This window comes from Gekko japonicus, unplaced genomic scaffold, assembly GCF_001447785.1.
Source record: "Gekko japonicus isolate JY-2015 unplaced genomic scaffold, Gekko_japonicus_V1.1 scaffold393, whole genome shotgun sequence".
NCBI classification, from domain to species: Eukaryota; Metazoa; Chordata; class Lepidosauria; order Squamata; family Gekkonidae; genus Gekko; species Gekko japonicus.
Genome location: NW_015177017.1, coordinates 831,566 through 902,365, shown reverse-complemented (window position 1 = coordinate 902,365; position 70,800 = coordinate 831,566). Strand labels below are relative to the sequence as shown.

Sequence of the window (70,800 nt, the reverse complement as noted above, 5' to 3'; positions counted from 1 at the left end):
ATCCTCAGCAACACTTTGGGGGAGGGGCCGTGGCTCAGAGGCGGAGCTTCTGGTTTGCATGCAGAAGGTCCTAGGTTCAGTCCCCAATGTCTCCAGTGAAAAGGTCAAGCAATGCAGGAGACTTCCACCTGAGAGTCTGGAGAGCCTCTGCCAGGCAGATAGTTTGTGGTGGGTAGCCCTGCTCATCTGCAGCAGCAGAACAAAATTTGAGCCCAGTAGCACTGCAGTGGCTCAAGTGGTTAAGACGCTGAACTGCAGGCTGTGGGAGGCCGGTAGTTCAGCAGTTCAAGACCTGAGTGTGCCGCATGACGGAGTGAGCTCCCGTCTCTAGTTCCTGCTCCTGCCAACCTAGCAGTTCGAAAGCAAGAAATTGCAAGTAGATAAATAGGTACCGCTTCGGTGGGAAGGTAACAGCGTTCCGTGCACCTTGGTGTTTAATCATGCCGGCCACATGACCACGGAAACGTCTTCGGACAGCGCTGGCTCTTCGGCTTTGAAACGTAGATGAGCACCGCAACCCTAGAGTTGGACTCGACTGGCTTTCGAGCAAGGCAACCTTTACCTTTACCTTTAGCACTTTAAAGGCCCACAACATTTTCCAGGGTTTGAGCTTTCATGAGTGAAAACTGACTTCATCAAATACCAGATTTGACAAGGTTAGCTTTGACTCATGAAAGGATATACCCTGGAAAATTGTGTTGGATTTAAGGTGCTACCGGACTCAGATTTTGTTCTGCCAGTCAGAATAGCACATTCTGACCTGGACAGACTAAGAGCCTGACTCAGTATGTAGAAGCTTCAAATCTTTATTCTCAGTCCCTGGCAATGAAAAATTTCCAATTCATTCCTCTGGAGAGGGTAATTCCGAGTACAAACTTCTTATTCAGTCTGAAGGTTTTTCTGTGTTCTCATTTTCTTTGCTTGTAAGGTCCCATTTCTTCGAAACAACCGTGATCACTTGAGATCCAGTTTGGTGTAGTGGTTAGGAGCGCAGACTCTAATCTGGAAGAACCAGGTTTGATTCCCCACTCCTCCACATGAAGCTGGAAGTGTGACCTTGGGTCAGTTACAAGTTCTTTCAGAGGTGTTCTCTCACAAGCAGTCCTCACTCAGGTGTCTGTTGTGGGGAGGGGAAGGGAAAGGAGATTGTAAGCCACTCTGAGACGCCTTCAGGTAGTGAAGGGTGGGGTATAAATCCAATCTTTTCTTCTTTGAGGGGCCCTGTTCCATATGTGTTTGCTCGATTTTATTTATTTGTTCGATTTGTATACCGCCCTCCCCGTGAACGGGCTCAGGGCAGTTCACAACAGTTCAATACAATGCCATTAAAACAATAATTAAAATAACAATTAAAACAGTGAAACCATAATATGCCGTGCAATGATATTACATTGGTTTTTTTCCGGCACAAAATGCCAGACACAAACCAATGTAATTTCAAAACAACCACTAGAGGGAGCAAAACACGTGTGGAACACAAAAAAAACCCCTGAAGAAACAGGAACTTACACGCCAGGGAAATGAGAATGTGGAAGAGCCCAAGGACACGGCTAAAACATGCAATCACTACCACCAAGAGGTAACAGAAGTAGGGAAGGAGAAGTGGCGGACATAGTGATTAGAGTGGCAGACTAGGACCTGGGACAGTTGTGTTTGAATCTCCGCTCTGTATGGAAGCTCACCAGTAGGATCTCTCAGAATCTCTCAGCCTTGTTGCTGTGCAGATAAGTTAAAGGAGGGGAGGATGAAATGAGAAGTCACTTTGGGTCCCAATGGGGAGAAAAGCAGGATATAAATTAATTTTTTAAAGAAAAAACCCTGGTAGGTGCTGCATAGGGAAATGGCGAGCCCTCTTGGCTCCAGATAACAGAGTAATCCCTGCGCCCTACCTCTCCCGTTTACTAAATCAGGACTATAGAAGAACATTTACACTAATGCACTGGGATGTACTCCCATCTGCAGTCCTGGAAGGAAAATTTAATAAAACTCCTTATAAAGAAAGGATGTGTCCCTGTTGTGCAGATGGTATTGAGTCTACAGAACACGTAATATTTGATTGTAAGGCATATAACAACATCCGCGAATCTCTTCCTTTCTCTAAGACACTTCCTCTTTCTCGTAGGCAAAGAATCTGCCTTTTAAGAAGTTTTTTATCGGTCAGGCGAGCAGAAGTTACTCATCGGGTGGCTGAGTTTGAATGGCTTGCCCTAAGAATTAGAAAAACGATAGTGGCTCAAAAAGAGGAGAATTAAGATTTAGTTTTATTAAGTTTAATGATTATGGTTTTTATGGAGTTTTCCCCTTTTTTTAAAAAAATCTGCTTTTAAAATTCTACTTCTATTTTAATGTCATATGTATCATTTATGTTGCAAGATACGCCATCGGTATACTATGTGCTGGTCAATGACTGTGAATAAAACTTATACATGGCTGGCCCGAGGTTGTCCTGCGCTCTAGGCGAGCGTAGATGCCAACCTCCCGGCAGGGCCTGGAGACCTCTCCGCCAGAACCAGGCTGGGAGGAGGGTCACCCAGCCGCCGTTCGCCTCCCCCCGCCACCGCCGCTACTGCTCGCCTCCCCTCCAGCCGCCGCTGCTCGCCTCCCGCCGCCCCCCCCCGCCCCCGCTGCAGCCTCTCTGCCAGGCGAAGAAGCCACAGGGGGCAGCGGCCGGCGGCATGAGAGAGGGTGTGGCGGCGAGGAGCGAGCAGGATCGCGGGGGGGTGGCTACTCCGCCACTATCAGGGCTACTTTTTAAAGGGAGCTCCGGGGGGGGGTACGGGCACGTGAGAGAGAGGCTTTCCTTTCCTGATTCCCCAGCTGCTGAGAGAGGAGAAGATGGAGGCAGGGCAAACGGATGGCAGGCGGCGAGGTGTGCTGCTGCCTCCCCCCCTCCCGGCCACCACTCGCCTCCCCCCCCGGCCGCCGCTGCTGCTCGCCTACCGCCGCCTCCCCCCCACCCCCGCTGCAGTCTCTCTGCCAGGCAAAGAAGCCACGGGGGGGGCGGCCGGTGGCGTGGGAGAGGGTGTGGCGGCGAGGAGCAAGCAGGATCACGGGGGTGCGCAGCTCTGAAGTGCAGAGCCACTGCCGCCAGTGCGCCACGCTTCCCACGCGCTGCCGGCGGGTTCCCTGGCAAAAGCTTCCCCGGCCGCCTCCGCTGGGCGCTCCTGAGTTGCTAAGGGCGCCAGAGGGGCAGGCGCCCGGTTAGGGCGGCAGCGGGGGGTTGCGGGGGGGGTGCAGTTTGGCGCCCACGTCCTAGGCCAGACACTAGCTGGCCTAGTGATAGAGCCGGCCCTGAACTTATATATACTGGAAGGTGCTGCAAAGATCGGGTGGCAGTGCAGATGTGATATATATGCATATTTATGTAGACTTTTCTTTTTCACTGTGTTGTTTAAGCAGGGAGGGTCAGTATCTATCTGGAAAATAGCTTAGGGGTTAAACTATACATTGGGGGTAGATTCAGGTGGGGAGCTGTGTTGGTCTGAAGCAACAGAACAAAGTTTGAGTCTAGTGGCACCTTTGAGACCAACAAAGTGTGATTCCGGGTATAAACTTCCATGTGCATGCGCACTTCCTTGGATACATATTATATCTGAAGAACTGCGCATGCACATGAAAGCATATACCCAGAATTAAACTTTGTTGGTCTTAAAGGTGCCACCGGACTCAAACTTTGCTCTATATATTGAGGGATGCAAGTATGGATCCCCAACATCCCTTAGATGAGATTAACAGGCCAAGGTTTATTATTTTTTGATGTTAGATCAGGGTGGGCAGCCGTGTTGGTCTGAAGCAATGGAGCAAAGTTAGAGGCCAGTGACACCTTCAAGACCAATGAAGTTTTATTCAAGGTGTAAGCTATTTTATGTGCGTGCACTTCGTCAGACAATGAAATGGAAACATGAAATGAGGAAAGTGGACAATGAAAATTAGATGAAACTCCATCTCATTGTCCGATGAAGTGTGCGTGCACACAAAGGCTCACACCTTGAATAACACTTGTTTGGTCTTAAAGGTGCCACTGGACTCTGTTCTGTTTTTTTAATGTATTCATTTATACCCCACTTTTCCTCCTAGCGGGAACCTAAAGCGGCCCACGACATTCTCCTCTCCTGCATTTCATCCTCAGCAACAAGCCTGTGAATTAGATGGGCTGAGAGAATGTGACTGGCCTTAGGTCACCAAGCAGGTTTCTGTGGCAGACTGGGGAATTTTCAAACCTGGGTCTCCCAGAACCTAGCCCAACCCTCTAACCACTACACCACATTAGGTCTTTGGATGGGGAAAAGGAAAATTCCTGGAAAATTTTTGCACAAAATAGTTTTGCGATGGAGGTCAAGGCAGAGTCACCCCACCCTGACATTTGGACACCTGCTATCCATTTACCCGTTCATTTGTCATAGATCTTTCTTCCTCAAAGCAGTGCGTAAGCCTCACAACAGCCCTGTGAGGCCAATTAGGTAGACGGGGTTGCCCGAGGCTCTTGTAGAAGCTGTACTTATACATGGCTGGAGGAGATGGACTCTGATTGTTCTGTCTGCTTTGAACTGGGGCAGGGGTTGCTGCCATCACAGGAGCGTTCACGGACCAGATTTTGAAGGACATGGCGACATTCAATGAGAGGCCGATCGTTTTTGCCCTGAGTAACCCCACGAGCAAATCAGAGTGTACGGCAGAGCAGTGCTACCGCTTGACATGAGGGGGGGGGGGGGGGAGTTCCATGTTGCTGATGTCCAAAGTGTGCCTCCTTTTGGTTGTGCTGAGACCTGGAGATTGTTTCTCACTCAGGTGAATGTCTCTCAGTTTCTCATCACTCGGTCATAATTTGCCAGCTCAGTGATATCTTCTTTGCCATCAATATTCCTGGCACTGAGTTAGGCAGGTCACGAGAGGGAGGGCAGGAAGGGTTGCATCAGTGCTTAGTTCTCGTGGCCCTTTCTCACACACCCAGGGAAATGCCGGTCGCCACTTTGGGGTCAGGAAGCAATTGTTCTCCAGGCCAGTTTGGCCAGGGATTACCTGGAGGTTTTTTGTCATCTTCTGGGTATAGAACAGGGGTCACTGGGGGGGTGCGAGGGAGAGGTATTTGTGAATTTTCTGCATTGAGCAGGGGGTTGGACTCGATGACCCTGGAGATCCCTTCCAATTCTATGATTCTAGAAAGACAGGTCCCAGCCCCAAGGAGCTTACAATGTAAATTTGAGCAGTGGGAAAGGCTACACAAAGAGGCACGGGATTGTGGAAGTGAACAAAGGGATCAGAATGAGCGTGGCCAAATTAGCTGAGTAGCCAGTTTGTAAGGCAGAGCTGCTATTTATTTTATACGTTTTTCACCCACCGGGAAGCTCAGGGCGGTGTCTCCTCCTCCATTTTATCCTCACCCTGCGAGGTAGGTGAAGCTGGAAGAGTGTGGCCGGCCCAAGGTCACCCAGCAAGCTTCCATAGCGGAGTGCAGACTCGAACCTGGATCTCCCGAATCCTAAGCACCTGCACCATGCTGGCTCTCCAGTGGGGAAAAGATGCTCTACGTGTACAGACAGACAGAGTTTGAAATAGGGGGCTGGCTACCACCTTCCATAAGTCCTCTCCCCCAGATCCATTTAGAATCCAATCTGTTTTGACCCAGCATCCTCTTTGACACCACTGCCTTTTCTCAAGCATACCAAGGTGGCTGTGTAGAGCAGAGGGCAGCAGGCGATTTTAACAATAGTAGACTCCTTGGGACTTTGATGCTGCCTTGAGCAGGTGTACAACATCCAAGCATATCAGAAACCATGAGGACATTTTGGAGTGAGGGTTCGGTGGGAGGGAGGCATCTTGGCCAAGAGGAGGGTCTGGACTAGAGAACCCCAACATAGCACCTAAGGCCGCCACGACACCTACTGATGTGTTTCCTGATGCCCACTTGCATCTGAAGCCGCCACGATAACATCCAAAGGGTTTCCAATGGTAGAGAGACAAACAGGGAGCTTTTGGTCAACAGTGGGAGGGCTTCTAATGTCCTGGCCCCACTGGTGGACCTCCTGATGGCACCTGGTATTTCTGGCCACTATGTGATACAGAGTATTGGACTGGATGGGCCTTTGGCCTGATCCAACATTGGCATCTCTTATGTTCTTATGGTCACTCTCTACCACCTAGCAATAACAGCACTCATCTCCACCTTGGGCAGGTGCGTTATTGCCATGCACCTTCATCTGGACCATAGACACAGATCTTCTCATGTCTTCTGAACTTAGGAACGTCTCCCTGTTGGCCACATGGGAAGCATACGCTTCCCTTCCTTTGGAAACGAAAACCAAACAACATCTCTTCCCCCAGTCAAAGACTTCATCCCAGCTCTCTTTCACTGTCTCAGTGCAATAGATGCTTGGGAACGGCTCATTGGGCAATAGCAGCTTCCATCTCCAGAGGACACTTGGCTTGGAACCCTCCCAGCATGCTGTGATTGGCCCAATCACTGTGGTGGCCATTCTCTCATCACGCCTACTGACCTTTCACAAAATCTCAAAAGGCTCAAGAAAGGTGGTCTGGATCCTTTCGCATTCTCAGTCACATCATCGGGAGCATAATACAGGCTGGTTTGAATGAGAATGGTTTGAAACTGAATATGGGTTGTCCAGAAGGTAGCCTCCGATGGGTCTCATGTAGACTGCCCTATTCTTTATCAGAGCCAGTTTGGTGTAGTGGTTAAGTGTGCGGACTCTAATCTGGGAGAACCGGGTTTGATTCCCCACTCCTCCACTTGCACCTGCTGATGTGACCTTGGGTCAGTCACAAGCTCTGGCACAGCTGTTCCTGAAAGAGCAGTTTCTGTCAAGAGCTCTCTCAGCCCCACCCACCTCACAGGGTGTCTGTTGTGGGGAGGGGAAGGGAAAGGAGTTTGTAAGCCGCTCTGAGACACCTTTGGGTAGTGAAGGGCAGGGGATAAATCCAACTCTTCTTCTTCAGATGACCAGATTGGAAGGGGGGTCTGCACATCACTAATTGTGCTATATAGAAAAATTTCATATGTATATAACTCACAGAAATATAATCAGAATTACATCCTTCCTTCCTTCCTTCCTTCCTTTCCATTCGAGTGCACATTGCTGCTGTGCAGTTGACGATTGGTCTGATCTTCTACAAACCAAATCCCTCTTGCTTTGCTGACAGGGGCGTGGTATATTTGCAAGCGGGAGCCCGTTCCTGAAAGTGACCCTGCCGAGTGGAAAGACCTTCTTCCCCGGGCAAGGAAACAACGCCTATGTGTTCCCTGGTGTTGCTCTAGGTGTCATTGCCTGTGGGATCCGGCACATCTCTGACGACCTCTTTCTCCTCACTGCACAGGTTCGGGATTTGATGGTCAAATGAGAGTTTTAATATATGGTGAACAGACATTGCAGACCACCGTGATCACTTGATGCCCCTAGGAATCCTTTCTGGAATACCCACTTTGTGCTTTCTCCCTCTCTCCCTTCTGTCAATCAAGTGTCTAGCTTAAATGTTTAGGGTCATTTCACGCATTACCCAAAAGGCAAACCCAGGTTTATCACTGAGTGTACACTCCTTAGAAAAATATAGCCAATCAGAGCTGCCCAGGGCATTCACACTTTATATGTTTATGTATATATCATTGAAACCTGGTTTAGTGTAGTGGTTTAAGAGCAGCGGATTCTAATCTGGAGAACTGGGCTTGATTCCCCACTTCCCCACTTGAAGCTAGCCAGCTGATCTTAGGCAAGTTACAGCACCCTCAGCCTAAAAATAAGCATAGCTCGCCACCTAGTGGTTCCAAAAAAGAGCTACAGCTTTGGCAGCCAAGCAGTGCCCCTTGGGGATCTCCTGGCAATTCCACACACAATGCCATATGATAATTTCGATTTTTTTAATGTCTGTATTTAAAGTTTATTAGAAGGGTACCTAAAATCTGAAGGACCATCTCCTTCCCTGTGCACCCATTACAGTCCTCAGGCCACCATCTTTTGGGTATCCCAGTACTTAGGGTGGTCCACCTGGCATTGACCAGGGCCCGGGCCTGTTCCACAATGGTTCTGGCTCTGTGGGATGGGCTCCCCGAAGAGCTGAGGGGGTCCCCCCCCCCTTGGAGATCTTTAGGAGGTGCTGCAAGGCCTGCCTGCTTGCCAGGGCTTCTGAGGCGGTTTGAACAACGGGCATCTTTTAATGGGGGAAAGGGGAGAGACGTGGGGTTGGCAATTTCATTTTTGGTTTTACCTGAAAACGTTTTATCATGAACCGCCTTGAACCATGAGGAAAGGCGGGATATATATATATATGTTTTGATAAATAAACACATGTACACCTGTGAAGTAGCCCTGGGTTAAGAACTCGAGTCGTTATATGTGAAGGCAGAGTCAAGATGTGGCCGGGAATATCTCTGTGAAAACATTAGCCAGAAATGGAGGTGTAGTGGTTCAAGTGGCGGTCGAGTTAAAGAGCTTGAATGTGAAAGGTCTCTCTTGAGAGCCAGTTTGGTGTAGTGGTTAAGTGCGCGGACTCTAATCTGGGAGAACGGGGTTTGATTCCCCACTCCTCCACTTGCACCTGCTGATGTGACCTTGGGTCAGTCACAAGCTCTGGCACAGCTGTCCTTGAAAAAGAGCAGTTTGTGTCAGAGTTCTCTCAGCCCCACCCACCTCACAGGGTGTCTGTTGTGGGGAGGGGAAGGGAAAGGAGTTTGTAAGCCGCTCTGAGACTCCAAGTGAAGGGCGGGGTATAAATCCAATCTCTTCTTCTTCTTCTTCTTGAGTTATCCTATGGAAGCCCATGCTGGGTAGGGCCCGATACATGGGATTCCCAATGAGAACCTTGATCCTATTGAGGAATCTCTCTTCCTCCCCCACCTCTAGTCAATTGCGGAAGACGTCACTGAAGAGAATCTCGCCGAAGGAAGATTGTATCCCCCGCTGAGCACCATCCGAGACGTCTCCTTCAAAATCGCTGTTAAAGTAAGAGATCTTGGCCTTTTAGTCTTGGTGGCCATTGTTGACATACGTGTTAAACTCCCAGTATTGAATATCTACTGGTTAATGACACCAAGTACCAAGATGCGTGACCTCCATTAGAGGGCACAGTCTGTTCCTCAGGGGGCATGGTGTGGGCGCAGCTGAGAGAATGTTTGGTGTAGTGGTTAGAAGCGCGGACTCTAATCGGTGAGAACCAGGTTTGATTCCCCACTCCTTCACATACAGCTGCTGGTGTGACCTTGGGTCAGTTACAAGCTCTTTCAGAGCTGTTCTCTCAAGGACAGTTCTATTAGAGCTCTCTCAGCCCCACCTACCTCACAGGGTGTCTGTTGTGGGGAGGGGAAGGGAAGGGGATTGTAAGCTGCTCTGAGACTCCTTTGGGTAGTGAAGGACAGGGTATATATCCAATCTCTTCTTCTGCTTCATCTGGGATGAGCAGGAAGACACTCGTATCTGGCGTTCTCCCTCTCAGCGCACAGTTGTACCACCGTAAAATATAAATTGGGCCCATTTTAAAAAATTTATTTGTGAACTTTTCAAGCTACCCACAGGAATCCGGGCACTGAACTATGCTTGTAACTCAGGCCAGGGTCCCGAAGTGGGGCAGCTGTCCGGGCACTCTTCGCCCAGGGCCCCTAAAAATCTGGAACTGGCTCCGCTTGTAACAAACAGACATGAAATACAATTCAAAGAATGATGCTGCAGAAAGAAAAAAACTGGTAAATGGTACATACACATTTCGCTTCCCAAAAGTATGGCACTGAAGTCCCACCCTACCCCTACCCCCAGCTGCCAGAGATTCGGTGGACGGCAAAATGGGATCTGAGCCTTGGCCCAGCTGTGTCTGAAGCTGCATTTGGATGAGCTTTCTCAAACCTGATTCTGGTTGGGTCTAAATGATCTTACTTCTGGGTGTAGGTGATGTCCCTAGGAACATGATCAGACCAATACTCTTGTGAGCTCAGCCACCAACTCACTAGGAACAGGGGGAGGGACCATGGCTCAGTGGCAGAACATCTGCTTGGCATGCAGAAGGCCCCGGGTTCAATCCCCGGCACCTCCAGTTAAAGGAACCAGGCAGTAGGTGATGTGAGAGACCTCCGCCTGAAACCCTGCAGCCAGTCTGAGCAGACAGTACTGACCTTTATGGACCACTGGTCTAATTCAGTCAAGGGCAGCGTTGTGTGTTGCAAGCCCCTCTTTTCTTTTTAGCAAAGTGTACTAGCTGCTGTGCTGGAGCTGCGGTGGCTCAAGTGGTTAAGACGCTGAACTGCAGGCTGTGGAAGGTCAGTAGTTCAGCAGTTCGAGACCTGGGTCGCCGCATGACGGAGTGAGCTCCCGTCTCTAGTCCCAGCTCCTGCCAACCTAGCAGTTCGAAAGCAAGAAATTGCAAGTAGATAAATAGGGACCGCTTCGGTGGGAAGGGAACAGCGTTCCGTGCGCCTTGGTCTTTAGTCATGCCGGCCACATGACCACGGAAACGTCTTCGGACAGTGCTGGCTCTTCGGCTTGGAAACGGAGATGAGCACCGCAACCCTAGACTCGACTAGCTTTTGAGCAAGGGAACCTTTACCTTTTTACTAGCTGCTGTAGTAGCTGCTATAGCCTGAGTAGGCCCTGCAACACTACAGGAGCCGGTTCCCAAATAACAGGATCCCTGGTGTGCTGCTTTAGTCCTCCTCATCAGTGCCACCAGGTATGGGAGAGGGTGGCTGCAGAGGTAAGGAGGGCTGGAGGTGTGGGGCCAACATTCAGCTCCTAATTAGCCCAGGCATCCTGAGCTGAGCAGGCTCATGCTCCAAACTCCCCAGCTCCAAACTCCTGTTGAATTACAAGTCCAAACCCGATGCTCTAGCCACCGTCTTCTCTCCTCCTCCTTGTTTCAGATCGTTGACTATGCCTACAAACACAACTTGGCCTCCTGGTACCCAGAACCTGAAGACAAAGAAGCCTTCGTTAGAGCTCTCATTTACAGCCCCGACTACGACTCCTTTGCCGTCGATCATTACAGGTGGCCCCAGGAAGCCATGCAGACGCAAAACGTCTAACGCTCTTCCCCCCCTCCCCTTCGTCTTCAAGACACTCTGACCCTTCCGACGCTCACATTTTTACCAAAGCGGATATAAACGAATCTTCGCAATCGCAGACATAAAACGGAAGGGTGAGCGAGAACGCGTCTTTCCTTCGTTCAGCTGCCTTTTTACCGATCTGAGCCGGAAAACAGCACAATGTCGGTGGGGCCATTCGCGTTCTAAGGGAATGGGAGCACAGGCCTGTGGGGAGGGGATCTCGTTTTCAGTTTAAACACTCCCAGCAAGCGTTCTGCATGAAGGAAGCTATCCAAAGGAGCTTTCCCATACCCTTCTATTGCTGGAGAGACAACCCGCCAGGGAAACATTGACAACACTGAGGTCCCCAGGAAGACTGGGAGCTGGGAAACCTCACAACCCGTTGGCCGTGTAACAACACAGGGGACTATCTGCCATGGGTTACCATCGTCTAAGACGAAAGAAAGCAAAGCGAAATGCAGGTAGTGCAGTGAGAAAGTAAATATGTATTATGTATTATTACATTTAGTATCCACATATAATACATTTTTACTTTCCTAACGCAATATCAGCGTTTGGCCGATCATCTGGTGCAGCCCTCTTGTTCTCCTGTGACCATACTCTAAGGGCTTTTCTGAGTTCTCATTTTCCTCACTTGTTACGTTCCTTTTTCGGCCGGGGGGGGGGGCTGTTCTGCCCGTGCCTTGCTCCCTCTAGTGGTCAGTTTGATGTTACGTCTGGTAATGTCCTGCATAAACCCTGAAGTTTATATCCACAGGGAGATATGCTGGACATAACCGAGTGTAATATCAAATCGACCACTAGAAGGAGCAAAACTCGTGCAGAACAGGAAATATGCCCTGAGAAGACAGGAAATAAGAGAAATAAGAATGTGGAAAAGCCCTAAGCCAGGAACTGAGGCTCCTTGCTGGGGATTTTGCAATTGTTCCTACCTGTCATGGCAGCTTTGATTCTTATTACATGACATATGCTCTGTGCAACCTCCAGGCCCTGTGTTTGCCAAGACTTGGGAGGGGGTTGCTATTGCACCCCACCTTCCATAGCAAGGTTTCAAATTGGTCTGTCATCTAGAGTAGAACTCCAGCTATCCAGACCTCAGTTATTGAAAACATTATAAATTATTGGTATTCATGGTTCTCTGTTTATTAGTTCCAGTTTACCATAAACGTAGGGGAGCCAGCAATTTATCAGAGCCTGCAAAGTGTCCCAAAATCATTTTATGGAGCTCCAGGAACTCCTGCCATGCATTTGTCTGTGGGTAGCAGTCTGGATGTATGGAAATAGCACTCCTGCTTTTCTGAAGTGCTCTTCATTTAGATGTTTTTAGACATCCTTTCGGGCATCTAAATAAATAAGGGGAAGGGGCCACGGTTCAGTAGTAGAGCATCTGCTTGGCACGCAGAAGGTCCCAAGTTCAATCCTCAATATCGCCAGTTGGGGGGATTAGGTAGTAGGTGATGTGAAAGACCTCTGCCTGAGACCCCGGAGACCCACTGCCAGTCTGAATAGACAATACTGTCCTTGATGGACCAAGGTCTGATTCAGGATAAGGCAGCCTCGTGAGTTCAAAAACAGTTTGTTGTTCACTTAATTCCATTTTTAAAAAATACATGTGGTGTTTATCAGGGCTTTTTTGTAGAAAAAGCCCAACAGGAACTCATTAGCATAATAGGCAACACCCAATAGCAGAAACTCATTAGCGTATTGGACCACACCCCTGACAGCACCACTCATTAGCATGTTAGGCCGCACCCACGTGTTACCAGAAGTGTGGTCATCCAGCCACACCCACCTTTTGCTTCTTATTCTGTTTACCTTGTTTGTTGTCAAAACTCAGAGCTTTTTTTTGTAGCAGGAACTCCTTTGCATGTTAGGCCACACACCCCTGATGTAGCCAATCCTAATGAGTTTCTGCTGTTGGGTGTGGCCTATTATGCTAATGAGTTCCTGCTGGGCGTGGCCACCTCAGGAGCCAGCCGGAACTCCGTTCCTGTGCGTTCCTGCCCAAAAATAGCCCTGACAGTGACACTGTAAATCTAAGAGACTGTAGATTTTTTTCCCTGTTGTCGCTTAGGTTACTAGATAAAAGGCAATTCTCAAGGTATTTATTGACTCCATTTATACATAGGGTTGCCAACCTCCAATTGGGGCCTGGAGATCTCTCAAAATTACAAGCGATCTCCAAACAACAAGATCAGTTCCTCTGGATGAAATGTCATCTTTGGAGGATGGACTCTATGGCATTTTACCCTGCTGCAGTCTCTCCCTACCTTGAAACCTGGCCCTCCCCAGTCTCCACTGCCAAATCTCCAGGAATTTCCTAACCTGGAGTGGGCAACTCTACCTTTGTCCCCAGTGGGACCCCAAAGTGACTTACATGATTCTCCTCTCCTCGATTTAACCTCACAACAACTCTGTGAGGTAGGTTAGGCTGAGAGTGTATGACTGGTCCAAAGTCATCCAGCAAGCTTCCATGGCCAAGCGGGGATTTTAATCTGGGTCTTCCATATTCTCCTCTTACACACTAACCACTATATTGCACTGGCTCCCGAAGTATCACAATTTCTCTGGTGCCTGGATCAAATAAGAGAAAACGTGCGCACATATGCAGAACAGAAACTGTAAGGGCCTTTCCCTAGGCCAAACCCTGGCTGAGTCAGTCAAGCCGTGTTTAATTCTGCTAATTCATTCATCCACATATGCATTCAAGGCCTATTGCAAAACCAGAGTTCACAACGAAGTATGAGATTCTATTAAAACAAATTCTACCAATGCCTCGGTTTACAGCTATGTAGCCCTATATATGTGAACTGCTGACTGAATATTTTGGCATAATTCCTTGATAAGTGGAAGCAAAGGAAAATACCAAAGCAGTCGTTTATCTGATTCTGCCAGCAAGCAAGTTTTCGGCTGCCTGTTAATAAGATTAATAATTAGTTCCAACAAATAGCTGGGCCAGACATTTCAATCTCCTATCCTTAGCGATAAAGACATGCCAGTAATGTTTGTAAGGAGTGGAGCAGATGTCTAGGATATTAACGACTACCCGCACAGCGCTGTTCTTTGAGACTGGATTTGCAGTTCAGAAAATGATGCTCACAGCTCCCTTCTTTACACACGCGGTTCTACCGTTGACACATGTCCTCTGAGCCACAACAGTTCCGCTGCCGCAGAAATAATAAAGGCACTCAGGGCCTTTTGGGGGGGGGGTCGGTCAGTCAGTCAGTCCACCTTTATTGGCATATACTATTTTTTTTTAAGAGGTCTTGGAGGGAAATGAAGTTTTCAGTCTGTATATTGAAAAGTCATGAACTTTTAGACAGTTTAAAAAGAATTTTGTCAAAGAGGTGCCGGAACTCCGTTCTGGCATGTCCCCCCAGAAAAAAAGCCCTGCCGGCCCTGAGGTAAGACCTGCAGACTTACAGAAAGGAAGAGCATTCGCTTGCCACTTCGTTCACTTGAAACTAGCCTTTTAACCAACAAAACGGGGGAAAGTGACGGCAAATAATAAATTGTGTCTCGCCAGAATAAATGTCAGGGTTCCAGAGATACTGAGCAGTCGTTAGCGATTGTATATCTCAGTACCTCAGAAAGACAGTCATTTTCTACAAATGCCTGCCTGTGAGCAACAAAACCTTTTGCCTTTTGACTTCAGGCAGGGTTTTTTCTCCCTTCCTAGTGTGCTGGAAGCCCCAATGGAAATTAGAGTGGAAATTATAAGAACACTCATACATCGTTTCTGATGGTTTAACACCACAAAGCTGCAATAATTCCCAGCAGTTTATGACAATCATACATGACAGAGTTTGTATTGGGACTCTTTGCTTTCTAGGACCATTATTTGATTACTCAGAATGCATAGCGCAGACTTGCTAAAACGATTTTGTTTCCCTGACTCATATTGATTCAGCCAGAGGTCATTTCGGGGGGGATCGCGAGGGAACGCAGTTCCCCCGGGTGAGGTACGGGGGCGGGGCACATGACGAAGCCCTGCCCCCTGCTTCCGGCCACCCGGCTCCCAGCCCTCATTCAGCCAGGAGGAGGCAGGAGAAGAGGGAGGGTAAGTTGCTTCCTCCCTGCCTCTCCCCACCCCAGCCTGCCTGGGGCCAGGGAGGGCCTTCGCGGGGCTTCCTCGCACTCCCGCCGGCCTTGCAGGTCCACCGCCGGGTCCCTCATGGGGCTCGGCAGTGGAGCTGCAAGGCCGGCGGTGGCAGCCGGGACCATTGGGAGCGGGGTGTGTGGGCTTATGACACATTTCCAGTGATGTCAGGGGGTGTGGCCTTATGACACACTTCCGGTGATGTCAGGGGGTGTGGCATATGCTAATGAGTTATGCTAATGAGTTCCCCTAGCTCTTTTTCTACGAAATGACCCCTGGATTCAGCTGTGACTTTGCAGTGGCTTTTAGGTACCTCACGTACATTTGTTGTTAGCTGTGAACATGAAAGCTATTTGCCTGGTGAAAGCGGGCCCTCAGTTACCGGACGTGTAACAGCACATGGCCTTTTCACAAATTCACCAAATGTAGGTCTTTCAAGATGATTACCCCAGGTAGCTATGTCATGTGGGGATATCGTAACCTCAGGGACGAGGCTTGTTGCGTGATCTCTCTTTCCTGATGAGCAACCCATTGAAAGGGAAAGTGGCAGTTAGAGTAGAAAGACCCACACTTTGGCTTGTCTACATGAACCCTTTTCTGTTATGGTATCGGCACTCCAACCTTGCTTAACTCCAGAGAGCACAACCGTGAGCTTCCAGATACACGCAGTTGCCATTTTGTGCAAACAGGCTAACACATATATTGTCCAGCTTCCCTGCGCATGAGCCAATGCCCTCAAGTAATCTGGGCTTCTGGTCATACAAGCCAAAGCTGGAGACTATGCACCTGGTTCACACAACATGGTGACTGTGCATGTTGAGAGGATGACACAGAGAGCAGTCTGCTATGCGCAGGGTGGTAAAGACCGAAAAGGGCTCTGGTTTTAATATTCACACAGCACAGGGGCACAATCAAACAAGGCTTTTCTCACACAGCTATGTGTGTGAAGGAAATCTAAACTGTGTGTGTATTTTGGTTCCCTGTGCAGGTGAGTTTATTCTCCTTCAGTGCTCAAGCAAAACTTGGTGGCAGTCACCCATCACTTCAGAGTTTAGTGTGTGTGTGTGTGTGTGTGTGTGTGTGTGTGTTTAAGTTTACCTCAGTGGAAATTGAAAGACTTATAAGCCAGAAATCTGAATCAGTCGCCCCACACTGTTGGCATCTTTTTAAATTGCTTTGTTCTTGTGCCTTTTAACAGTAGCCATTCAGCAATTAAATAACTGAAGCTTTCCACGGTGTGGTTTTTTTTTTTTTAATCTCCATGCCAGGAAAAGTTTTCCATGTTCAGAGCTAGGAAAGAAACTGGCAGTTCTAAAATCCACAATGTTAAAAAAAAATAATGAGGGAAAGCGCCACCTTGTGGGACTACAACATATCTCTAGCAGGGTTCACAATGCAACTGGGTGCGTGCTTAAACTGAGCAGCGCATTCTTCTCCAAGAAGGGCCAAACGAAACGTGATAGCGTCCTCATGGCCGCCGTAGGGATGCTGCCACCATTTTAAAGTCATTTAAAAATGCTGCAAGGGCCTGAGGATCAGGCCCGCAGCCTGATGAACTGAGGGTCTGTTGGTCCCGTCTCCACCCACAACACACACCATATCAAGTGCTGAAACGGATGCATCCCCCCCTCCTGCGGTAATTTCTGTAGCTGAAAATATATGGGGGGGGGGGAGAAGACAGCTGCCCTTGTGGCATTTTTAAATGACTTCAAAAATGGCCATCATGTCTAGTTTGATCCTGAGGGGACAGATTGTTGAGTTCAATGCTGCACATTGAGAGACTGGAGAGTACGTGTGTGTGTTTTTACTCTTTAGCTGTCTTTCTCCCTGTACACACACACTCACACACACACTCAGTTGACCAAAGCACTTGGGTAGCAGCAGAGCAACATGGTAGCAGAATACGGTTGCCAGATGGGCCCTTCCAGTTGCATCAGAAAGTGGCACCGTGACACTCTAGGAACACTCCAATTTCTATGGTTAAAACCATAGAGATTTAGGGAACTCCCACAATATTTTGACATCGTTTCACATCCATCTTTGCTCCCACTGGAGTAACGCAAGGCGCCAGAGGCCAGGGGCAGGAAATCGCTATGGCACGCAACCTGATACAACTTCAGCCCTCACCCTCACTTTCCTGTGCATCTTCTTTACCCTGAGCATACATCCAGCATTCCCTGACAGCCACAAGAACATATAGAACGCTTTGGTTATCTACTCTCTCCACGGTTTATAAAGATCATTCCTGACCTGGTCAATGCCCAATAATTTGGCCCTGCCCAAGAATTTTTTGAAATTGATAGTTGGTAACCATATCTTAAAATGACATCCTTCTGTGTAGATGTGTGGAAGTTCACTTTTAATACCTAGGCCGGAATACAATCATCGGTACCTTTCAGTTGTCGACAGAGGGAAATAGCTGCCTGGTATCTAGTTTTGCTACGTCCTTTCCCAGTTTCCTTCTTAGGGTATATTCCAAGAAGCTGGTACAAGGCAGCCTTACAGCAGTGTCAAGGGAACCTGAAGGGTCTTTAAGAGCTGAAGCCAGAAAGTTTCCCACACAGCACCCTTTCTAGCTACAACCCAGAGCCTTGTGATCCAGGAAGACATAACCGGCCATAGCGATCAATTAGTTCTGTATTTTCACTTAGCGACCTGATGAATGGTGTTTGTCACATTGTATGTAATGTGGCATTAAAGCACTTAGGAGACCATATCAGTGTTTTACTCCAACTATAATGAATGTGTTGACTGTTTCCTTATAGACTGGGGGTAAGCATACAAATGTCTGTGACAACGAATTCCCTTGTTTTCGTACCATAATAGCACTGTGTACTTTGTATGTCTTTCTAGGCTTGCGCGCGTGTGTAAAGAAGTCTATTAAAGCTCTGATGACAAAAATTCAGTTATTTATTTAGATATTTATAGCCTGCTTCCCTCTCTGATGGGGACCCAAAGGGACTTACAACAGCATTCAACCCCCTTCATTTTAACCTTGTGATCCAAGAAGACATATCTGGACATAGTGACCACAACAGCCCTGTGCGGTAGGTCAGATTGAGAGTGACTAGATGGCGCATGGTCACCCAGTCAAGTTTCCACGAAAGAGCGGGGAATTGAACCTGGGTCTCACAGATCCTAGTCCAACACCATAATCCCTACACCACACTGTCCTTCATGTCCACTTTAAATCATCCTGTTCATGTTGGCCATCACAGAGCTGGAAGGGACCTCCAGGGACATCTAGTCCAACCCCATGCACAATGCAGGAAATTCACAAATACCACCCCCAGTGACCCCTGTTCCACGCCAAGAAAATGCCAAAAAACCTCCAGGATCTCCAGCCAAATTAGCCTGGAGAAAAATTGCTCCCTGACTCCAACATGGCAATCAGCATTTCCCTGGGTGTGTAAGAAAGGGCCACAAGAACTAAGCACTGAGGCAACCCTCCCTGCTCTCCCTCTCATGATCTGCCTAAGTTCACACAATCAGCATTGCTGTCATATGGCCGTTTAGCCTCTATTTGAAAACCTCCAAAGAAGGAGAGTCCACCACCTCCCAAGGAAGCCTGTGCCACTAACCGCTCTGTCAGGAAGTTCTTCCTAATGTTTAGCCAAAAACTCTTTTGATTTAATTTCAACTCATTGGTTCTGGTCTGACCTTCTGGGGCAACAGAAAACAGCTTCATATCACCTCTCAGTCATACGATTATCATATCACCTCTCCAGGCTAAACATACTCACAGCTCCTTCAACCTTTCCTCATACGACTTGGTCTCCAGACCCCTCACCATCTTCATTACTCTCCCTCTGGACACATTCCAGCTTATCTATATCCTTCTTAAATGGTGGCGCCCAAAACTGAACACAATCTAACCAGAGCAGAGTAAAGCAATAGCACCACTTCACGCGATCTGGACACTATACTTCTGTTGATACAGCCCAAAATCGCATCTTCCCACTGGCTTTCACACCCTTCTCTCCTGCCCAACAGCAAACTCCACAAGTGCGCATAAACTCAGCCTGAACACTACCTTGAACTATTATAGTGCCTGTTTTCCAAATGTCACCTGTATTCCAGTCTATGAGGAAATGGCGGCCACCATAACTAGATGGCAACTCTTGGCTCTGCTTCAGGCAATGGCTACAGTAAGCTCTAGGGAAAAGCGACATCCATCCACCACTTGAGTTGTTGTGTCTTCAAAATGGCAGCAGAAAAGCTGGGCCATGTTGCCAATAGCAACAAGCACTTCTAGTAGGCCTCAGGCCGGATCACAGTGATTGCTCATTCCTGTTGGAAATGGCCACTGCACCTTACTCGCAGGAGACTGTGAGAATCATCTCTAGTTCCCACTTTTCCCTTCATTGAATTTAGGGTAATGCAGGCTCACTGCAGGGAAGGAATTCCCATCCTTTCCCCCACCTATTCACTCTATGGTAGGGGTCCCGAACCTTTTTAAGCCTGCAGGCATCTTTGGAATTTTCACACAGGGCGGTAGACCCAAACCACAAAATGGCTACTGCGGGAGGTGGAGCCAGCTGCAAAATGGCTGCCCCAACAGACAGAGATAACGAGGAATTTCAGACAGCCGATATGTTCCGTTTCAGGAACTGTTCACTAACCATTTCTGTCTGTCATTTCAGACAGAACCGTCTTAGTAATAGTTCCCTGATGGAATATATTTACCCTTTCATATTGAAACGCTTCTGTCTCGTTTGGGAAGCGTGCCTGAGCCGTTTTTACCTCAAACCGGTCTTTAATTCCGTCTACCGCTCCTGAAGCACTACGGGGTGCTGTGCAAAATGCCCCGTAGCGCTTCCTCCAGTGACAAGGTTTTCATGCCCTTCTTAGGTGATCTCCGTCTTTTCTCTTTTTTTAACATTTGTTCGAGAGCGCTATGGCGCTGTAACACAACCCCAAAGCAGCACAATAGCGACCCCATTGGGTCCCCATTGTGCCCATGCCCTGATAGATGCCCTCCGATTGTACCTGGAGGGTGCATGGCTCAAGACAGGCACGTCAGTTCTCCTCCCCCTCCTCCTCCTCTTAGACAGATGAAGGAAGTGCGTAAGCACCTCACTCAAAGCTGCTGTGCTGCTGATCATCATCTGCACCACCTCCGGGATCAGTTGCAACTAAGTATTGATGGAGACCATGACTAATACATCAGTAGCCTCATGCACAATCCACTCACCAGCTTCAACCCACAGAGATAAGGGGTTTGCCTCCCTGCCATTTATACCTGATCCAGCTTTGTGTCAGTCACTTCCCAGCCAATCGCCTCTTGGCATGGATGGATGCACATCAGGCTGGGTTAGCAACATCTGTCTCACCAATCACTGATGCCCTGATCTCCCTCCTAAACCTGCTGTCCAATGAGCAGCTTCTCTCCAAGTGGCAACCTGGCAACCCATCACCTTCCCGTCACTCACACCGGGCATGGAAGGGTTAGCAACGTCTGTCTCACCAATCACTGATGCCCTGATTTCCCACTTGAACTCTGTATCCAATGAGATACTTGTTTCCAGGTGGCAGATGTAGTGATCTCGTGTATCTCGGTGGCCCAGGCATCCCAATGGGGTCGCTATTGCGCTGCTTTGGGGTCGCGTTACAGTGCCATAGCGCTCTTAAAAGAATGTTTTTTTTAAAAAAAGATGGAGATGCCTGCGCGGGCGAAAAAGGGCGGGGAAACAAAGTTTGAAATGACAAACCGCTTCAAAGACGGCTCCTTACCGGTAGGTGAAAGGCTGTGTGAAACAGCCGTCCCTGTACCGGTTTATTCCAAGACGGGACAATGGGTGCGTTCAGATGGGCCGTTTAGTCCGCTTTCGGCCTGCCTCAGAAACTGATTTTATCTGCACGATCACACAGTCAAAATCTGCCTCCCGTCACTAGCAGTCGCTTTCCCGCTCAAAACTGCTTTAACCTGGAGTATTTTGATACCAGGTCCCCAAGTGGTGTTTTCCTGATTCTCTGGTTCCAGCTGCACTTTTCTGACGTCTGATCGCTCCTCTGGTGTCGAACTACTTCCGCTTTAAACCCCCTCCCCACTCGAAAGCTGCCCAAAGCTTCCGCTTTTCGCCCGCCGTTTTTTTTTTTAAGCGTTGGCAGTGTGCGCACAGGCGGAGATCCGCCACCGCGTTATTAAAAACAATGTTTAAACGGTGCCTAGTTTTAGCGTTTAGACAAGTTCGGGATCTCACAGAGGCCATTTTGGGGGAAGTTTAAAGGGAAGTGTTCCTTTAAAGTTTAAAGGGAAGTGTTACAGCAGTCGGGTTGAAGTGGAAATCGCTGTTCTGCACATGCGCGAAAATTGTAGTTTTACGGATGGCTGCCTGTGCGCATGCCCAAACTGAGAGAGAGAAACAACAGCGACGCACGCTCCCGCGTGTGGACGGCACGGAGCAATGTGGCTGTGCAGCAATCCGGAGCAAGGAGATGAGTGTGATCACAATTCTCCAGGTTAAAAAAGACCGCATCAGGGCCAGAGCAATTTAAACCGCTCCCAGCATGCCGTCTGACTGCACCCAATGAAGGTTTTAAAAGGGTAATGTGAAATTCCCCAACCACACGTCAGTAAGTTCGACACAGTAGCCCTTGTCTTCCTGGAGTGTTCTTTGTACGCTTCGTATTTCACCGTGTTTGCAAGCTCATTCTGACATTTATTCCAATGACCTAGTTACCTTTTTACTTGCTGACCGGGATCCAAAAAGAAATCTAGCAGTTGCCTTTTTTTTTTTTACTCCTTTTGTCTATTGGGTGCTAAGTGATTAACAGCTATTCACTGTTTAAGAGCAATGCAAGTTTTATTCAGCCATCAGACTACCAATGCAAAAGGTTTACAGAGAATAGAAAGTGCATTAATAAAAGCTAGTCCTTAACCAAGAAAAAAGAAAATATATTATCCATTCAAAATATTTTACAATTGAATAATGTAATAACTTATTCTGGCTACCTACTGATTAAAAAGTAAAGTAAATGAGAATATGACCAGTTTCTGAACGCCACTTTCCCCCCAAGCCGTGACGGTCAGTAGAGATCGCTGAGTCCTGCAGTCTTCCTGGCCTTCTGCATAAGTGCTCTCAGTTGAAACTGCTTGCAAGACAAGAGACGAACATGCTTTAGAAAGATATCTAGATCAATAACTCCACGTCTCAGTGCTTCACCCAGGTAAAAGATGGTGTCTTCAATGGCATTTTCCTCAGCATACAAGTTCAAGATCTGCTTATAGAGAGGTGCCATCGGAACAATAACTTCATCGATGTCATTGTTTTCGGACTGGCTTTCCATTTTTTCCAGGGCAGAACTCAACTCTTCATCTTTCTTCTTCAGAAGTTCAATGTTCTTGTCAACTTCAGTCACTTCCTGGTCAAGGCGAGTTACCATCTCTTCAAGCTTTTGGTGACCCTTTTTCAGGTCTTCTTCTGTGCGCTTCAAGGCATTGAGTTCTGCCTGAGCACGGTCCATTTCCTCTTTCATTCGCCATCTCAACTTATCACTGACAGCCGAAATCAGTGAAGCTCGAATAGTATCTTCACCAATTGTGCCATCTCTGCTGGGACCCATAGTAGTCACAGGAGGCTGAGAAGGGTAGTGCTGTGTGCTAGTTGTCGCTGGAAATGGTCCACTAGGGGGAGGGTAGGGATAGCCTGGATAAACACTTGAGTTGGGAGGTGGTCCTTGGGGGGGTAAGGAGACATTCCACTTGGCATACCTGGCATGTCGGAAGTGTTTGGTGGTCCTGTTGCTGGTAAGGTGGATAAGATGCTGAAATAGTAGGCCGAGAAAAGACAGGAGGTTCTGCTCCAAACACCACAATCATAACTTGAATCAGTCCTATCAAATCAGACTGTGGATGCTTCCACTCATGTAGATATGGAAGATATATCTTTCCGTTTGCATCAACATGTTTCCCAGTTTTAATTATCATTGAACTAGTGGGTTCTTGTATTGTGAGAAAGGGAGAAAAGTACCTCTTTCTCTACCTGCTCTTTCCCATGCATAATCTTATAAACCTCAATCATGTCACCCCTCAGTCGTCGTTTCTCCAAGCTAAAGAGCCCTAAGCGCCTTAACCTTTCCTCATAGGGAAAGTGTTCCAACCCCTTTATCATTCAAGTTGCCCTTTTCTGCACTTTTTCCAAAGCTATAATATCCTTTTTAAGGTGTGGTTTTAAGGGTGATCTTTGGGGCAGTCACTCTCTCACTCTCTCACCCTGAGAGCCAGTTTGGTGTAGTGGTTAAGTGCGCGGACTCTAATCTGGGAGAACCGGGTTTGATTCCCCACTCCTCCACTTGCACCGGCTGATGTGACCTTGGGTCAGTCACAAGCTCTGGCACAGCTGTCCTTGAAAAAGAGCAGTTTCTGTCAAGAGCTCTCTCAGCCCCACCCACCTCACAGGGTGTCTGTTGTGGGGAGGGGAAGGGAAAGGAGTTTGTAAGCCGCTCTGAGACTCCCAGTGAAGGGCGGGGTATAAATCCAATCTCTTCTTCTCTTCTCTTCTTCTTCTTCTAACCTACCTCACAGGGTCATTGTGGTGCTGAAAGTAGGGCGTGTGGTGCCCCGAGTGCCTCAGATTTTGAAAAATGGAATGAACCTGTGGATCTATCCTCTGCTGCGGTATTCTGGCTCTTAGGGTATGAGACTCCTTCACAAAGGGACTGCTAATATTATTCTGCAGCCGGTTGGCACAAGCCCCGGGCTCCTTGCCTAATTAGCCCATTTCTCTCCGCTGACTTTTTTGTCCAGAGTCTGGAATCCCTCTGTTCCCCGTCCCCTGCCTCCATTAGGAGGCACGCCATTTCTCTTTTTTACACCACTGATTCCAAGCCCAGTCAACACTTCTCACTGGCCGGCTGCCCATCCAGCTGGTTTCCAGGCCTTGCGTTCAAGGAGCAGAGAGAACTCTGGCTTGCTTTTTCTTTTCTTTTTCTTTTTTTGCACAATCCCAGAATGTGGTGATCCATTTTCAGTGCAGCCCCCATACGGCGCTTCCTTTACTTCACAACTCCCAACCAGTGTTCCCTCTAAGCTGTGGAGTCCTGTGAGCCAAAATTCTGCTTTGTGAGCTACTGACATTAAAGTTGTGAGTGAGCGATTTGGCTGCTGCGTAAATTAGTTTGCTCTGGAGCCATCCTTTCTGAGCCAAGACAATAGTGTTCATCTCGAGTTGTCAACTGTGGTTTGGGAAGTTCCTGGAGATTGGGGGTGGGGTTTTGGGGAGGACAGAGTTTGGAGACCCTAGAAGTGATACAACACCCTAGAGTCCACAGTTGGCAGCTTTCCTCTGGGGGAACTGATCTCTGTAGCCTGGAGACCAGATGTAATCACAGGACAGCTTCAGGCCACACCTGGAGGTTGGCACCCCTGTTGGCACCCCTTATTACACCAACCCCTACAACTCACCCCAAAACCCCAAATCCCTTTTAAAACATACATAGGCCCCGGTCACACGGGCCAGATAACGTGACGGGAGGCGTGGCTATTTGTGCCACCGCAATTTAATCTGCCACTACCTGATTCGACGCTGCGGCGGCGGACCAGGGTTGTTTCTGGCGGTGTGTGTTTCCGGCGCGCTTCAACGCAGCAAGAAGAGCGTGCTGGAGCGATCAGACGGAGGAGGTCCGTCTGCGGCCCGTCGCAAGCTTTTGATAGTGGATTTTCACAGGTACCTTTTAACTCCGGATCTTCGGCCGGACAGGACGGGTTGGCTACGGGTGCGCGATGCTTGCCAGATGTGCCCGTTTGACTGTGCCTGTAAAACCCACCCGGCATCCGTGAGTATCCCACGGCAACTTCTGCGTGTGATCGGGGCCATAATTTAACTCCGTATCTAGCACTGAAGCAAGAAAGTTGTTCCCAGTGAACTTCCATAGTCTTTTTAATTCAACATAATTCTGCATAAAAACTTAACCAAACATAGAAGGACAAAAATCGTAAGCTGGAAAGTGGCCCGAAATGGCCACCGGGTGTTGCGAGGACCAAATCATCAGCCGTGGCCAGTTTTTACAAGACGAAAGCGGGCAAGGGAAGAAGCAGGAAAGGTGACGTTTCTTCAAACCATTAACCGGGAGCCAGGGACGTATTTATTGTCTGTCCATTCGTTGCCATCCCCACAGCCACTCAGGCGCCGCTTGCACTGGTAGCAACGCCGATACTTCGCGCACTGATCAAGTAGAAAGAGCTTGTCTCCGGCCCTGCAGTTTGAAGGGAGGGGGAAGAGGTTAACAACCAGAGCAATAAAAATCCTCGAGGATATTTGTCCCCCAGCCCAGAAGTACTATTTGTTGGGGCTTCCCCCAGGGGAGGGCTTTGCATCCCCCCCCCCCCCCCCCCCAGGGCTTCTATCAGGCCCACAAGGAACTGGCTGTCTCCTGCTTCTTCCTCCGGTTCTACTGCTGCTGCTGCGTCACAGCTTGCTTTCCCAGACTCTCTCAATCGCTCAGGAGAGATAGATAGGCAAGCTTCTGCTCCCTGCACTGGGCTGAGGCTCCTCCCCCGCCCAGTCTGCTACAGCACAGACATTTTGATGCAATAGTTCAGAGCAAGAAGCGTCAGTTATCAGAGACTGTTAAACAAACAAAATATTGCAAGAGTGCTGATGCTTCAGGGATGTTTTTATTTTAAGTAAAAGAAATCTTTGTGTTTGTGTCCTTTATAAAGTTTATATCTCCGCTACCTGGCATTGCATTTCATGGCACACACGGCCCGGCCCGGCCCGGCCCGGCCCAACAAAGTCCAATTTATGTCAAATCCGGCCCTCCATAACAAATGAGTTCGACACCCCTGCACTAGAGCTTATGAGACTGGGAAGGTGCTGTGGCTCAGTGGAAAAGCCTCTGCTTGCAGAAAATCCCAGGCTCAATCCCCGGCATCTCCAGTTTAAAAGGATCAGGTAGGCAGTAATGTAAAACATCTTTGCCTGAGACCCTGGAGAGTCACTGTCACCTTGATGGACCAATGGTCTGATTCAGTATAAGCTGCTTTCTGTGCATGTTAAGAACATAAGAAAAGCAATGGGGACTGGATAAACAGATGGAGCAGAGGTCCATCAGTGGCTATTAGCCACAAGGTATGGATGGAGCACTCTGTTTGGAGCAGTTTTGCTCTCTGTTCTTGGTGCAACAGTGGGGGCAACAGTGGGAGGGCTTCTAGCCCCACTGGATGGGTCATTGGCTTGTTCCAACATGGCTTCTCTTATGTTCTGTTCTCTTATGGATCGGGCCAATGGCCCACCCAGTCTAACACTCTGTGTCACACAGTGGCTAAAACCCAGGTGCCATCAGGAGGTCCAGCAGTGGGGCCAGAACTCCAGAAGCCCTCCCACTGTTGCCCCCCCCCCAAGCACCAAGAACACAAAGCATCACTGTCCTGGACATGTTTATGTGTGAAAATTGCACCTGCCATTCCTTATGGATAGAAATCATACTTTACACAGAGAAGGTCCTGGTTCAGTCTTCAGGTAACAGCTCTCAGGTAGCAGAGATGCAAGAGACCTTTCAGCAGGGCTTTTTTTGTAGAAAAAGTCCAGCAGGAACTCATTAGCATAATAGGCCACACCCAACAGCAAGAACTCATTAGCATATTAGGCCACACATCCTGCCTGCACCGCTCATTAGCGTATTAGGCCGCATTCCCATGTTACCAGAAGTGTGGTCATCCAGCCACACCCACCTTTTGCTGCTTATTCTGTTTACCCTGTTTGTTGTCAAAACCCAGGGCCTTTTTTTGTAGCAGGAACTCCTTTGCATGTTAGGCCACACACCCCTAATGTAGCCAGTCCTAATGAGTTCCTGCTGTTGGGTGTGGCCTATTATGCTAATGGGTTCCTGCTGGGTGTGGCCAACCTGGGAGCCAGCCGGAACTCCGTTCCTGTGCATTCCTGCCCAAAAATACCCCTGCCTTTCAGTCTAAGACACTGGAATGCTTCCCCCAACTGAACGGGATTTTAATTTGAAGAAGAGAAGGGGGTCGTTTCTGCCAGCTCTCTCGCCTTCCACAGACTTTGCCCCTTATGCTGTTCCTGAGGGTCCACAGAGCCCCCCCCCCAGCCCGGGAAAAACATTTGGTGGGGCTCGATGGGCTGCAGTGGGAGGGGGGAAGTGGACGAGTCCCACTCTTTGAGGTCCACCCATGGCTGGATACATGCCACTGGGTCAAACGGATCGTGGTCTGACTGATCAGGGAAAGATAACAAGCAGTCCCAATGCAGTTTGATTGGTTCTTCTAGGAACATGACTAGAGAGGCAACCAATACCAGGCACTGGAGGCTTCTGCCCACAGAGATGCAACGCCAGGCTGGCTCCCCTATCTAGATCCACACCTCGTCATTGCCCTACCACCCCAGTGGCTGGTGCCAATGAAGAACTCAAAATGTGAGCCATGTACCCATCTTCTTAAGTCCCTCCCCAAACCCCAGGACTGGCACCCTGAGACAAACACCAGAGGTCAAGAAACGAGGCGGGCCATCTTTGCCGTTCTTTACCGCTGAAAGAGTTTCTCTTCGTAATCCCGTTGCCTTTTCAGGCCGGCGCTCTTCTTCCAGTCGTCCTTCACCGCTAAATTCATCTGGAAGATTCTCTCAAGCCGGGCTCCTTTCTCGGCGATCCACCTCGAAAAAGATTTGGTAGAGGGGGAGAGAACTTCAGAGTCTGGCCTGCGTCACTTTGCACAAGTAGATCCTTCCCTGGCACGCTATTAAGAAAACAAACAGCACACAAGAAATAAAGAGAACGAGGGGGGGGCACTGTCAAAGGCATCCAGAGCCGGACCTTATTTAAATGTCACACTTTTTCATCCCCCCCTTCCAGGGCTATTTTTGGGCACGAACGCACAGGAACGGAGTTCCGGCTGGCTCCCGAGTTGGCCACACCCAGCAGGAACTCATTAGCATAACAGGCCACACCCAACAGCAGAAACTTATTAGGATTGGCTACATTAGGGGTGTGTGGCCTAACATGCAAAGGAGTTCCTGCTACAAAAAAAGGCCCTGGGTTTTGACAACAGACAAGGTAAACAGAATAAGAAACAAAAGGTGGGTGTGGCTGGATGACCACATTTCTGGTAACATGGGGGTGTGGCCTCATATGCTAATGAGTTTCAGCTGTTAGGTGTGGCCTATTATGCTAATGAGTTCCTGCTGGGCTTTTTCTGCAAAAAAATGCCCTGCGGCCCCTTCACTGTTGGTGCATAATGTGAAGCCCTGACCTGGGTAGCCCAGGCTGGCCCGATCCCACCAGATCTCAGAAGCGAAGTGTCAGGTAGCCCTGCCATGGATCTGGAATGTGGAGGGGTATCCTCCTCTTCGTTCTCAGCTCTACCCTGCTCAGCTACTGTATGCTATCTTCTGCTTGACCCTTGTAGATTTCCAGCTGCAGCGTCTGGAAAAGTTAACGGCTTTTCTGCTATGCTCGCTTGCTTTGCCGTGCGCGCGAATTATATCCATTGGATCATGCGTAAGGGGGAATGCTTTGATTTCACTATAAGTTAGAGGCCCTAGTACTGACGGCCATCCCTGACACAAACTGTACACGTGTTCTTTAGTACTGGATCCACTAATAAACAGTTATCTTCTTATGAAGCCCTGTGTGGTGTGACCTGACTAGGGATCCTGACACTAAGCAGGGTTGGCCCTGGCTAGTATTTGGAAGGGCAACCGCCAAGCTTGCAGATTTGAAGACCCCCTCCACACACCAAATATCTCTAGGCCTAGGAACCTAAGTCTCCAAGAACTGGGATTTCAGTATGTTAATCTTCAGTTTGAGTGTAGAAGGATACCTCTTTTTAACTATTGCCTGACCTACAGTTACAAATGAATAGTTCTGAGGCCTATCTCTGTGAGGCCTGATTCTTTTGGCCACATTATGGTTGCACGTGTTAACACCAAGCTGCCACATAGTTGTGGCTGTGATTGTCTGCCATCAACACATGCTGCTGTGCCCTCATAACTTCTGTGGGCCTGTAACACTAGCAGATTGTGGTTTCTTTTGTACTTCTGTGTACTTCAGGAGCTGTGTATGTTTTATTCTGTTTGTAAGCCGCCCTGGGCCGGCCTTGGCTGGGAGGGCGGGATATAAATCTAAATAAATAAATAAGGAATACCAGGGTCTTGACGCAGAGGCAGGCAGTGGCAAGCCACCTCTGAAACGTCTCTTGCCTTAAAAACAAGTCTAGCTCACCACCTAGTGGTGCATAATGCTAAAGAGCTAGAGTTTCTGGCTGCCAGACAATCTAAGGATCTCCTGGCTGTTCTACACACACTGCCACATGATAATAGCAATAACATAATGTGAGAAACAGAAAATCAATGATTGGATCTTTTCCCACTAACTAGGTCCAAACCAGATGAACAGCAGTCACACTAGGGAGGCCAGCTTCCAGGTAGGACCTGGGGATCCCCCAGAATTACAGCTCATCTCCAAACTACAGAGATCAGTTCCCCTGGGAAAAACGGATGCTTTGGAAGGTGGACTCTATAGCTTTGTACCCCCACTGAGGCCCTTATCCTCCCCAGGCTCCCTCCCCAAAACTCCAGGAGCTTCCCAACCTGGATCGGGTAACCCTACTTCCACATCTCCTGCCAGTGGCCAGGGGTGATCTGGCAACCCTAAGCCACATTTATTTGTGTGTGTGCCATGCTCATTAAAGAGGCGTTCTATCTTTATACCAGTGGGGGTTGCAAAGGTAAGGGGAAACATGAACTCTCATTCATTCTTCACATTTGTATCCCTACTAGGGATGGGCACAGACCCAAATCTGAGCCAAAGTCCAGGCCAGACTTTGCCCGGTTCGGGCTCACGAACCTTGGTTCTCGAATGGCATCTTTCCCCGAACACTCACCAAGCTTCTGCTTGGTTCGGTTCGGGGTTCAGCCCCACAGTGTGCGCATGTCACTTCTAGGTGGCGTCAGGCCCTGCCCCCGGCACACCCGCAACACCTGGAAGTGACGCAAGTGCGCTGCCCAACATGCTCAGGTCACTTCTGGGTGATGTGGGTGCACTGGGGGATGAAGTGACACAAGCGCGCTGGGGGATGACGCGTTTGTATCACTTCCAGATGACACGGGCATGCCGGGGGCGAGGTCTGATGTCACCCGAACTGGTGGGGTTTTTTGCTCTGGGTTCGGTTCAGGGCTCAGTTTGGTGCCGCCCGGCTCACAAGCCCCGAACTGAACCGGGCTTTCCTGGTGTATGCCCATCCCTAATCCCAACCTTCGTCCAAGAGGGACAGGGTGGAATATATGGATGCATACAGGCCTTTCTTCTCAAAGCTCCACGGGCCATTTTGGTGGGGGAAGGAATGGATGGGAAGAAACTGAATCCAGCTCTACATTCCCTCTCCAGAACAGCTGATCATCTGCATTTCTATAGCTGTTAAAAAACAGACGTTGAAACATGCAGGTTGTGAGTAGGGAGTGTGCATGAAAGCACTTGGAACACGAGCTCAGCAAGGCCTAGTAATTTAAACAGCCAAATTATATGCTTACAATTTTTGGCATGTTGGATGCTCCTGGTCTGACTTTGTCACATGTCACCTAACTAAGTCACATGTCGCCCCACTGGGAACTAACTTTTCACATGCACAAGTCCCCAGTTTGGATCAGGACCATGATGTGGGGCAAAGGGACTCCAGCCTTCCTTTCCTTGGGCCATCTTCCTGGCCCAAACAGCCCCAGGAAGCTCCATATGCCCCGTGGGGGGAATACAGGTATACCGACGGCCCTTCCAGACCTAGTACATTGGTGTAGAATTTCTGTGAAGAGCTCTAACTGGACCGTCCCAAAAGCAATGCAGATTTATAAAGACTAGGGTTGCCAGCCCTGTATCTGCAAATCTTGGGAGCTTTGAGGGGGTGGAGCCTGTGAAGGGGGGAGTGTCACAGATGCTGTGATGTCACTTCTGGGTGATCACCTGGAAGTGATGTCACAGCCTCCACAACTTCATTCCCTCTCCTCATCAGGCCCGTAGCTACAGTGGGGTGTTTTGGGCCCCCGCCCCCTTAATTAAAAGTCCTGCCCCACAAATAGCCTTGGGAGGGAGAGCTAGAAACAGGCTTGGAGCCTCCCCCCTTTAAAGACAGACGTTCAGATTAATTTAATTAACTGTGATTTAACTGCCCCCGTAAACATTTAAATGCCCCACCCAACAAAACAAATATCCTGGCTACGGTCCTGCTCCTCATTTTTTCTCTCCTGCTGCTCAGTCAACTGAGGGCAAGGGTGTGAATCTGAAGCCCAATATAGTGCCACAGAATTCAGCAGCGTTCTGAGTTTAGGCACAGCCAGGGCCGGCTCACTCACTAGGCGAGCTAGGCGGTCGCCTAGAGCAAGACGGCCCTTAGGGGCGCCAAACTGAACCCGGCCCCATACTCTGGGAGTTTCTTGATTATTTGTGTTTTTCATTCTTCCTAAAATGAATTTATTTTTGAAAATAGGTGGGCACACCGGGGGGGGGGGGCGCCAGAAGGGATCCTCGCCTAGGGTGCAAAATAAGCTGGGGCCGGCCCTGGGCACAGCCCTGCCAAGTGCATCCCAGGGCCTGGATCTTGAGGTAAATGTCTGCTGATGGAAGGGATTTCCACGGGCAGAACAGGACCTCCTCACCTCCCACCAAAGACCAAGATGCCCATTGAAATGCCACTCCCCAGGGACACAGGACCCCGAGGAACAGCCTTGGGGGGCGTTCAGAAATGTGTAGCTAGAGGGAGGACATCAGCACAAACCGTCCCTCCCTTCTTCCTTTAGCAGACATTTTCCATGGGATCCAACCCCCAGGAGACAAAAGAGACACCCAGCCCAGCATATTAAGAGACTATAGCACTGCGAGTTCTGTCCATACTGCTTCCTCGCCCTCTGGATCATTTCTTCTGCCCTCCTCTGCTCTATCAGCTGACTGAGGATCGCGGCCCGCTTGCGGTCTGCAGCAGCCTGCAGTTGATGTCTGGAGAACTCCTGGGATCGCTTTCTTCTCTCCTCCACCTTCTCTTTGCTCAAGTCGTTCTTCCCAAAGATGGCCTCGTTCGAATTGGGCTCACAGTGAGGCAGTGGAGCCGGCTTCATCTTGATCTGGGTCCAAATCCAGGAGAAGAAGAGATTGGATTTATACCCTGCCCTTCCCTCGGAGTCTCAGAGCGGCTTACCATCTCCTCTCCCTTCCCCTCCCCACAACAGACACCCTGTGAGGTGGGTGGGGCTGAGAGAGCTCTTTCGGGGACTGCCCTTGAGAGAACAGCTCTGAGAGAACCTGTGACTGACCCAAGGTCACCCAGCTGGCTGCACGTGGGGAGTGGGGAATCAAACCCGGTTCTCCCAGATTAGAGTCCGCACTCCTAACCACTGCACCAAACTGGTGCACATGGCGGGCAAGCACACTTTGACAGCAATTGTTCCCCCAAAAAAGTTGTATGATTCATTAGCAACATTTATACCCCGCCTTTCTGCCCAATCAGGGCCACCAAGGCGGCTAACCATTAAAACAGCATAATAAGAATAGATCATAAACCCAATTAAACACCAGAGTGAAAGATGCATACGTGAAACAAAGTAGGTTAAATTAAAACGTAAGGGAAAGAGAGTTCTTGAGGAAAATCTAGACAACACAGAAAAAAATCTTCACCTGCTGACAGAAAGCATCAAGAGAAGGGGACCCAAGAACTTCCCTTGAGAGGGAGCTCCATCGTACTGGCACCACTACCATAGAGTTTTGCCCTCAAACCAGAGCGTCGCTGCGCGACATCCCCAATGTGATGATGTCACTTCCGCGTGACATTGTTGCATCAGTGACATCGCGGTTGAGGGTGGAAGGGGGGCCCCCACTCCCAGAAGGATCCCTCCCACCCCCGGTGGCATGTGGTGAGTACCTGACAACCTTAGTCACATACTGGGGGGAACAGGCAACCTTTGAGATTTTATGCCTTTTACACTACTTTTTTCATGAGAGAGGAGTTGGGTTTCCAATCTCCAAGTGGTGGCTGGAGATCTCCTGGGATTACAACTGAACTCCAGGCGACAGAGATCAGTTCCCCTGGAGAAAATGGCTACCTCGGAGGGTGGACTCTATGGCATTATACCCCATTGAAGTCCCTCCCCTCTCCAAGCCCCGCCTCCTCAGTCTCCACCCCCAAAATCTCCAGTATTTCCCAACCTGGAGCTGGCGACCCTAGAGAACAGCCAGCCTCACAGACTAAACACCACCCCAATTAACCTCCGGCGGAAAGAGCCAATAAGCAACTAATTAATTCGAGCCCTCGCACCGAATTCTTACCTGCGAATCCAACGCCTTCTTATAACACTGCATCTCGGCCGTCCTGTCCTTGAGATACTTCGCTCTTTGGGCAGCTAACCTAGAAAATTAAAAGAACAGGTGTTGAGGGCTTAGCCGCTTCGCCCCGAGAAAACTGACTTCTGGCTTGGGGTGAATAGAGGGCTGCCCGGTCGCCCCTGGCCACCCGTAGAGGGTGGGGGGACAGCGCTGCCAGATCCAGGTTGGGGGTGGAGCCTGGGGAGGGCAGGGACCTCAGTGGGGTACAATGCCATAGAGTCCACCCTCCAAAGCACCCGTTTCCTCCAGGGGAATTGATCTCTGCAGTCTGAAGATGAGCTGTAGTTCCAAGGGATCCCCAGGTCCCACCTGGAGGCTGGCATCCCTAGGTGAAGACAGTACGAGTTATTTTATCACTAAATAAAAGGTTTGCCGATTCCTAAAATAAAAATATTATCACTAGTGCAAGGCAGAACCCTCTGAGTAAGAGGACAGTGTCTAACGGGTCAGAGTATGCAGCCCAGGACCTCTGGGGGGTTCTGGAGACCACAGCCCAACGCAAAAGCCATTTAAGACAAATGGACTTACTTTTCTGGCAACTGGCCTGAAGTCAATTAACAAACAAACAAACAAAAACAACAACAGCTAAACCAAGGGCGAGTTTTTTTTTGTCCTCTCAGTGCTTACAACCCCACTGAACAAAATGGCTGCTTTACCTCAGACAGACAGAACCTTTGCTGTAAGCTTTCAATTACAGTACATCAATGATGAAGGAATTCTACAGCCCTTCCTTTGGTGTATTTTCTTCTGAGAGTCAGTTTGGCGTAGTCATCACGAGCATGGGCTCTAATCTGGGAGAACCGGGTTTGATTCCCCACGCCTCCTCCACATGCAGCCATTTGGGTGACCTTGGGCCACTCAAAAGTTCCCTCAGAGCTGTTCTCTCAAGAGCAGTCCTTGAGAGAGTTCTCTCAGCCCCACCTACCCCACAGGGTGTCTGTTGTGGGGAGGGGAAGGGGAAGGTGATTGTAAGCAGTGTTCCCTCTAAGCTGAGTTAGTGTGAGCTAGCTCACAGTTTTTTAGCCTCCAGCTAGCCAAATTGCTCACTCACAGCTTTAATGCCAGTAGCTCACAAAGTAGAATTTTTGCTCACAAGACTCTACAGCTTAGAGGGAGCACTGATTGTAAGCTGCCCTGAGACTCCTTCGGATAGTGAAGAGCAGGGTATACATCAAATCTCTTCTTCCCCTTTTTTTAATTGCATGTAGAGGGATTTTCCTTTACTGCGAATCCATTCACCTCACCTATTGATTTAAGGTTGCCAGGTGGGATCTGGATATCTCCAGGAATTGCAACTGATCCCCATACCGCCTGACTTGCTTATTTATTGATTCGTTGTTTAAAACATAGTCCACTTCTCCCGGAGAAAATGGCAGCTTTGGAAGGCAAGCAGCATGGCAGTATATCCTATCAAAGTCCCCCCCCCAAAAAAAACCCCCTCTCTCCCAGGTGCCTCCCTCTGATCTCCAGGTATTCCTGACCTGGAGCTGGCAACCCTATTTTGGTTCTGGTTCTCAAAAATGTTTAGCTCAGCCCTCACCTGGATAGCCCACGCAAGTTTGATCTCATCGGATCTCGGAACCGAAGCAGGGTTGACTCTGGCAAGTACTTGCAATGAGAGACCTCCAAGGAATACCAGCAGTCAGGAGGTGGGGGCAGGCTCCATTCAGCCACCTCTCTGAATATCCTCCAGGCCCCCAGTAGGGGTCATAGAATCATAGAGTTGGGACCTATGGTGTCCTCTAGTCCAACCCCCTGCACAATGCAGGAAATTCACAACTACCTCCCCCTCCACGTCTGCAGTGATCCCTGCTCCACGCCCAGTCAGTCACCAGAGGTCGCCATGACTTCCAGGTGCACACACAAGCACACGGACACACACAGAGAGACACACACACAGAGACACACACATGTACATATGGAAAATACAAAAAAAAAACCCAAAAAATTCTTAGCTCAAACAAAGCCGTAGTTTTACACACACAAAAAGACAGAAAGAAAGATAAAGAAACAGAAAGCCCCATTTCACATATACGGTATTTTAAATTTTACATTTGGTTATATTTGTCCAGATTGAACTATTCTTTTTTTAAAAAGAAGAGAGATTGCACTTGTTTGAAAGACAGCATAAAGCAGGAGGTCTGAATGAAGACCCATTTCAGTTTCCTTCCTGAAAAGCTGATCTGACTAGATTCATCATCTCACCTTAAACATACATCGAGTCCACCATTCTGTTTCCAGAAGTGTCCATCTGAATGTGAGCATGTATGAATACAGGCAATGGGCAATATACCCTCCTGGTGAGCTTCCCGGGGAAATAGGGAAGGAACCGTGGCTCACAGGTGGAGCATCTAGTCTCCAGTGAAAAGATCAGGTAGGAAGTTATGTGAAAGACTCTAAGCCTCTGACCTTATAGAGCCACGGGAAGTCAAGAAAAGACAATACTGGCCTTCAGGGCTATTTTGGGGCAGGAACGGAATTCCGGCTGCCTCCTGAGTTGGCCACGCCCAGCAGGAACTCGTTAGCATAATAGGCCACACCCAAGAGCAGAAACTCATTAGGATTGGCTACATTAGGGGTGTGTGGCCTAACATGCAAAGGAGTTCCTGCTACAAAAAAAGCTCTGGGTTTTGACAACAAATAAGGTAAGCAAAATAAGAAGCAAAAGGTGCGTGTGGCTGGATGACCACACTTCTGGTAACATGGGGGTGCGACCTAATATGCAAATGAGCTGTGCTGTCAGGGGTGTGGCCCAATATGCTAATGAGTTCCTGCTGTTGGGTGTGGCCTATTATGCTAATGAGTTCCTGCTGGGCTTTTTCTACAAAGAAAGCCCTGCTGACCTTGATAGACCAGTGGTCTGACTCGGTCTAAGGCAAGTTCATATATAATGTTCAGGTTTTGACTGAACTCTTCTGGAAACAAAATGGTGGACTCTTTCGGTCTGATCTAGCAAAGTCTGAAAGAGCTGATTGTCAGCCCTTAAAAAGTCGCATCCTTGCCCTGACCTGGATAGGCCAGGCAAGCCTGATATCAGATCTCAGAAGCTAAGCAGGGCCGACCCTGGCAGGTACCTGAATGGGAGGCCTCCAAGGAATACCAGGGCTGAGATGCAGAGGCAGGCAATAGCAAGCCACCTCTCTGAAACGGCCAAGCCCCACTAGGGGTCACCAGAAGTCAATCATGACTTCCAGGAACACACACAAATACTCACCAAAAAAGACTTGCATCCTTAACATTTTGAGAAGAAACGCATACAGGAACCACCAATCCCAATACTGTCTCCCAAGCATAAGACTTACTCTTCGGCTAAGTGCACTTGCTCCAGACGGTCAACAAGATCCTGATCCTGCTTCAGCTTGGCTTCTCTCGTGGTCTTCTCCCCCAACTGTATTGCCAGCTGTTGTGAGTATAACTCCTGCTTTTGATGAGGGGTAGCACTTAACGGCCTTTTCTCAAAAATGTAGGATTTCTACAAGGAAAGAAATTGGCCTGTTCAGGATGCACGCACACACACACGCACAATCAGTTTTGACTGGAGCGGTTAGAATCTCGTGAACTGCAAGACCTTACGTAAGTTTCCGGAGCTTTTTCATTCTTCTGGCTTCTTAAGGCTTCGGCGACCCCAAGATTGAACGCGGCAATCTTTTGGTTCTGCTCTCTGCTGGCCAAGGCCCTTATCTGTCATGGGAAAGGTAACAGAGAGTCAACAAAAGTGTCAAAACCTTGGGGGGGGGGAGGGTAGATTATTCAGACGGGCAATAAAATTCTGCCCCGCCCCCAGCTAAATAGCCTTCTCCCTGATGCAAGGCAACTTCCTTTTGAGGGAGAGAAGGTGTGTTGTGGTCCCCGAGGACCGCACCATGGAACTTTTGATTGAGATGCAAATGGCCTCTTCCATTTCTCATGAGGTACACAGCTTTCAGTTCTTGGCTGTATTTCTTTAGTGCATTTTTTGGCACCAGATATCGGTAAGGTTGGCAAACTACTGGGGTGGGCCCAGACCCTTTAAAACGCCCACTATTAGACCCAGTGCCCCCACGTATCTATCAAGTACATTTTGATCTTCCTCCAAGGGCACTTCCTCCATTGACATTATCTGAGAGGACAGGGTACAGATTGTATTTATTGATTTCTTGATTTGATTTGACTTGTAGCCTGCCCTCCCTGCCAAGGCTGACAAAAAACATATTAAAACACAAAAACACAGAGTTAGATAAAACCACAACAATACAATTATAAAACACAGCGTAAAGTACTAGTGCTATTCGTGGGCGATGGCGGGCATTAGCAGCGTCTGACCTTGACATGTTAACAATAGGGTTGCCAAGTGCTTTTTGAGCCGCAGCGGGGGGCTGGCGGCTGGAGTGCGCATGCATGCCACACGCACGTCACCGGGCACGCTGGGGGCGGGGCCACGACCATCCGAGGGACCACGGCGTGGTCGCGTCACTTCCGGGTGACGTGCACGTTGGGGTGGGGTTCCCCCCGGGGCCCGATCCGCTAGCGGCGGGGAACGGGCCTCTGGGGTGGGGTTTTCTTCACCCCCCAGGGGGACTTGGCAAGCCTAGTTAACAATGATGGTAATTTGAATCTAACATCATTGACACGTTGATGATGATGTTAGTTTGGAGCCAGGGTCTCGGTTTATTAGGGCGGCTCCCTACTCGAAGGCCTGGTGGAAGAGCTCCGTCTTGCAGTCCCTGCGGAACTGTAGAAGGACCCTCAGGGCCCTGATGTCATTCGGGAGCTCATTCCACCAGTGCGGAGCCGCCACTGAAAAGGCCCTGGCCCTCATCACAGCCAGCCTGGCTTCTCTAGGACCCGGGAGGGCCAGACGATTTTGGGACCCCGATCTTAGGTGGCTGTGTAGAACTTTGAGAGGAATACTCATCAAGTGAGTACATTTGTATTATTTCCTTCTTCCAAAGAACTCAGGACAACATCCACGGTTACCCCTCTCCTCATAGTATCCTCACAACAAAGAAGTGAGCAGTGACCCACGAAAGCTCGTACTCATAGCCTACCACAAATTTTGTTAGTCTTTGAGGTGCTATTGGACTCTCCCTCTTTTCTATCACAACACCCCAGTGAGGTAGGCTAGGCTGGAAGAGAATAACTGCCCCAAGATTACCCAATGAGTTGAGTGCCCATTTTGAACCTTGGTCGTCCAGATACTAACCTGTAAATCACTATGCCACATTGGCTGCCTACAGAAATTCTGTCTGTGTGGTTTGGCCTGTGACGGTGCTTTCATGCAAGTGAGCCATAACTAGAAACTGCAGACATCCCATGAAGACCATGCACCCGTGAACCAGGCCTCAGGACGCAAGCGTTCCCCATCCAGCGCGGTGTAGCCGTTTAGAGTGTTGGATTAGGATCTGGAAGAGCTGGGTTCAAATCGGCACTTCCACCATGAAAGCTTGCTGGGTACCTCTTGGGCCAGTCACACACTCTTGGCCTAACCCACCTCCCAGGGTTGTTGTGAGAATAAAATGCAGGAGAGGAGAATGATGTAAGCCAGCTTGCATCCCCGTTAGGGAGAAAGGTGGGGTATCAATGAAGTAGATAAATCAATCAATCTTGTCCCCTCCCACAATAACAATGTTTTGGAAAACAATTGTGCAGTACTCAGATCAAATCTTAAATCTTAAAATTCCCTTTACATTTGAATCAATCTTGCTAAACCATTGGCCAACTTTTAAGACCACAAAAAACAAAACAGACCTACTTCTAATCTTTATTCTTGCTGCAAAGACTTTAATAGCTCAAAGATGGAAATCGAAAAAAATCACCTTCTTTGAGCCAATGGTTTGAAAAAGTATGGGACTTAGCAGTCTCAGATAAGTTAGCACTCCAGATGTTGTCAGTTCACAAGACCCAAAATCCTTCTAAATTTCTTGAGAAATGGTTCTTTGAATATATTAACACATCTCCAAATAAGAAATGGTCTATACCAAAGAAATATCTAGACTTTGTGTTCTATTGACAACTTAAATAAATACTCAATTTTACCTGTTGAAAACGATATTTCCAGTTTAACCTACTAAACATAAGAACATAAGAGACGCCAATGTTGGATCAGGCCAAAGGCCCATCCAGTCCAACACTCTGTGTCACACAGTGGCCAGAAATACCAGTGCCATCAGGAGGTCCAGCAGTGGGGCCAGGACATTAGAAGCCCTCCCACTGTTGACCAACTTACTTACTTAAAATGATTGTTGTAATTGTATTCCAACCTATTACCACTGTTTAACTTGTTGAAGTTACTGTAGTTGTAATTGTTATTTTTTGAAAAAAATAAAAAACTTTATGATCCTAATGAATCTTGTCCCCTCAATACCCACACCCACACAAAAAATCTAATTAAAAAAGATCCACTGCAACCCTGGCAAGTATTTGGATGGGAGGCCTCCAAAGAATACCAGGGCTGGGAGGCAGAGGCAGGTCATCAAGCCACTTCTCAGAATGTCACCCATGCACGGGCACACACACACACACACATGTGCACACACGCACACACAAATGCAAAAAAAAAAAAAACCAGCCCAAAAGAACCACTACTATTTCCCCAGTCCCAATACCTGCTGCTTCTGCAGGGCATCTTGATCTTTCAGGGCTAGGTACTGCGCAAGTATCCTCTCCTCCTCCTTCTCCTTCCTCCTCTTCTCTTCATTCAAGTAAACGGGGATGTTCCTCTGAGCACGCTGCATGCACAAGTAGCACATTTCCTGGAAGCACAAAAGACCCCGAGAGTTTGTGTGGAGCAGACTGGATATCGGCCAGGACCAGCCCTCCCCTACACCGCCTACACCTCGAGGAACAAATTCAGGGGTAATGATAAAAGAAGTCAGTTCTGGGGTTTTTCCCCCCCTTATGACATTGTTGCAAAAAATAAGCCACTGGTGATGAATGAGGTAGTGTGAGTTTGAGGGCACCATGCAGATTTTCTGATATAGGCATCAACAGGTTTCGGGCTATCCATGGTACTCCTTCTCCAGTTAGACAATTTACACAGCCAGGCAGTGCACATTTGTGTAAACTGCATCCACAGCATAAGCTTGAACAAATTCATGTATGGCATCTACTATGAATAGGTTTTCCAGTGAGTGCCTGGCAACCAGTGGGAGGGCTGTGGGAAGGCAGTGTTCCAGGAGAAAAATCAAAAAGAAAAATAAGGCCTCATCAACATACAGGAAGTTCTTACCATAGAGCTACTAGCGATCCCAGAGGTACCTTTTGTCACTTCCAGGTAATGCTAGGAATCACCAGGAACTCTATGGTAAGTATGTCCTGTTAAGTAGATGGGACCTTATTTTTCTTTTTAATTTTTCTCAGAGGTGAGCTATGAAATCTTGGGGAAGGGAATCCCCTGCCCTGACTAATGGCTTGGCAGCCAATTTTATTTGCTTTAACATCTGGCTATAATTAACTTATTATAAAAATACAAATATTTATTATGGTGTACACATTAGTAAAAGATAAAATAGGTTAAAAAATGATCTGTATGTAAAACCTTTTACATACAGAGCTGTTAGTTTCACATATACAATTGATGAGTATATCTTATGGCCAGTAGACAATACGTGTACTGGCCCCTTAGGGCCTTCCTCAGTGGTCATTACTATTGCAAAACAATACACATCCAGAAATAAATATATGAAAAAAGATTTTCCTTTAGAGCCAGGTGTTGCTTTCTGGAATTGTCCAAAGGGAGAGAAAAAGCTAAATTATTACATATCAAATGCACATAATAATTCCATAATAAATTTAAATATATATATTTTTTTGCTGTTATTACCTCATAAGAACATAAGAGACGCCAATGTTGGATCAGGCCAAAGGCCCATCCAGTCCAACACCCTGTCACACAGTGGCCAAAAATACCAGGTGCCATCAGGTGGTCCACCAGTGGGGCCAGAACATTAGAAGCCCTCCCACTGTTGACCCCCCCCCCAAGCACCAAGAAGACAGAGCATTACTTGCCCCAGAGTCTCTATCTATACCTTGTGGCTAATAGCCACTAATGGACCTCTGCTCCATATGCTTATCTAATTCACTTTTGGAAGCCTGCTTATAAGCATGCAAAACACCACACCCAACACACACCCACTCCCAGTGATAGGCTATTTACATTACACTGCTTATCTATTGGTTAGTTCCTGGATCCAGGCGAGCTATTGTTCTGTAGAAGCAAGCTCAGCCCATTCTAGGAACAGCTAAGAGGAAAGGCTTAGGCTCCATGCATAACATGTGCAATGATTTCCTTTCCGTAGCACCTCTATTTTTATTTACCTGATCTAACTAGGTTCCCTTTTGTTAATTCAATAAATTTCTTTTCTTATTTAAGCAGCTTATTCCCCTTCATTTGTTTTTGGTTTGAGTGTTGGTCTGTATCTCGATCCCCATATACAAAGGTTATTATGGTCTCAGCAATTAATACCACACAAAACACATGTTTTCCCTTTGCTAGAAGGACATTTTGCTAGCTACAGGGACTCTGGAGGAGGAGGAGGAGGAGGAGACTGGATTTATACCCCGCCCTTCACTGGGAGTCTCAGATTGGCTTACAATCTCCTTTCCCTTCCTCTCCCCACAACAGACCCCCTGTGAGGGAGGTGGGGCTGAGAGAGCTCTTTCGAGGACTGCTCTTGAGAGCACAGCTCTCAGAGAACTGTGGCTTGCCCAAGGACACCCAGCAGCTGCGTGTGGAGGAGTGGGGAATCAAACCCGGTTCTGCCAGATAAGAGTCCGCGCTCCTAATCACTACACCAAACCGGTGATTTGGGTAACATTGTTGTTGCCGTGGTTTAACCCCTCTCAAGCCACATTGCAGGAAATAACTGCTCCTCTTTGTGGGAACTCCCCAGTACTTCATAGCTTGAAACAGATGTGCATTCAATATGAACGGAAACAAATGTCTTTCTAACACCAGCAGCGGTGGTGGGTAGAAAGTGCCATCAAGTCGTAGCTAATTTAGGGCAACTCTGTAGGGTTTTCAAAGCAAAAGAGGTGGCTTGCCCATTGCCTGCCTCTGCATAGCAACCCCGGACTTCCTCAGTGGTCTCCCATCCAAGGACTGGCCCTGCTTAGCTCCGGAGATCTGACCAGGCTAGCCTGGGACAACCCCAATGGGCCATCTACAAGATATGAGATGCCACGCTACACCCTTCATGTAGGAGAGAAGTCTTGTGCAGAGCTGGAGTTTTGCTTGCCATTTTTAATTATGCTGTTTCCATATATATAACTCCAAACCATGGTTTGGTTCTTTGACCATCGGAAATGCTATAGCCTAACTGAACAGCAAAACTCCACTGGGTGGACCCAGTGGTGCTGATTCCAGAAGGAGGAGGAGGAGGATGGGATTTCTACCCCGCCCTTCACTCGGAGCCTCCAAATGGTTTAGAAACGCCTTCCCCTTCTCCTCCCCGCAACAGATACCCTGTGAGGTAGGTGGGGCTGAGAGAGCTCTTTCAAGAACTGCCCTTGAGAGAACAGCTCTGACAGAACTACGGCTCGCCCAAGGTCATCCAGCAGCTGCAAGTGGAGGAGTGGGGAATCAAACCTGGTTCTCCCAGATTAGAGTCTGCGCACTTAACCACTACACCAAACTGGCTCTCAAATATCGCCCATGGACTGGCTGCCAACCAATGGAAACGTCACCCAGGCAGAAACCCTTATCTACATATGCATTGCTGGAAAATGAAGAAGAGCTACATAGTTATACCTGTCCTGCCCTACCATGATCTTGACAAAGCGGGGACGGAGTCCGGGATTGGGGGGCAGGAACTTGGGCAGGAACTTGAATAGGGACGGCTTCCTTTTCTGGCTTCAACTCGGAAACGGGTGCCGCCGGCCTAGAAAACATAATATGTGACCAGTGCAAGTGACTTAGAAAGGTATAACTCTGCTTAGGATCGCCCTGTTAAAAGGTTTGTTTCCTATATTGTTTTTCAAAATCTTTATCTTAAAGATGTTAACAGTATCTACTGCTTGTTAGTAATGTTTGTAAGGGTTGCTGTACGAACAGGATTTCACTCTCCTGGCCGTTCACCAGAGAAGAAAAATAAAAACAAAACAAAAAAGGCAGTCCTTGTTATTTCCCTTGCCCCTAAAATGCATCGCACTCTTCAGATGGGAGAACCCCACACATGCCCAGGCGCATTTCCCTGACCCAGGTAAGCATATTCACGCTTAGTTGTTGTTGAAATCAATGGGACACATAATCTATTGGCATCAAGGGGATTTAAGGGCAATTCAGGGTGGAGCTATAATGTATGTATAAGTCACAACCGGTGCTCCCTTTAAGCTGAGTTAGTGTGAGCTAGCTCACAGTTTTTTAGACTCTGGCTCACACATTTTTGTCTCGGCTCAGGAAGGAGGGCTCCAGAGCAAACTGATTTATGCAGCAGCCAGATCGCTCGCTCACTACTTTAATGCCAGTGGCTCACCAAGTAGAATTTTTGCTCACAGGACTCCATAGCTTAGAGGGAGCCTTGGTCGCAACCCACTTATGGTGATCCCAGCAAGGGATTTTCAAGGTAAGTGAGGAGCAGAGTTGCTTTGCTGTTACCTTCCTCAGTTATCTCCTATCCAAGTCCAACCCCACTTTGTGTTCAAGATCTGACAAGAGCAGGCTACACCACCCCCTTCCACATCCTGAGTCAAGGTGGAACCGGTGGTGGTGGGCAATGCCTTCAAGTTGAACTTCTGGAATTCCATTAAACGTCCATTGAACTTCTGGAATTCCATTGAACGTCCATTGAACTTCTGGAATTTCATTGAACGTCCATTGAACTTCTGGAATTCCATTGAACGTCCATTGAACTTCTGGGATTCCTTTGAACATCCATTGACCTTCTGGAATTCCATTGAACGTCCATTGAACTTCTGGAATTTAGGACTGGCCCAGATGCATCGCCAGGCTTGTATTTGCTTAAGGGACGACGATCAGAAGGACAACGTGGACTTAGAGCTGAAGAGCGCACCATCCAATCTGTCAGCATCGCGAGCACTTTATTGTCCATTATTACGTGAGATGAGTTACTATGTATTTTATGTAGTTTCAAAATGGTTACGGTTATGCCAATTAGGTACATTGGACCGCTTTTGTTCGCCGCCCTGAGCCTGTTCGCAGGAAAGGCGGGGTATAAATATAATAAATAAATAAATAAATTCAAGTAGCCGCCGAGTTATGGTGACCCCGTAGGGTTTTCAAGGCAAGAGATGTCCGGAGGTGGTTCGCCACTGCCTGCCTCTGCGTCACGACCCTGGACTTCCTTGGTGGTCCCCCATCCATGCTTCCATAATCTGATGAGATCAGGCTTTGCTGACCTATCCAGGTCAGGGCATGGTGGAACTACATGTAATTATATCCAAGACCCTTTTTCCTGACACCTGCTCTCACTCTCTCTCTTCCCTCTCCCCTCTCCCTCCCTCCTCTCTCTTCTCTCCCCCTCTCTCCCTCCCCCCTCTCTCTCTCTGATTCTGCATTGGGCTTTTCCCTCCATTGTTTTACCGAACCCACGTTGGGACAGAAATTCCCTTCCGCATCGCATGCCGCTTCCGTTTTCTTTGATCATCGGGTTTTACGGTACCTTCTGCATAGTTTCATGGCCATTCGGGGGTGACTGCACAGTCAGTACAGCGGCAGTGCCCTGGGGTATTTGAATGTGGTTTTGAGCTGCGCTTTTGGTAAAACAATGGAGGGGAAAGCCCCCCCCCCCCATAACAGAATGTGGCTTCCAGGGCTGTGTTTTCCTGGCACAAGGAGACACCTAACCATTTCTCCCTGATCCATTTTTCAGCTGAAAATCCACCCCCGCTAACTTTCATTGAAGAAAACGATTTTTCAGCGAGTGAAAGGAAGAACGATAACTGCACGGTGAATACGAGGACACCATCAGCTCTGGTGCCCTCTCATCCAAAGGAAACTCAACCCCACAAACCTACGCCAAGAACCTCTCATCACTCGGAGAGGCAGAGAACGCTTAAGGAGATTATCTCAATTCAGAGAACATCAAGCGGTAAGAGCCAGTAATTCAATCTGCCGGTGTATCTTTGCCATTTCTATTGTGGACACCATTCGGATGAGCTTCCCTTCAAACGAGGATGCCGCTAAGTTAACTCGGAACCATCCCCGTAGACGGCGGAGGAGGTCTCTGGTTCATCTCCTCCAGTTTCCTTTTGGCCCCACACAAAGGGACCCTTCCTATTCAAAACAGAAGGTATTCCGCCCTGCCTCTCTGACTGCAACTCAGTTCTCCGGTCGTGTTTGTCAGCACCTTCTGAAAGTGCAACGGCTGGCATCCCACACACCTCCGTCCGAGCCCTTAAAACATTCACAAACCCATTCGGGGAGAGAGGACTGTGACAGCTGCCTGTCATCCAGAGATAGGATCGAGTTCTCTTAAAGGGAGAGAGAGGATCCCATGCCACTGAAATTATATTTGTTGAGCAGCGACCACAATAGAACTTACAAAGAACATGCCGTGGCAGACAACATCGGGGGACACCAAAGCAAGCGCTGCGCATTGTATTTTGCTACAGAAAGGAAGACTTTGGGAAAGTCTCTCCATGACCATATACAACTTATTGTGTAGTGGGTTGACCGCATGGCTAGGCCCTTGCAGCTCGCATAACATACTGCACGCTTGACTCTTACACAACTAAGACAAAGACAAACGGCCAGGAGGCCAACTATATACATATCCAGGGGACACCCCTGGATCCCATTGGGGGGTTTGAACTTCCCTCCCATGTTTCTATTGGCTCCCTGTTGGAGAGCCCAGGAGCCCAGTTCCCATTGTTCACCCAGGGTCAAGCTCTGGGTAGTCGCTGGCCCCTGGTGGTGGCCAGAGGACACAACACAACTGCAGAACAATAATGTCAGGGGATAGATGACTGGTTTATTATACAAAGTCCCTACAAGAGGTAAAAGAATTTAATTGCTGTGGACAGTTCCAGCACTAGGAGAGTGTTCTACTTCCCCTTGATAAGCCCAGCACAGTGAAATGCGTAGGGACTTTGTATAATAAATCAGTCATCTATCACCTGGCATTTTTTCCTTCGTGTTCTGTTGGCACATTGCTGGGAGCAGCCCAGTTTTCCATATACAACTGCAAGCACCCTGGTCAGAAGGAGAAACATCCACAGGAGGACTGCGAGATTTGAGTCCAGTCGCAGCTTAGAGACCAAAATGGACATAAATTTGACTTTAAAAACCACAGCACTGAAAAATACAGTGGGGGGACATTGTAATCTTCCAGGTCACTCCATTGCTGACCTAAGGACTTCTCGAACAGAGAAGCTGCAAGGGGAGATTATGAAGTTTAGAACAATGAACCACCCAGGACTGAATAGGGACGTAGGATTCTTATCTCACTAAAGATGCTAATTTTCTGCCCCAAAGCATTTCCCCTTGGCTCCAATAAAGTGCTCCAAATGCACTGCACCTCTGCATCCTTTACAACACCCCTCCAACCTTCTGAATGGGAAGGAGGAGGAGGAGTTGATTTATACCCTGCCCTTCACTCAGAGGGGCTTACAATCTCCCCCCCTTCCTCTCCTCACAACAGACACCCTATAAGGTAGGTGGGGCTGAGAGAGCTCTGAGAGAACTGCTCTTGAGAGAACAGCTCTGAGAAAACTGTGACTTGCCCAAGGTCACCCAGCAGCTGCATGTGAAGGAGTGGGGACTCAAACCCGGTTCTCCCAGATTAGAGTCCGCGCTCCTAACCACTACACCAAACTGACTTTTGGTAACCTGTCAGCTATAATCATATTAATTTGTCTATTCTTCCAATAAACTTTATCATTATTTTTAGCAACATCTGTCTGGTTACTTGAGTGCTCTTGCCCTGGGGACTCACGGAGTCAGCCCGTTGACTTCCTTGACACCTGGTTTCCCAACTAGAGTTGCCAGCTCTGAACTGGGAAATACATGGAGATTTGGGGGGTGAGGCTTGAGGAGGGCGGGGTTTGGGGAGGGGAGGGGCTTTAATGGGGTATATAATGCCATAGAGTCCACCTTCCAAAGCAGCCGTTTTCTCAAGGTGAACTGATCTCTGTCTTCTGGAGATCAGTTGCAATTCCAGAAGATCTCCAGCCACTACCTGGAGGTTGGCAACCGTACCTCCTACTGAGGCTCCTCCGTAACTGCATCCCTAGAACTTTCCTTTCCTTTTATCTCAGCACACGTAGAGTCAGAATCATGAGTAAGCCAAAAATGTAAGCCAGTTTGGTGTAGCGGTTAGGAGCACAGACTCTAATCTGGGAGAACTGGGTTTGATTCCCCACTCCTTCACATGCAGTTGCTGGTGTGACCTTGGGTCAGTTACAAGTTCTCTCAGAGCTGTTCTCTCAAGAGCAGTTCTCGGGAGATCTCTCTCAGCCCCACCTCCCCCACAGAGGGTCTGTTGCGGGGAGGGGAAGGGGAAGGAGATTGTAAGCCGCTCTGAGACTCCTTTGGGTAGTGAAGGGCGGGGTATAAATCTGATCTCCTCCAATCTTCTTCTTCGTCTCTTCTTCTTCTTCTTCCTTGTGTGGCCTTCAAAGATGTGTCAGCTGCACCACAATGAACGGGGCCCAACAGTTCATTAAGCTGTCAGGGGGGCACAGCAGCACTGATTCTGCCTAGTTCCACTCCCACCGACTACGGGTGTGAAGTAGTGGGTCTACATTAGCACAGGGGATTGGGGCCTCAGTCCTGCTCAGATGTGGTGTTTCCAGGGCTCTTTTTGTAGAAAAAGCCCAGCAGGAACTCATTAGCATAATAGGCCACACCCAACAGCAGGAACTCATTAGCATATTGGGCCACACCCCTGACAGCACAGCTCATTAGCACATTAGACCGCACCCCCATGTTACCAGAAGTGTGGTTATCCAGCCACACCCACCTTCTGCTTGTTATTCTGGAACTCCTTTGCATGTTAGGCCACACACACCTAATGTAGCCAATCCTAATGAGTTTCTGCTGTTGGGTGTGGCCTATTTTGTTAATGAGTTCCTGCTGGGCGTGGCCAACTTGGGAGCCAGACGGAACTCCGTTCCTGTGCGTTCCTGCCCCAAAATAGCCCTGGGTGTTTCAAGATTCATTCGGGATGGAAGAGTGTCACAGCTGCTGCAACTAAGCCGCAAGGGCCAGAGAATGCTCCTGTGGCATCCTTACACCTAGGCGAGTACACCGTGAGGTAAAATGAAGCTCTCCGTTGCCTCCTGAAGGCCTGAGGTGAATCAGTTGGGGTCAGACCAGGGAAACGTTTACAGAAGCCCCCAAAAACACGATCTCACCTCGGAGGGGGTGCTTTGCCAAAGTTCTTCTCAAGCTCTTCCGTCAAACAGACCCCCGTCACTTTGGCCGGGGACATGGACTGGCGGCAGAGAAGACGCTTCGGCGAAAGGTTTTCTGTACAAATGAGAGCAGAGGTTTTTGTGAGAATTCCTCAGGGCAAAAGCAAATGAGAAAGACAGTAGGTCTAGCCAGTACTAGATGCTCTAAACCAGCACTTACTTATTTGTTTATTAAAAAAAAAATTAGTTGCCACTCATTGAAAGGGTCTTGCAGCGACTTACAACATTAGGTATACGGGGGAGGACACAGCAGGATGGGGGGGACTTACCTCCTCCTGCTCCTTCCTCCTCTGCCTCATGTGTGGAGGTCCCTCCCCCCCGTGAGTATCGCGGGTCCCGCCCCCTTGTGCTTATCTAATTCCCTTTTGAAGCCGTCCATGCTTGTAGCCGCCACCACTTCCTGTGGCAGTGAATTCCATGTGTTAATCACTCTTTGGGTGAAGAAGTACTTCCTTTTATCCGTTCTGACCTGACCGCGAGTTCTTGTATTGTGAGAAAGGGAGAAAAGTACTTCTTTCTCTACCTGCTCTTTCCCATGCATAATCTTATAAACCCTTGCTCGAAAGCCAGTCGAATCCGACTCTAGGGTTGCGGTGCTCATCTCCGTTTCCAAGCCGAAGAGCCAGCACTGTCCGAAGACGTTTCCGTGGTCATGTGGCCGGCATGACTAAACACCAAGGCACACGGAATGCTGTTACCTTCCCACCGAAGTGGTACCTATTTATCTACTTGCAATTTCTTGCTTTCGAACTGCTAGGTTGGCAGGAGCTGGGCCTAGAGATGGGAGCTCACTCCATCATGCGGCACCCGGGTCTCGAACTGCTGAACTACCGACCTTTCACAGCCTGCAGTTCAGCGTCTTAACCACTTGAGCCACCGCAGCTCCCTTCTTACAACATTAAAACCATAAAAACAACATAAGAAAAAAAAACAAATATAAAATATTAACATTAACAGATTAAACTATGAAAATATGCGGCTAGCACCATACCACTAGTCGTACTTGGAAACCAGGGGACACACCATGTGTTAGTTCTGTTTTGATCTGGTTGTTTCCTGGACTCCGTGGGGAGGGGGAGGTAGAGTTGCCAGCTCTGGGCTGGGGAATACCTGAGGTTTTGGGGGTGGAGCCTGGGGAGGGCGGGGTATGGGGAGGGGAGGGGCCTCAGCCGGGTATAACACCGTAGACTCCGCCTTCCAAAGCAGCCATTTTCTCCAGGGGAACTGATCTCTGCAGTCTGAAAATCAGTTTTAAGAAGTGGGGGGGGGACTGTGAGACTCGTGGGCGGGGGGGATCCCACCTCTCCCCACACTGCCAAGCCTGACGTGGCTCCAGCCCCACCACCCACCTCACAGCCCGGCGGTGGTGGCAGCAGTGCCTGGGAGCTTCTGCGAGCCCGGAGCGGCTCCTGGCGCCCGATTAAACTGCCATCAAGAAGCTCACACACTATCTTGCCCTGAGCGAAATTGTCCCTAGGGCTTTCAGACCCTTCAGTCTGCTGCTGTTATGATCCATTAATGTTCTTGCCGCAGGCTTGACCCTGGTGGCCCCAAGGATTTTACACTGCAATGGCTCATTTCACCTTCTGATTTGGGTTAATTTAATTCAAATTATTATTTTTTTTTTAGTGTTTAGCGCTTAACATGATTTGTTAATGTTCTTGCTTCAGGCTTCACCCCGGTGGCTCCAAAGATTTTACTTTGCGTTGCGCCATTCCACCTTCTGATCTTGGTTAATATAATTAAAGTGTAGTGGGTTAAACGCAAGAAGAAACCACGGAGACCGATGTAGTGATCAGCATGGTTTACTGGTACACAACAAAGACAAAGACAAACGGCCGGCTGGCCAACTGTATACATACCTGGGGACACACCCCTAGGTCCCGTTGGTGGGTTTAAATCTCCCGCCACGGTCCCATTGGTCCCCCAGTGGAGAGACCAGGAGCCTAGTCCCCATTGTTACTCCGGATTCAAGTTCTGGATTGTTCGCTGGCCTCTGGTGGCGGTCAGCGGACACAACAATAATTTTATTTTTAAAAAAGTTTTTAGCTTCTAAGGCATATATTTCTAGATTCTCTGTAGCTGTAATATTGTTGTGTTGTCTCACGCTGCACTTTTCCCTTGGCTGTTTTTAAAGTTATTGTATTACCAGTCTCTATAAAAAATAAATATTTTTTTTTGGGGGGGAAGCAGCTTACAAAAACACAACTTCTGCGTTACCTTTTTTGCTGTTCTCCTTTTCCGACTGCTCCTTCTCTTTGCTGGACTTCTCATCTTCTTCGGCAATCGTTTCCATGTCCTTCATCTCCATCCTGCCAGCCACAAATAAGTGAAAGAAACAGTGAGGGACCTTTGGCACAATGCTCAAGACCAGGGGTGTCGAACTCATTTGTTATGAGGGCCAGATCTGATATAGATGAGACCTTCTTGGGCCGGGCCATGTGTGTCATAAAATGTAATGCCAGGTAGCAGAGATATAAACTTTATAAAGGACACAAACACAAAGGGGATTTTTTTACTTAAACTAAAAACATGCTTAAAACATTAGCACTCTTGCAATATTTTGTTTATTTAACAGTGTCTGATAACTGACACCTAATGCTCTGGATGATTGCATCAAAATGTCTGTGCTGTTGCAATCTTGAGTATGCTGTTCAAGTGTGTATCTGTAAGCTGCAAACCTACGATGACGCAGCAGCAGCAGAACTTGAAGAAGAAGAAGAAGACGACGGCAGGCCTGATAGAAGCCCTCCAAGGGCTTCATCTGGCCCCCGGGCCACATGTTTGACACCCCTGCTCAAGACAGTGGGGCCCGTTTTGTGAAGCTGCCTTTGAAAATGGCTTGGGAACTTCCATGGGTCCACAATACGGCTCCCAGGCTACTGACAGGGATTGGTTATTTAGGATGGCATCATCCATGTGCTGGGAGATCTGCACTAGGCACAATTCAGAGTGCTGGCTATTGCCTTTAGGGCCCTGAAGAGCTTCAGGACTGTCTCCTCCAGTGTTCCCTCTAAGGTGAGTTAGTGTGAGCTAGCTCAGTTTTTTAACCTCTGGCTCACACGTTTTTCCCTTAGCTCAGGATCCACAGCAAACTGATTCATGCAGTGGCCTGTAGGAGAGCAGTGCAGATGGATCCACTGTTCTCCTGCCTGGAAATTGGGAACTTGTAAGTCTGTGCGTAGAAGTCTGGTGACTGCCTAAATGACGCAGTCGGTTTGGCCTTGAGAGAGGGGGACAGACAGATAACAGAGAGCCTGTACACACACACACATTCCAAAAGGATGCTAGAATGCTCGTAACTTTCCCTTACGCAGGGAGAAGGAGGGAGAGAGGAGGGGGGAATGGGAGAAAACTGAGCTTATAAATAAACGTTGGGAAGCCGAGAGGTTTCAGACAGTTCCTGCAGACTTGTGTCCTGTCGTCTTTGCATCGCGTGAACCCTGCACCCACACTACAGTGGCCAAATCGCTCTCTCACGGCTTTAATACCAGGAGCTCACAAAGTAGAATTTTTGCTCACAAGACTCCACAGCTTAGAGGGAGCATTGCTATTCAGCCCCGCAGGCGAAGATCTGCTTCTCCAGCCCCTGTTCTCTGTGTGCCTGCCTTCAGAGGTGAGGCAGGTGGGGGTGACTAGAGACAGGGCATTTTCTGTGGTGGCCCCTTGCCTTTGGCATGCCCTCCCCCTTGTGGCTTGCCTGATACTAGAGTTGCCAGCTCCAGGTTGGGAAATACCTGTAGATTTTGGGGCTGCGGCCTGCGGAGGATGGGGTTTGGGGAGGGGAGGAAGGAACCTCCAGGGTCATCTAGTCCAACCCCCTGCACAATGCAGGAAATTCACAAATACCTTCCCCCGCAGACCCCCAGTGACCCCTGCTCCATGCTCAGAAGATGACACCAAAAAAAAAAAACAACCCTTGAGGATCTCCAGCTAAACTGGCCTGGAGAAAAATTGCTTCCTGACCCCAAAGTGGTGATCAGCATTTCCCTGAGTGTAAGAGAAGGGTCACAAGAACTAAGCACTGAAGCAACCCTTCCTGCCCTCCCTTCTCATGATCTGCCTAGGTTTGCACAATCAGCATCGCTGTCAGATGGCCAGCTAGCCTCTGTTTGAAAACCTCCAAAGAAGGAGGGCCCACCACCTCCCGTGGAAGCCTGTTCCACTGAGGAACCACTCTAAATGTCAGGAAGTTCTTCCTAATGTTTAGCCGAAAACTCTTCTGATTTAATTTCAGCCCGTTGGTTCTGGTCCAACCTTCTGGGGCAACAGAAAACAACTCTGCACCTTCCTCTACATGGCAGCCCTTCAAGTACTTGAAGGTGGTTATCATTTCACCTCTCAGTCGTCTCCTCTCCAGGCTAAACATACCCAGCTCCTTCAACCTTTTCCTCACAGGACGGTCTCCAGACCCCTCACCATCTTCATTACCCTCTTCTGGACATGTTCCAGCTTGTCCTTATCCTTCTTAAATGGTGGTGCCCAAAACGGAACACAATACTCTAGGTGAGGTCTAACCCACGCAGAGTAAAGCGATACCATCACTTCGCATGATGTGGACACTATACTTCTCTTGATACAGCCCAAAATTGCATTTGCCTACTTAACTACCGCATCACACTGCTGATTCATGTTCAGTGTATGGTCTACTAAGACCCCTAAATCCTTTTTGCACATACTACAGCCAAGACAAGTCTCCCCCAACCTATAATTATGCATTTGATTTTTCCTACCTAAATGCAGAACTTTACATTTATCCCCATAGAAATTCATTTTAGCCCAGTTTTCCAGCCTGTCAAGATCATCCTGTATCCTGACTCTGTCTTCTACCGTATTTGCTACCCCTCCGAGTTTAATGTCATCTGCAAATTTAATGCACATTCCCTTTATTCCTTCATCCAAATCATTGATAAAAATGTTGAACAAAATAGGTCTCAGGACAGATCCTTGAGGCGCTCCACTTGTCATTCCTCTCCAAGAGGATGAGGAACAATTCACAAGCACTCTTTGGGTGCGATCTGTCAACTAGTTACAGATCCACCTAATAGTCATACCATCCAAACCACATTTTACCAATTTGTCAACAAGAGTATTATGTGGAACCTTACCAAAAGCCTTACTGAGATCAAGATAAACTATGTCTACAGCATTCTCCTGATCCAGCAAGGTAGTAACTTTCTCCAAAAAAAAAAAATAGATAAGTTTAGTCTGACATGACTTGTTCTTGAGAAACCCATGCTGGCTCTTAGTAATCACAGCCGTCCTTTCTAAATGCCCAAGGACTGTCTGTTAGAGCTTGCCTGTTTCTCAGCCACCAAGTGAGAGAGACAAGCAGAATCAGTAAACAGTTTGGATGAATACACTCACCTTGGAAACAAGACAACGTTTCGGGAAAGTGTAGCTGTGGTTTCCTTGCTTGACAACACTGAATCTCCAGTCCCTGGCCTCTAGATGGAGGGGGAGAAAAGTCACCGAATGCATATTAACTTATTGTATTCACTGCCGCAAGGATGGCTAGTAGTTTAGATGCCTTTAGAGGGGGATTTGACAAATTAATGGAGGAGAGGTCCATTAGTGGCCATTATCCAGGATGGCAAAATGGCACCTCCGTAATCAGAGGCAGTGTACCTCTGAATGCCAGGAGTTGAGCAAAAAGAGGCTTTGGCCTCCATGCTTTTCTTGTAGGTTTTCCAGGACTATTTGAAAGCAGCCACCTTAAACCTAAGGTTGCCAATCTCCAGGTGATGACTGGAGATCTCCTAGGGTTACAACTGATCTCCAGAAGGCAGAGATCAGTTCACTTGGAGAAAACAGCCAATTAGGAAGAGGAGGAAGAGGAAGAAGAATAATTGATGTTTTTATACCTCGTTCTTCTCTACCCAAAGGAGTCTCAGAGCAGCTTACAATCGTCTTCCCTTCCTCTCCCCACAACAGACACCCTGTGAGGTGAGTGGGGCTGAGAGAGCTCTGAGAGAACTGATCTTGAAAGAACAGCTCTGAAAGAACTTGTGACTGACCCAAGGTCACCCAGTTGTCTTCATGTGGAGGAGTGGGGAATCAAAGCCGGTTCTCTAGATTAGAGTCCACCACTCTTAACCACTACACCCAGGGCCGGCTCACCCACTAGGCAAACTAGGCATTTGCCTAGAGCGTCGGTCCTTGGATGGGGCGGCAGGCCCTGGATGGGGCACTGAGCTGTGCCTCCCCCCCGCCCTCTTCTTTTTCTTCTTCCCTCACCCCCCAAGGAGGAGGCCAGGGGCCGCAGGAGCGGAGGAGTGGGTCCTGCCGCGGGCTTGGCCAAAGAGAGGCACGCCTCCCTCCCTTCCCCCCCTTCAGTGGTAGCGGTGGGGAGGAGGTGGTGGTGGCGGCAGCAAAAGGGTGGCTGGCTCCAGAGGTCTCCAGGCCCCACTGGGAGGTTGGCATCTGCGCCACAAGGCAGCCTCGCCTAGGGTGCAGAAACACCTCGAGCCGGCCCTGACTACACCACATCGGCTCTAGGTGGACTCTATGGCATTATATCCCATTGAAGTTCCTCCCAGGTCTGTATTATCCATAAGGCTGACTAGGCTGAAGCCTAGTGGCCCTGCAGGGACTAGGGGGCCGATCAGTTTTTTTTGCTGAGGCACTGTTATGTTCTCTTCATAGACAGCCTGCAATATATAACCTCTATCCATAATTAACGGCTTCCTTATTGCAGTGAAACAAATTGTCCCTTATATTAAAACAATTATTCATACATTAGATATATTTTAATAAATAATAAAAATATTATTCACTTCAAAATATTACAGTATTGTACCCCCAAGTGGTTAAGACGCTGAACTGCAGTTGGTCCCAGCTCCTGCCAACCTAGCAGTTTTGAAAGCAAGAAACTGCAAGTAGATAAATAGGTACCGCTTCAGTGGGAAGGGAACAGCGTTCCGTGCGCCTCGGCGTCTAGTCATGCCGGCCACATGACCACGGAAACGTCTTCGGACAGCGCTGGCTCTTCGGCTTGGGAACGGAGATGAGCACAGCATCCCTAGAGTCGGACTCGACTGGCTTTCGAGCAAGGGAAACCTTTACCTTTACCTTACCTCCCAAAGAGTTCTACTCGTGCAATCAAGAAATATATTCTAAAAAAATTGTTTTGTTTTGTTTTGAATGAATGAAAAGGTACATGATAAAAGATGGTTAAAGGTGTATGTATGGATAGAAAACTTAGTTGATGGATAATGACTCTAACGTATGGATAAATGTGTAGGTGGAATGTAAAGAATGTTTATAACAAAAAATAAAAACTTTATATATAAAAAAAGAAATATATTAAAAAATTGTGAACCGAATTCTTCAGGAGGCCCTCAACATGGAGACAGGGCTATGTACTGTGGTCTACTACCTACCGTACCAGAATCAGGCTGTCAACTGTAGTGGGGTGGAAGACTGAAAGTGCCGGAGGGGCCTGAAATACCTCATAACCTAGGGGGGCTCAGCCATGGGTTAATAAGTCCCTGGTCCCTCCCCTCCCCACACTCCACCATTCCTAGACTCCATCCCCAAAGTCCACAGGCATTTCCCAACCTGGAACTGGCAACCCCTCCTTGAACCACGAGGAAGGGTGGGGTACAAATGTTTTAATAGATCTAATAAATAATCTGGTCCGCCACCAAGTGAAACAGGTGTAATGTATCCAGTCCAGACCGCGTGGCTGGCTTGGGCTCCACGCGGTCAGGCACAAACGTCGAGCTTCGCTCCAAGAGACAATGGACTATGCGGATCCTAGCCCGCTCCAATCAGGGGGCTAGGTTCCCGGCTGAGAGCCTATGGGACTCTCGGCCACTGTAAATAACCTATTGGGAAGTGTGGGTGTGTTTTGGGTGGCGGTTTCTCGGGAAATATAAGCCGGCCTGCGAGCCGGCCAAAGTCGTCTTGTTCCTGATCGAATAAAGTACGCTTTGCTGAAATCACTCTCCGTCTGCATACTTTTCAACAGGATACCAGAGTAAATTAACCTTGATGGGATCCACATTAACCTTACTCTCTTCTTACCTCATATCTCAGGACACTCCTTGCCCATGATCTCCCGCCCTTCATCTTCATCGTCTTCAGCAGCGCAAGGGTCTCTTGCTTCCCTCAAACACTCTACCTATTCTCCAGTTTGGTGTAGTGGTTAATCTGGGAGAACCACTCCTCCACTTGTAGCTGGTGATGTGACCTTGGGCAAGCTGTAGTTCTGATAAGAGCTGTCCTTGAAAAAGAGCAGTTTCTGTCAAGAGCTCTCTCAGCCCCGCCTACCTCAGAAGGTGTCTGTTATGGGGAGGGGAAGGGGAAGGGAGTTTGTAAGCCACTCTGAGACTCCTTTGGGTAGTGAAATAGTAAATCCAATCTCTTCTTCTTCTTTTACCTCACAGGGTGTCTGTTGTGGGGAGGGGAAGGGAAAGGGAGTTTGTAAGCCGCTCTGAGACTCCTTTGGGTAGTGAAATAGTAAATCCAATCTCTTCTTCTTCTTACTGCCCTTTACCTCTGGGACTCTCCCAGAGCGCCTCACTTCACTCGCTTCCTCATAAACCGTCCTGAAAGTCCACCTTTTCTGTGATACCTTTAGCGTAATCTTAGTCCTCCTCCCCAATCATAACTAAACCAAAACACGCTCAGTGAAATGAAGGCACATCTTTGACTTCACGGTGCAACGGGTCTTAGGGGAAGCGCCGTGGCTCAACGGTAGAGCACGTGCTCTGCGCGAAGGACTCAGACGGTTCAGTCGCCAGCATCTCTAATTAACAGGATCAGGTAGACAGCCATGTAAAAGACCTTTAACTGAGAGCCGTCACAAATCAGAGTAGATCATCTGACCTTGATAAGACTCTGAATAAGGGAGCTCTATGCATTCAAGCGCACCACAGCTTGAAAAGAAGAAGAACGTCCGTCCCCCCCCGAGCCGCACCTGACTCACAGAGACTCCCATCCACAGGGCGTTCCAGGCAAGAGACAAGGACTGGTGGTTTGCCCTTGTCTTCCTCCGCATAGCAAACCTGATCTTCCTTGGTGGTCTCCCACCCAAGTACCAACCATTGCGGACCCTGCTTAGCGTCCAAGTTCTGATGAGCTCTGGCTATTTGGCTCATCTGGAGAGGAGGAGGAGGAAGAAAAGGAAGGAGGAAAAGGAGGAGTTGGATTCATACCCTGCCTTTCACTCAGAGTCTCAGAGCGGCTTACAATCTCCTTTCCCTTCCTCTCCCCACAACAGACACCCTGTGAGGCAGGTGGGCCTGAGAGAGCTCTGACTGAGAACTGCTCTTGAGAGTACAGCTCTGAAAGAACTTGTGACTGACCCAAGGTCACCCAGCAGCTGCATGTGGACGAGTGGGGAATCAAGCCCAGTTCTCCCAGATTTGAGTCCACTGCTCTTAACCACTACACCAAACTGGCTCTCAGCTTAAAAGGCTGAGCAAAAAGTCTCAGCTCTGCCAGAGGCTTGTTAGATAGCTTGAGGCTTAGCAAGCTATGTCTCAGCCTTCAGACAGATTCACACACGCAGGAGAACAAAGTGGACCAACCAGTTCAGACGGCCACTGCAGTCCTTAAAAGGTAAAGGTTTCTCTTGCTTGAAAGCCAGTTGAATCTGACTCTAGAGGTGTGGTGCTGATCTCCGTTTCCAAACCAAAGAGCCAGCACTGTCCAAAGACATTTCCGTGGTCATGTGGCTGGCATGACTAGACGCCGAGGCACACGGAACACTGTTACCTTCCCACTGAAGCGGTACCTATTTATCTACTTGCCATTTCTTGCTTTTGAACTGCTAGGCTGGCAGGAGCTGGGGTCAGAGACGGGAGCTCACTCCGTCACGTGGCACTCGGGTCTCGAACTGCTGAACTACCGACCTTCTGGTCTGCAGTTCAGCATCTTAACCACTGAGCCACCGCAGCCCCAATCCACTGAAATCATAAAATCATATGGACCTAGAAGGGTGTGACTCTGCTGAGGAACATATTGTGCAGGAGATAGATTCCAGTTTTGCGTATTCTTTTAGCATGGGGGGGGGGGAACCCTCCATACCACTTAAAAAAAACAACAGGAAGAAATGTTCTACCCTCCACCCGTTCCTTTTTGTGAGTTTTCTATCTGCAAGGAGATTTTAAACATGTAGAGCAAAATTCCAAAGTGTGAACCTCCAGCAGCAGCCTGAAGCAGGACTCCCTTTCAACCAGTTTAGGGCTCCGCCACCTGATTGCCACCCGAGACTCCTGCTTGCAAGAGCACCCCATCTGCAATACGGGAATAATGACACCATACAGGATTGCTGTGCTCTGACCTGGACATCCCAGGCAAGCCTGATCTCATCAGATCTTGGAAGCAAAGCAGGGTCAGCCTGGCCATTGTTTGGATGGGAGACCAACAGTTGTGCCCAGATCACAGGAAGTGATGGTATCGCTTTACTCTGCTCTGGTGAGACCTCACCTAGAGTATTGTGTTCTGTTTTGGGCGCCACAAGTTAAGAAGGATAAAGACAAGCTGGAACGTGTCCAGAGGAGGGCAATGAAGATGGTGAGAGGTCTGAGACCAAGTCCTATGAGGAAAGGTTGAAGGAGCTGGGTATGTTTAGCCTGGAGAGGAGATGACTGAGACGGGATATGATAACCATCTTCAAGTACTTGAAGGGCTGTCATAGAGAGGATGGTGCGGAGTTGTTTTCTGTTGCCCCAGAAGGTCGGACCAGAACCAATGGGTTGAAATTAAATGAGGAAGAGTTTTTGGCTAAACATCAGGAAGAACTTTCTGAAAGTTAGAGCGTTTGGTTCCTCAGTGGGACAACAGGCTTTCTCAGGGAGGTGGTGGGCTCTCCTTCTTTGGTGGTCTCTAAGCAGAGGCCAGATGGCCATCTGACAGCAATGCTGATCCTGTGAATTTAGGCAGATCACGAGAAGGGAGGGCAGGAAGGGTTGCCTCCGTGCTTAGTTCTCGTGGCCCTTTTGGCTGGAGATCCTGAAAGGGGGGGGGTTGGTCATATTCTGAACATGGAACAGGGGTCACTGGGTGTGTGGAAAGGGAGGTATTTGTGAATTTCCTGCATCGTCCATGGGGGTTGGACTAGATGACCCTGGAGGTCCCTTCCAACTCTATGATTCTAACTACACAGAGGCGCAAGCAATGGCAAACCACCTCTGTTCGTCTCTTGCCTCGAAAACCCCTACAGGGTCGCCATACGTTGCCTGCCACTTGGCGGCCCTTTCCACCACCACAGGATTGTTCTGGGTTTGCAAGAAGACAATGGAATGGTTTGCTCACCTTATCGCAGTACATAAATGTTCTCTATGTCAGCAGCAAAGACCGTATGCTATTTATTCACAGGCACCCAGAAGGGAAGGTACGAACTTACGTTTGCAAGTGCTTTTAGCAAGTTCCCACTCCCGTCCATGGCCTGAAGGAAGTCTTTGTAGAATTTCATTTTCACTTTGTTGTCCCGGATAATGAGGACGCCGATCCCCTTGAAAGTGAACTCCACGTTCTGCTTGTGGGCGATGGACTGCGAGAAGAACAAGAGGGTCTCTCGGACACATCCTTCCACGATCTCCCTGTTAAAGGGGCCCTCCAGGGATAGCACAATGAAATTCAGCCGCACAACTGGGATATCACCTGATTGGGAGGGAGGGAGGGAGGGGGAAGAGAAACGACAAGGAGAAATGGTTGTCAGCTAGGCCTCTGTCAAGTCCTGGCTGCCATAAGAGTGTGGGGGGGGGATGACTGCCTACTTTCGTTTCTGCTGTGCCTTCACTGGTTTGATTGTCTCTGTAACTTAGGTGCCTGACCTTGAGTGCCTGGTGCATTCTTTTTCCTGGGAACTGTTGCCCGTTACTTTGGCGGGCTTCTACCGGCTGCCTGATTGGCTACAGGGGACCACCTTGAGTTATGTATATCTGCTTGCTTCGCGTGCTTTCTCTTTAGTTCTAACACAAAACAGATAAGATACCTGAAAAGTATCAATGTCTCAATAAACTTTACTTCTTTGAATGAACGTTGTTGGGAACTGATTGACTCAGGAGTCTGACAATGGTTTGTGTGGGATGCAGGACCTCATAGGAACACCTTACAGAGATCTCACCAAGAACGTTCTCATACAGGGTCCTTTTGGTTCACCACTAGAAGTCCCACCACCTTCTCCTTTTTTTGGGCTCCACATCTTGGACCTTTCCTCATGTATCAAACAGACTGATTTTTTAAAAAGTCAAACATGTATGGATATCGGTTCGTTTTTATCCCTCTGCCTTGCCATCCAACAAACATTTTTTTAAAACGCCCTGACCGGGATAGCCCCAGGCAAGCCCGATCGCCTCAGATCGACTCTGGAAAGTACTTGGATGGGAGACCTCCTTGGAATACCAGAGCCAGGAGGCGGGGCCAGGCTTTATTCAGCCACCTCTCTGAATATCCTCCGTGCTCCCAGGAGGGGTCAGTCACCAGAGGTCACCGTGACTTCCAGGTGCACACACACGCACGCACAGACACACAAATACCCCCCCCAATTTTTTTTAAAGTACTTCCAGATTTTTGCTGCAAAAGGTCTGTACTTGTGGATGTTGTTGACATCACTGACATTAGCCAGTACATGCTCGTCACACCATTTTTATGGCTGAGCCAGGAAAATCATCAGGACCATTTTATTTTGCAGTACTCAGGTCATAATGGAAAAAACCATGAGTGTTTTGAATGCCGCCTCAGCCTCTCTTAAACGATTCCTTTTAAAAGCACCTCCACCCACCGCCTAGCTTCCCAAAGACCAGTCTTTATTCGGCAGTCCAGCCTTTCGCACAGCTCTGCTGCCATCCTCCATACCAAACGTGCCATAGCCCTACTGGCCTCTCGGAGAAGAACTTTGTCCTGGCGTGGTGTTGGTTGCTTAGCAATTAACAGCTTGCAGGCATCCAAACGTTGGCGGAGAGGAGAGCCAAACTTCTTACCGGGAATGTGTACTTTGTTACGCTTCAGTCCGTGAATCTGGACGAGTTTCTCAGACAGAAGGAACACTGGCCTCTGGACGAGGATGTGCTTGTTGGCGCCGATTTCAAGCTTCTGCCTTAAGAAGGAGAATGTGCCCAGCCCTGGTATTGAAACACCCTGGAAAAGACGATGAAGAAGGAGAGAAGAAGAGATTGGATTTTCACCCTGCCCATCACTCGGAGTCTCAGAGTGGCTTACAATCTCCTTCCCCTTCCCCTCCCCACAACAGACACCTTGTGAGGTAGGCGGGGCTGAGAGAGCTCTTTCGAGGACTGCTCTTGAAAGAACAGCTCTGAGAGAACTTGTGACTGACTCAAGGTCACACCAGCAGCTGCGTGGGGAGGAGTGGGGAGTCAGACACGGTTCTCCCAGATTAGAGTCCACGTTCTTAACTACTACACCAAAGTGGCGCTCTCTGATAATGCCAGATGGGGAATCACGTTAGCTTGAAGCAGCAAAATGAAATAAGAGCTCAGTGGCACAGGCAGGGTTGGTTCCAGGTATTGGGGGACCCTAGCCAGAGACTGCCTGGGAGCCCCCTTCCCTTGCCTGCTACTTAGGGTTACCAGCAGGGCTATTTTTGGGCAGGAACGCACAGGAACGGAGTTCCGGCTGGCTCCCGAGTTGGCCACGCCCAACAGGAACTCATTAGCATAATAGGCCACACCCAACAGCAGACACTCATTAGGATTGGCTACATTAGGGGTGTGTGGCCTAACATGCAAAGGAGTTCCTGCTACAAAAAAAAGCCCTGGGTTTTGACAACAAACAAGGTAAGCAGAATAAGAAGCAAAAGGTGGGTGTGGCTGGATGACCACACTTCTGGTAACATGGGGTGTGGCCTAATATGCTAATGAGCTATGCTGTCAAGGGTGTGGCCTAATATGCTAATGAGTTCCTGCTGGGCTTTTTCTACAAAAAAAGCCCTGGTTACCAGCTCTGGGTTGGGAAGTACCAGGAGATTTTGGGAGTGGAGCCGGGGAGGGTGGGGTTTGGGGAGGGGAGGGACCTCAGCGGGGGTATAATGCCAGACACTCCACCTTCCAAAGCAGCTGTTTTCTCCAGCGGAACTGATCTTGGTCAGCTGGAGAGCATCAAAGTTGTGAGCGAGCGATTGGCCGCTGCATAAATTAGTCTGCTCTGAAGCGCTCCTCTCTGAGCTAAGACAAAAACGTGCGAGCCAGAGGCTAAAATACTGTGAGCTAGCTCACACTAACTCTGCTTAGAGAGAACACTGAGGCTGACATCAGTCAGAGCTCATTTCATCAGATGCATGAAGAATTTTTTGTTGTTGTTCAGTCGCACAGTCGAGTCCGACTCTTCGCGACCCCATGGACCAGATCACGGCAGGCCCTCCTGTCTTCCGCCGTCCTCTGAAGTTGGCTCAACTTCATGTTCGTTGCATCTATGACACTGTCTAACCATCTCATCCTTTGCCGTCCCCGTCTTCTTTGACCTTCAATCTTTCCCAGCATCAGGGTCTTCTCCAGTGAGGGCTCCCTTCTCATTGGGTGGCCAAAGTATCTGAGCTTCAGTTTCATTATCTGGCCTTCCAGGGAACAGTCAGGGTTGATTTCTTTTAGGATTGACTGATTTGATCTTCTTGCAGTCCAAGGGACTCTCAAGAGTCTTCTCCAGCACCATAGTTCTAAAGAATCTATTCTTTGGCGCTCGGCCTTCCTTATAGTCCAACTCTCGCAGCCATACATGACGACTGGGAATACCATTGCTTTGACCATGTGGACTTTTATAGCCCTGACCTGGATGGCCCAGGCTAGTCTGATCTTGTCAGACCTTGGAAGCTAAGCAGGGTCGGCCCTGGCTAGTATTTGGATGGGCGACTTCTAAGGAATACCGGGGTTGTGACTCAGAGGAAGACTATGGCAAACCAACCTCTGAAACGCCTCTTGCCTCAAAGACAAGTCGAGCTCACCACCTAGTGGTGCATAAATCCAAGAACTAGAACTTCTGGCTGCCAGACAATCTTAGGATCTCCTGGCTATACTACATACACTGCTGTACGATGATTATTATTATTATATTCATACTTAATTTTACATAATTATATCTTCCGCGGCTGTATACCGGATGTATTTGGTGCTCCAGCTCACAGAAACTTATGATATATATGATTCACTTGCACATACCTTTTAAAAAACATAGCGACAATTTTTGACTTATTTGCCTTTCCTTTTAATGGTGGGCGCAATGTGGCGGCTTTTATGAGAATTCTTGAGTGTTTGAGTCACATAATAACTGATAGAGCCAGCGCAGTGTAACGGGTAAACTGAGTTCAGATTTCTGCTGTGCACTGAAGCTCGACGGGTGACCTTGAGTCAGTCACTTTTCCTGGGAGGATAAACTGGGGAAGGGCCACATTTGCCTCCCTGAGCTCCTCGAAGGTATGGTAAGATTTTAAAATCAATAAGAATGCAAAGAATGGAATATACAAGAAGTCCCACCTTATTCATGGAGAGTTGCTTTTCAACAAATTCAGAAACGGTGTCCCAAATACTAAAGACCTCTGAAACAGAAAAGGAATTCGGGGGGGGGGGGTTAATCATGCATTATAGAACATTATAGAACACTGAGCCTGCCTAGCGGGGAGGGCGGGGTAAAAGTGAAACAAACAAACAAATAAATAAACACCCACTTCCTGTAAAAAGAGATGAAACTATAGCCCAACGGTTACCAGAAACGTCTCTCTAGCTATATATATATAGCTCCCCGTGCATCCAATACCGGACTGATATTTTAGGAAATGGGGTTGATCCACCTCAGCATCATTTTTTAAATTTGATTTTACAGACTTTTAAAGTTTTGCCGCGGAGCCAGATTGCACCTGGTCCTTCCAAATGGACTTATTTTCACGCAGATTCCCCGAACAGCAATATTATAGGCAAGTGAGATGGATACACTGTAAAAGCTGAGCTGCTCAAACAACAAAGATCTGGACGTGAGATAAGCAAGGTAAACTTTGCAAGAGATCAGGTGCGACTCCAGTAACGAGTTTACAGAAGGTGGGTGTATGTCTAAGAGCAGGTTCCGTAGGTTACATCAGTGTTAAATAGTGGGTTCCATGGAGGAGCAGGCTTGAGTCTAGTGATCAGTTCTACTTTATTAGGGATTTTAGCCATCACAAGACAAGACTCCAGAGCCTCAGCTCTGTTAAACAGCATGCAGTTGCCACACCCAAACACACCCCACTCCCAGTGATAGGCTATTTACATAACATTACTACTGGATTGGTTACTTTCAGAATCCTGGCAGGCTATTGTTCTTGGGCTCCAAGCTCAGCCAGTCTCTGGGGTGATTCAATCAGGAATTATTCAATCCCAATACATAACACACACACCCCTAAGTTCCAAAGCACCTTAACAGACATAGTCTTCAAGGTACGCTGGCTTGCAAACGTTCCCTCTGCGAATGTCGGGGCTCTTGCGGGAGTTGAACCAACTCCAGAGGCGTGCTTGGTGAAGCAGGACCTGCACTGGATCAGTTCCCTTGGAGAAAATGACTGTTTTGGAAGGTGGACTCTATGGCATTATACTCCTGCTAAGGTCCCTGCCCTCCTGTTCCACCCCCCCCCCCCCAAATTCCCACTGATTTCCCAAATCAGAGCTGGCAACCCTAGAACTACATGGTGCGGGGGGAGGGGGGGGAGACATCTTCCTACTGAAAACCACCCCTCCTGTGCTGTTCTTATCCCTTTGGTAGAGGGGAAATACCAGATGGGGGGGTACAAGCAACTCAAGGGTAGCATTTTTCAGTAGAGAAACAGCAGGTGAGGAAAGGGTTAAAGATCTCCTTACCCAGCCCCTCCCCCCCACACTAAAAGCAGCCCTGGTAGCTGCCTTTGGGGAAGGGGGGCCGGGAAAACATCTGTAAGCAATAAGAACCCACAATGAGCTAAGAGGAGGTGGGATTTCCCTGCCGATCCTTATGGTGGGCCTCCCCTCGATCCTTATGGTGGGCCTCCCCTCAATGATAGATTCAGGTGGGTAGCCATGTTGGTCTGAAGCAGCAGAACAAAGTTTGAGTCCAATGGCTTAATTCCATTTCTCAGTGTTCCCTCTAAGCTGAGTTAGTGTGAGCTAGCTCACCGTTTTTTAGCCTCCGGCTCACACATTTTTGTCTTAGCCCAGGAAGGAGGGCTCCAGAGCAAACTAATTTATGAAGTAGCCAAATTGCTTGCTCACAACTTTAATGCCAGCAGCTCACAAAGTAGAATTTTTGCTCACAAGACTCCACAGCTTAGAGGGAACATAGTTCCGGGTATCCGCTTTCGTGTGCATGCACACGTCTTCAGATTCAGATAGGTGAAGTCCAGTGACTGGACTCAAACTTTGTTATGTACATGGACATGCCTGTCACTTTGCAGAGCAAAAGGAGGCAGGTCCCTGCCCCAAGGAGCTTCCAAACTGAATGTCAAGGGTAGGGGAAAGATCACGGTGAGGGAAGTGTGGCAGGGAGAATATGGGATTCAAACAAAGAACGCCAGGAGGCACATTGGAACATCACTGCCCTCTATTGCCAGTTCCTACTTTTGAGCAGAGATGCCTAGGTTTGTCCTGCGTACACACAATAGGATGGCACAGAAAGTATGCCAGTGCTTGCCAGGAAAGTTACGTTACCCTAGAGCTGCTTTCCTGGCAGTCTGCCCTGCCTGGTGCTGAGAGAACAGCTGTCATTCTTATATCATGAGGGGGGAAATTAAATAGCAGCTCAGGGCTAAAAGGAATGCAAAAGAACACTTGAAAACTCCATTTAAAAATATGAAGTCATTGGGCGGGCAGGGTGTGTGTCAATGCTTCATGGGGACTTATTGTGACACCCTGCTCCCTAAAACGACTTCACCCACTCTCCCTCACTGCTCCCCACTCCATCCCAGGACACCCACACCATGCCCCCTTTCTCCCTCCAAATCCCCCCCTCAACTTCTTCCCTTTTGTGAAAAACGTATCCTGCCATCCCCCTAGGGCAGAAAACTCTCCCCCCACACACACACACACTCTTTAAAGTACCATGCGTATAGCTAAACAACAATAATTATGTGCATCGTTCCCAGCTACAGTTGCCAACCTCCAGGTGGGGCCTGGAGATCTGGAATCACACCTGATCTCCAGAGGACAGAGATCAGTTCCCCTGGAGAAAAATGGCAGTTCGGGGGGAGGGGGTGGACACTGTGGCATGATGTTCCCTTCCCCAAACCCTGCTCTCCCCCAGGCTCCACTTCCAAATCTCCCAGAATTTCCAACCCTCTTCCCACCGCAGGGCTTATCCACACCCGCCCGGGATGGCTTACCCTCTGAAGAGAGCTTGGAGAGTGTAAAGAACAGGTTCTTGCCACCCGACTCTAGGATCGCAGTGTGGATGGTGTCCAGCATTTTCGCATCCTCCCCCTTGCCAAAGCCTAAAGCCAACGTTCCGCGGGTAGACTGCGCTGCTCCGGGGAGGCTCTGCCAAGGAGTGGGGCTGCCTGTCACATCCCTTGACCATTCACTTGGCTTTCAAGCAGAGCCACGGCAAACGCTCCTCCATTGCCTTCTCTGTCTCTCTATTTGCTCCACTTCATCAGTACCCAAAACGGAGCGGAAGGGAAGGGAAGGGAAGCAGCAATTAATGAGAACTGAGACAGCAAAGACTCAGGAGGGGCGGGGCCGCGAAGACGAGGGGGCGGGCCGTCTCTAGGACGCCGGTCTACCTCACAGTTGCTAGGGGAGACGTCATAATTGGAGCGCCCCGCCCCTCCAGGCGCGAATGCCTCGGAGGCTAGAAGCCCATTGGCTATCATGATGTTGAAAGGGCAAAAGCGATAAAGATAGTGAGTGATTGGCAGGAGCCGCGGCAAATGGGGATGGGGCTCCGAGCCAATCATCGCGCAGGCCAGTTCGATGCCTTTCTTTTAAAACCTGCGGAAGAGAGGGGGGGGGGGGGCTGCCCTGATTTGACAGGTTAATTGCTTTAACGCTGCATTTAATAAATAAGAGACGGAGGGAGGCACGTAAGTGAGATAACTAAGTAATAATAAAGAACTTGAAAATAAGAATTCTTAACAGTAGCTCTTATTAGTAATCCCTTGGCGTTCTCTGAAGCATTGGCGCTGCCCATGGATCCCATAAAGAATCCTAGAACCACAGAGCTGGAGAGGGCCAGACAGGCCACCCCCCCCCGCTCAATGCAGCATTAGCCTAGAGCATTTCCTGACAAGTGTTTGGCCAGCCGCTGCTTACAGACTGCCAGGAAGGGGGAGCTCACCAGTCCACTGTTCCCTCTAAGCTGAGTTAGTGTGAGCTAGCTCACAGTTTTTTAGCCTCCTGCTCACAGATTTTTGTCTTTGCTCAGGAAGGTGGGCTTCAGAGCAAACTAATTTATGCAGTAGCCAAATCGCTCACTCACAACTTTAATGCCAGTAGCTCACAAAGTAGTTTTTGCTCACAAGGCTCCACAGCTTAGAGGGAACATTGCTCACCACCTCCCCAGGCAGCTGATTCCACTGCTGAGCTACTCTTATTGTAAAATATTTTTTTCTTAATACCCATCCACTACCTTCCCGCCCTTAATTTAAACCCATTCTTGCGAGTCCTCTCCTCTGCTGCCAACGGGAACAGCTGCGTGCTCTCCTCCTCTAAGTGACAGCCCTTCAGATACTTCAAGAGAGCCGTCCTGTCCACCTCCTCTTCTCCAGACTGACCATTCCCAAGCCCCTCAGCCTTTCCTCCTAGGGCTTCTTGGTCTCCAGGCCCCAGGTCATCCTGGTCGCTCTCCTCTGCACCCGCTCCATTCTGTCTACACCCTTTTGCAAGTGAGGCCTCCAGAACTGCACACAAGACTCCAGGTGTGGCCTGACCAACACAGTGTACCCTGGGACTATCACATCTTGCAATTGCGTAACGGTTGCATAAAGAGAAGAATGGCTATGATTTAACTAATTTCTTCCAGTGGAGAAGAGTTCAACACTTTCAAACGGGACACTGCAACTGGATGGGCAGAAGTGTCTGCCATTCAATTATCTGGATATTAGTCTGTGCGTGAAAAATAGCCCGCCTATCTCCATTTGTTGGTGTATGTGTCCTCCATGGCAACGGCCATGTCTCGGTGCCGTAGAAGAATAATCCTACAATGGAATACTGTAGCCATGCTTACAAGTTTCTGTGGCTGCAAGTACATCCACGTACAATGTACACTTGATAATTCTTTGTACGTGCACTGAGTAGATCTCATGTTATATTCAACGCATGTCAAGCCGAACATGTGACCCCAATTTCAGCCAGGTACTGAGTTTCATTCCTCAAGTGAACATGTGTTGGCTTTCTAAAAACAGAGGTACATCCTGTATACGTATTTGCACATGTTGTAACACGTGAACAGGGCTTGTAATGCACTGTGTGTGGAGCTGCCCTTGAAGACAAACCACCAAGTTACAATTGGCGAAAATGCACAGACACCGAGGTGTACTTGCTGCTAGGGGGAGCTACATTCGAGTCCAGCTGCACCTTCGACACCAATGAGATTTTTGGGGTGTAAGCGCTCGAGAGTCAAAGTGCCCTTCGTCAGACAGGGAGCTTTGACTCTTGAAAGCTCCGACCGCCAAAATCTTGTTGGTCTCAAAGATGCCACTGGACTCAAAGGTAGCTCTCCTACTGCAGACCAAGGCAGCTCCCCTCTGAAATTATCTTGTTGCTAACAAAGAGAGCCAGTTTGGTGTAGTGGTTAAGTGCGCGGACTCTAATCTGGGAGAACCGGGTTTGATTCCCCACTCCTCCACTTGCAGCTGCTGGGTGACCTTGGGCAAGCCACAGTTCTCTGAGAGCTGTTCTCTCAAGAACAGTTCTGGAAAGAGCTCTCTCAGCCCCACCTACCTCACAGGGTGTCTGCTGTGGGGAGGGGAAGGGAAAGGCGTTTGTAAGCCGCTCTGAGACTCCGAGTGAAGGGTGAGGTATAAATCCAATCTTCTTCTAACGGGGAACGCTATGGCATGAATTAATTTTATCTTGGTTGCCAGCAACACATCTGTACACTTACAAGTCTTTTTTAGCGCCTTCGTGGCTCCCCTTCCCAGTTTCAGTCTCCTTCTGATTTCTTGGTTGCACCCTCCCTTTAGGGTCATGGTGGAGCCAAGGAATAGAAAATCTTGAACAGTTTCAACTTCTCCGTTATCAGCCTTAAAGTTGTGTAATTCCCCAGCATTTCATTACTTTTGTCAAAGTATCAAAACACCACACTTGGAAAAACAAAAGACACAGGCTTCTCACAAACATTTATTTGCAAACTGTGTATGCATAATATGTCAGACCCGAAGGAATCAAAGAAGACTCAGAGAGGGAGCTTCCTTAAGAACATAAGAGACAGCAATATTGGATCAGGCCAAAGGCCCATCCAATCACACAGTGGCCAGAAATACCAGGTGCCATCAGGAGGTCCACCAGTGGGGCCAGGACATTAGAAGCCATCCCACTGTTGACCCCCCCCCCCAAGCACCAAGAAGACAGAGCATCACTTGCCCTTGGTTGGTTCCCTTGGCTCAATGGCACAAGTCACCATTTTATCTGTACCAAATAATCGATTTGTTCTCGTTGCAGCTCAGCATTTTCAACAGCAACAGGGAAAAAAACACACCCAACCTACAGTGACTACTTTCGATGGGGTTTAATTTTAAACAAAGTCCCAAAGATGTTGCGGAAGCTGTGTTTTCCCATAGGCTTGGACTTGCAAGTATTCCATCCAGTCGGTCTTTAAAGGCTCACTTTGTTTGATCCTTAAGATGCAATTTGTCTTAGAGAGCACATGAAACGACCTGACATCAGATTATGTTTTCTTTTGCAATAACTTTTTATTAATTTTATATGAAAGCATAAAAGACATAGCACAGAAAAACAGTTTGAATGGTTCAATAAACCTATCCAAATACAATACATCTAAGAAACGTACATAACATCTATAACAAGTAACATGAAAACAGATTATGTTTTCCAAAAGAAAGGGTTCTGAGTTAGTCGTCTTTGGAAATTCTCGTACCTGA

The 70,800-nt window shown here is 48.5% G+C and overlaps 3 protein-coding genes and 1 pseudogene across 3 annotated transcripts in view; 1 reads left to right on the top strand and 3 right to left on the bottom strand.

Moving 5' to 3' along the window:
- The window catches only part of ME3 (malic enzyme 3, NADP(+)-dependent, mitochondrial), a 168,437-nt gene extending 157,121 nt beyond the window's left edge, over nucleotides 1–11,316 (top strand). The window contains 4 exon segments of the mRNA XM_015427724.1: nucleotides 4,557–4,695; nucleotides 7,152–7,329; nucleotides 8,850–8,948; nucleotides 10,853–11,316. Coding sequence (XP_015283210.1) covers nucleotides 4,557–4,695; nucleotides 7,152–7,329; nucleotides 8,850–8,948; nucleotides 10,853–11,014 — 578 coding nt within the window. The 3' untranslated portion in view covers nucleotides 11,015–11,316.
- Nucleotides 11,317–22,163: 10,847 nt separating this feature from the next.
- On the bottom strand, nucleotides 22,164–22,953 carry LOC107124295 (annotated as a pseudogene).
- Nucleotides 22,954–25,113: 2,160 nt separating this feature from the next.
- Nucleotides 25,114–67,165, bottom strand: CCDC81 (coiled-coil domain containing 81). Its single transcript, XM_015427722.1, has 15 exons — nucleotides 67,084–67,165; nucleotides 64,241–64,302; nucleotides 61,739–61,895; nucleotides 60,160–60,416; nucleotides 54,171–54,250; nucleotides 51,024–51,115; nucleotides 48,744–48,858; nucleotides 43,180–43,309; nucleotides 40,037–40,183; nucleotides 37,026–37,133; nucleotides 36,755–36,924; nucleotides 33,396–33,474; nucleotides 31,971–32,197; nucleotides 27,620–27,745; nucleotides 25,114–25,331 (listed from the first exon to the last, which is right to left on the bottom strand). The coding sequence occupies exons 1-15, from the start codon at nucleotides 67,163–67,165 to the stop codon at nucleotides 25,190–25,192; spliced, it is 1,974 nt and encodes a 657-aa protein (XP_015283208.1). The 3' UTR covers nucleotides 25,114–25,189.
- Nucleotides 67,166–70,248: 3,083 nt separating this feature from the next.
- Nucleotides 70,249–70,800, bottom strand: part of LOC107124301 (chromosome unknown open reading frame, human C11orf73) — a 13,319-nt gene continuing 12,767 nt past the window's right edge. Inside the window, exon 5 of the mRNA XM_015427729.1 lies at nucleotides 70,249–70,796. Coding sequence (XP_015283215.1) covers nucleotides 70,742–70,796 — 55 coding nt within the window. The 3' untranslated portion in view covers nucleotides 70,249–70,741. The remainder of the gene's footprint in view (nucleotides 70,797–70,800) is intronic.

Bases quoted from the DNA above. Each gene is read 5' to 3' on its own strand.
- CCDC81 (XM_015427722.1), bottom strand. From the start codon at position 67,165: ATGCTGGACACCATCCACACTGCGATCCTAGAGTCGGGTGGCAAGAAC. The intron at 64,303-67,083 runs GTAAGCCATCCC...TTTCTGTTTCAG, and splicing joins CTCCAAGCTCTCTTCAGAGG to AGGTCTTTAGTATTTGGGAC. The intron at 60,417-61,738 runs GTAAGAAGTTTG...CCTCCCAATCAG, and splicing joins TAACAAAGTACACATTCCCG to GTGATATCCCAGTTGTGCGG.